Source organism: Falco peregrinus, chromosome 1 (genome assembly GCF_023634155.1).
Source record: "Falco peregrinus isolate bFalPer1 chromosome 1, bFalPer1.pri, whole genome shotgun sequence".
NCBI lineage: Eukaryota > Metazoa > Chordata > Aves > Falconiformes > Falconidae > Falco > Falco peregrinus.
In genome coordinates this window covers 117695063-117766650 of record NC_073721.1, presented here as the reverse complement: position 1 = coordinate 117766650, position 71588 = coordinate 117695063, and the positions used below count along the sequence as shown (strand labels likewise).

Below are 71588 nucleotides of genomic sequence, written 5' to 3'. Positions count from 1 at the left end.
TTGGAGGCAATCTAAGATCATTTTCTGTATTTCATAAAAAGGCTCAGGATGAATGGAAGTAACTTTTAATGTCTTTGTTACATTTTCTTTCATGCAACCTTTCATCTTCTGAATCAGGACAGCTGCATATGCAGGCTGTGTACAACCACAGGGAACAGCAGCTCAGGAATCAAACTCTCCAGGAGTCCGAAAAGTGCATCTCTCTGGAAAGGGTTCACAGGCAGCCACGTGCCTGCCGGAGGCACAGCAAACAGGTACAATGCATATGGAGTCCACAAGCTTATTAGGGAGCCATTTGTCTGCACGGATTTTGCATGACCTGCTTTCTGTGACAAGCTATGCCTAGAAGCTCATTTTCAGAGAAAGGCAACGATGTTTGGGAATCATTTCTTACAATGTTTCCAGTTGGAGAGACAGGTCAAGATTCTAGAAAAATAAAACTGTAACCATTCAGGAGTCTAATGCTTCTCAATTACACTAAGAAATAAAACCTGGAAGATGAAAGATTGTACATAACATCAAGTTTCCAGTGTTTTCCTAGTTGCTCTATTGAAGGGCAACGTAGGATGTCACCAGCTTAGCAAGACCACTGGAAAGCAATGTCAGCCAAAGTTCCTGGAAAGGAGTAAAGCGTATAGTCTCTGATCAGTTTGCATATGCAAGATGGTGAGAGGGGAGAAATATTTTGCCTGGATGTAAGACATATGTGGACAAGCAGCCGCTGATCATCAGGACTGAGCAGAAGAGAGCAGCAACAGGGAAAAATCTTAGCAGGCGGCAGGCTTTTTCAAAAGCAAAGGGAGGGTTGCAGCAGACTTCTCAGTTAGTGAGATGTATAGCACAATGGTGCCATATTGTTCTTTGTAAAATGCTATGTGAGCATGTTCTTTTTTTTTTTTTTTTTTTTTTTTTTTTTAAGGGATGGTTGTCTAAGCCCAAGGGACGAACTGTTAACGCTAAGTGGACAATCACTTAAAAATCTGTCCAGCAAGGAGGCTGAATCTCTCATTCACCCAACAACACGGCTGGTGAACATCATGATGGCTAGCAAAGTAAGCATGAAACTTGTGGTCCCCTCCCACAGCTGTGGGGTGATTTGGCATTTACTTGAGAGAGAAGGGGAATTTGTGCATCAGACATTTAAAGATCATGGTTTTGCTCTTCCTGACAAAACCCCAGACCTCTTGTGGTCAGACTCTGGTGACTTTCAGCATAGCTTTTCCCCAGATAAATAGAGGCTATGGGAAGGCCAAGGCCCTGGGAAATTTTAGCAAGGGCTGTACAACCCTTTCTTTTATACACACATAGCATGCCAATGTTAATACTCCATTTGGAAGCTGAGCAAAGGCAGAGGTGGATTTAAGGGAAGACGCATGAATCCAGAAGCCAGAGAGCAGGCTCTGTACTGAAGTTGTTTCATGGATCTAGGATCTATAGCCAAAAAAGTCCCATGGTGAATGTTACTGGAGTTTGCTACAGAAAGAGAGAAACAGGAGGCAGCATTAACAGGTCAGCAACCCCAGATTATCACCAAATCTTTCAGTGGAAAACCCTTTTGATCTTCCTTTTCACAGAGTCCATTTCATTGGATTAGACACACTTCATTTCAGGCTTCTTGTCCTCTCATCTCCACCAAAACTAGATGACACCAAAGGCTTTTCACTTGCAAATTCTGGAGGAAACTTGAGGATGAGGGCTGGACAGTTAGTCCCCTACCACACATTTACCACTCTGAAGACAATAGAGCTCAGCCAGAGATTTGTTGCAGGCTTCAGACCTTGATATTAATGGAAAAAAGCACTTTCTGCTCATTATCTCCACATGGGTCATACAGAAAGCTCTGCTATAATCCTAGACTGAGAAAACACCCTTGGCCGGAGCGGCTATCAAGTCCGAATGTACCTCTTTCTAGGACAGCAGTGAACTGTCTCACCCAGATGTCTGCTGGATTCTGCCAAAATTTTTGTTTACTTTCTCTCCTTTGAATGCCTAAGTGTCCAGAGATGAACTACATTACATTTTTGCAGCATAGTACCACTCAAGAGGCAGCCAGGTGAACTGTGCATTTAAACATAAGCCGACACCAAATTAATTAAGGGTTAATAGCAAAGGCTTTTCAAGCTAGCTAGCTTTGTAAGAGAAACGCTCCAAAATACTTTTCAAAATGTTTTTTTAAGGATCTTCTCTGCATTTCTTATTCTGAAGTGTTGCCTAGGGCCGTGGGACTGGAAAGCCCTAGTATGATTTTGCTACTTGGCAATGCTTCCACCTGCTGTCGAAGAGGAAAATTATCATTCATTAATTCTTGTATCCCCAAATAGCACTACTAAAGTCAGGCTTCTGGAAAAAAGTGTTTGTCTTGGTTGGCTCCAGACAGATTAGAACATACAGAACCTGCTCTGATGCTGCTCTTGTGGCCTTCCTAGTCCCTGCAGAATATTGCTGAGCATAATTCTTACATACATATATATATATATAAGCCTGTCTGAACCCACTGGGGGTGTGCAATTAATTTCCCATCCATTTTGATTAAAGACCAGAATCTATTTCTATGTTATTACCTTGGCAAGTTATAACCATTTTTATACCAAAGTTTTGAGCTGCATCCTTTATTATCCTATTTACTTTAAATTAATTTTGCTCCATATTTTTTGATTCAGGTTGAAATTTGTGCAAAACAAAACAGGAGAAATTTTGGTTTTAAGCTTAGGTCACTTTTGAAAATTTCTTGCATTGCAATAGTCTTTTTCTTTTTAGGAAAGGCCAATCCAAAACGGTTTTCTGCACAGTAAAGCTGTATGTCAACGGACTCGCAGTAACTCAACCAGTAAGTTGCAAAGAAGTACTTTTTTCTTCTGTAATGCTCAGGGAGTGCACAGCACAGCACATCATCATGCGATGATACTGCACTGTTGAAAGAAACTGCAGCTGTTGTCCCAAGTTAGTCTGGGATCCTGAGCTAAGAATTTCTGATGCATAAAAGCATCAGCTTTTATATTCACAATACCCTACAGTCAGATGTTTTGTGCATAAGCATTCAATTTTACATTTTTTTAAAGTGTATTCTAAGTAGGCCAATGCTCTTTTGGGAAAGAAAGTTTGCTTTTTACTATATTTAACGCTGACGGGTATCCCCAAAGTGAGGACTGAAAAGATCACTCCCTCCACAGAGAGATTTACAGCAGGAAAAAGAAATGTCTAAATAACATTTACCTGATAAAACAAATGTGCAGAAACGTTCAACACTTGAGAAATAACCCAGCCTCCGTCCCCACAACTGACAGGTGTCAACCCGTACTGGATCGGGGAGATGGACTGCGCTGCGCCGGGGAGAGCCGTGCCCTTCAGAGACCGCCAGCCCCACACGCTCCACACCAGCCGCAAATCTCTTTCCCAGCAGCTGGACTGCTCCGGAGGGAAAGCCCCAGTAAGTGCTACAGGAACTCATCTGAAAAACAGACAAAACTGTCCCCAGTAAGAATCTCTCAATGACCTTGGCAGTCACTTTCCCGCCAACAGCTACCTTTCCTTGCAGGCCCTGCCAGGGAAGGCGACATTGCCTCCTCGAGCTGGAGAGCGGGAAAAGCTCTGTGCCAGCAACGCCCCATTTCTTCAGCAGCTTCTCCCTCCCATTGCCCCAGCAGTTTTTATGGTGTGCGGAAATCCTGCTGTGTGCTTTGCACCTCCTCAGAGCTCACCGCTGGGGAGGCTCTTCCTGGGCATCTCTTGCCGCTGGCCCTGGAGACACTCTGTAGACATGGCTGATAAAACCCCGGCCTGAGCTCTGGGCCCCACTGCCGTGAGCCTCCCAAGTCACCTCCGCTGGCTCAGCCATGGCCACAGGCAGGTCTGGACTCACCTCAGGGCTGGTAGTGGCTGCCCCTGGCTGCACAAGGCGTCCCGCTTTCTGCCCCACAGTGAAGCAGACATATTTAAAGAACTCATTAGTGTAGGCTAGAGACTGATGGCCTCTTACTTTCCAGATGGATGCCAGCAATTCACCAGTGGCTGGGGGAGTGAAGGCTGGGCAGGGTGGAGAAGGTGTGGGTGTTTATGGCTGAAAGTCCTGTGGCTGAAGCCTGCAGTGAGGAGATGGAGGTGAAGCTCCTCACACTCAGCTGCCACTCCTTGCCCTGCCTGAGGGACTCACTGCTCCTCCCCTGCCTTTTCCCGGCCAGCCCCTCACGTCAGGGCACCACAGCCCAACCTAGGGCTGTAACAGGGTGTGGAGGTGGCAAACTGCAGTACAAACCCCACCAAACAACACCAGTGCAGACAGATCGACCCTCGGGGATTTGCTGGGCTGCCTCCTGCTTGAAGGTCCTGCATGGCAGATGCTGCCTGTTGGTAGAGGATCTTCAGTGGCATCCTGGGTTTGGGTATAATCACCCGCCACACGTAGAAATACAACATACACCCTCTCACACAGAAGCAAAAGAAACCTGAAAGCTTCCAATTTCAGATTCAGAAGCAACGGAATGAGCAATCACCCTCATCCGGCAGAGGTATACTTTTTGGAGAGGAGGCTTTTGGTATGGCACAGACATTTCCCTCTTAATCACGTTCCCAGTCCCATGTTGAAAAATAATCTTGTTTTCATGTCAAACCTGAGACTTATTTTCTTGCACATACAGAAGCTGAAATTTTGGCTGATGTTTCACATGCTTCAACACCTGTTGGTTTCACTTTGCTGCATTAAAAAAAAATGCGTTGAACTCTCTTGGGCTTGTAATGAGTGCAATTAACTCTGGCCCTGGTGAACCTCATGCATAGTTAGCTTTAGGTAATGACTTTTGCTAGTGCTTAAATTAGTTTGTAATACCCAATTCTGTGTTCAGGTAGGAGGCTTTTATTAAATATTTAATTAAAAGGTTCATTAAAATTAGTCCAATCTCAGGGACTGGAGTTAAGAAATCCACTGTCTGTGGAACGGAGAGAGGAAGAGCACTGAGAAATTGCTTACCTTGGTTATGAAGCAAAAGGGATGTGCTTCATGTCTCTCAGCTGTAGAAAGAAGCCTATGATGTGGCTTAAGAGAGGCAGCGCAGGGTAGTTCACAGTCTGAAGAACATTTTTGAGCACTAATTCATATTTTGGGGGAAATGCTGAAAACAGGTTCTATTTGTCACAAGATTACTTAGTCACAAGGTGAAGGAAGGAGTTAGAATTTCTTGTTCCTTAGTTCAGTTCTTAGAGGCAAATACGATATTTGTTTAGGAACCCTAATGGCCACAAATGGGATTTTGGCATGGAGAATCAAGTGAGAGCAGAAATATATCTACACCATGGCACTACTTCAAGGGCCAACGTTCTAGTTTATTTTTAGTTTAGTCACTGTGGGACAATTTCAGTGAGCAGTGATTGTCTGAATAACAAGTGGCTTCTGAAAATTAGAGAGAATTGATTTTTTCAAAAAAACAACTTTAGTACCATCAGTCATAAGGAAGACAATTTGAAATAAACAAGTTGTCTTAATGTATGTCCAAGAATTTCTGGTCCTGCATTAAAATGTTATATATTTTTTTTATGTTCACAGGCAATTTCAAGGCCATCTAGATCACTAAGTACAGCACAGCTAGTGCACACATCCTGTGGCTCACAGGCTTCAGTCATCTCAAACATTGTATTAATGAAAGGACAAGGGAAGGTAAGATTGCCTCTGTTGATTTACCAGAGAGTTTTACTTCATTTCACAAATGCAATCTGTAAAGTGCAGAGATGTGACTTCAGGTATTAAGGTTGCTACTTCTGGGTTGCCAATTCACATCCAGGCTTTGCCAGAAGTGATTAGTTTTTGTTCACTTGCTTCTTAACCTTCTGAAGTATCTTTGCTAAAGCAGTCTTCAGGTTCTAAAAACACAACCACATCAAGCTAGCAACACCAACACTGACATTCATTGCTACCCTTTTGGGCAGCTGGAGATAGGCTAGAAATCATAGACTGCGTATCATCCGTAAGCTGCACTAGCACAGTGACCTTAGAGCTTCCTTCAAGTCAGTTTTGAACATAAAAACAGTTTTGTTAGGAAGGAAAATGAAAGCTACCAGGAACACACAAGACCTCAATAAAAAACAAACATTTGCAAAATCCACAGCAAAGTCTGGAGAAAGACAGAAGATAGTCGTATCTACAAAAGTAATGTCACTGAAGATGCTTAAAAAGAGAATACAGAAACTATGAATTTAAGCACATAGCTTTTGAACTTGATGAATAAGGTTCTGAATTTGTTTGTTAATAACCTTCTCAGTTAAAATATTTAATATTTCATTTATAACTATTTAACCTGTGAGATGACTCTCAGATATAATTCCATGAAGTATGACCATTGCCATCATTTACAAAATAATGATTTGTTGTCTATATTTTGGGAGCCTACGAGGATGCCATCAGCACTGTAATTTCACTTTTCATTTGAGGGATGTTACATGGCTTGAGAGCTGAAATTCAGTCTTGTAACATCTTTCTAAGTGCAGCAGGTGATGTTTGACTTTACAAAAGGGGAGGATGGGCAAAGAATAAGTAGATGAGAAGTTATCTACCTATGAAGGTCTACTGGTGGTGTTTAAACTTACAACACACATTAACTCTGTTTGGTAGAGGGTGAGAGAAAGCTATCTCCATGAGACCTCTGCCTGTGTGTCTGAAATTAGTAGTACTATCAAGATCTTATATGGTGTTTTTTATCAAACTCATATATGGGAAAAGAAATTAAGGAGAAGAACATCTAAATTTATCTTTCAGGGTTGCTTATTGATTCAAGAACAGACACAAAAAGAATAATTTAGACACCTTCCTATGTGTTTATAATAGTGAATGAATTGATTGCAAAAACCAAAAAGCAAATCATGAGGGTATTCTGCTGAAATTTTCATTTACTTTTGCTACTGGCACATGGCTGACTTTTTTCATGGATTATACTACTCTGTTGACTACACTGTCCAGAAGAAACTGTACATGAACCATTATGAGACCTGAACATGGGCTGTCACACCGTTTTTCTTCCATAAATTAGGGTTTGGGCTTCAGTATTGTTGGAGGGAAAGACAGCATTTATGGACCTATAGGCATCTATGTCAAAACCATCTTTCCTGGTGGAGCTGCTGCTGCTGACGGAAGGCTACAAGAAGGTGGGAAATCCCCCTCTCTCCCTTTTCTCATTTCCAAAGAATGATACCTAAAGGCAGATTAAAATGAAGGTGAAATGAACCATAACTGACTTTTACAACTGCATCCATTACTGCATTTGCAAGAGTCCTTTTGAGTACGTGTATGTATCATATAACTTACTGCATGATATAGTAATAGTAATATAGTACAATTTTTCTCATTGAAAACAGGTGATGAAATCCTGGAACTGAATGGAGAATCCATGCACGGATTAACACATTATGATGCTTTACAAAAATTCAAGGTTACGTACTCTCCTTCCAAATCAGTATCTGTCTTTAGACACAACATGGGTGTGAACTCAGCCCATTCAATCATTCATTCATTCATTCTCTTTTCTTTCTAGCAGGCCAAAAAGGGTCTTCTGACACTTACAGTCAGGACAAGCTTCAGCACGCCTCATTCTGCTTCCAGCTGTCTGTCACCCCACTTGTGTCAGTCACTGAACTCTAGTACATGCATAACTAAAGAAAACAGCTCTTTCAGTTCAGAAAGTGCAACATTCTCATTAAATGCTACAAAGCCCAATGACAGGGTCATAATGGAAGTTACCCTAAACAAAGGTAAATGCTAAAATTAACTGAGCACTGGGAAACAAATCACTGATTGACAAAACACTGTTCATTTGCTCTCTGAATGTCTTTCCTCACTAACCTGATTCTTTTCCTGAACTCCGTTTTTTTAATACACAAAAACAGATCTTGGTGCCTGTCAGTGCTAACAACTATCTATCAACAGCAGGATTTTGAGGGCCATCTGTCCTCAAGAGCCAATCATTCATTTTCACTCAAGCATTACATTCATATCCTCCATGTGAAAAAGTAAACCTCTTGGCAACAACTACCAATTATTAAGCAGATTATGCAACTCTTACCCATAATTATGCAAGCAGTTAATTTAATTCTTGAAAAGCTTAAACCCAAATAAAATACATATTTATACCCTGTGCTTCTTTCACCTCCAAGTGTCATCATCTTCTATTTATAAACAACCACTTGCAGAATGAAATAAACTTTAAAATATGGCAATATCAAAACAACAAACAAAAGCAAAGTCTCGATGAGGTAACAGTATGACTTACCAAACACAGAGTATGGGATCTGACATCAGAGTGATTGTCCAGAGCAAAAAAGGGTAAACTCACAAAGATCTTAAACTGTAATATATAAAACAGAAAGGGGATTAACATGATATAGCAAACAATAGCCACATATCCTTAATTTTCGTTTGGTTCCCCACTCCCCCACTTAATTTTTGTTCTTCTTTTCTTTTTTTTTTTTTTTTAATTCTGTCTCCTTGTAAAGTCATTTGAATTCTTCTGTAATGACAGATAAGTTTGCAAAATAAACCTGCATTGCATTGTGTCTCTGACACACAAGTAGTGAATTGTAAACCAGATGTGGGAACCCCAGAGGCAATATTCATGTGCACTACTTTAATCGTGCGGTGGGGGAGAAATAGAAAGAAAAAAAAGAAAAACCAAACCAGTAGGAACTGCAGCTAATATTGAATACGAAGCGCTTGTGAACACAAGACTGGTTCTGGTTTGTATAGAAAAAAAATAATAACAGTTTTTAAAAAGGTCTCTCCAATGGTTTCTTTTGACAGTTTATGTCTTTTTTTATTACTATTAATTCTTTCAGAGCCAGGTGTTGGCCTTGGAATCGGGTTATGTAGCATCCCTTACTTCCAGTGTATTTCAGGGATATTTATTCACACACTCTCGCCAGGCTCAGTGGCACATATGGATGGGAGACTCAGGTAGGATGAGAAAGTGTCTTATGTCACAAGCTTTTCATTGTTCCATTTTATAGGTTTATTTTTGACCTGTTTGGGTAGGAAATCATAGTGCCTTCTGGGAGTTTTGGATTTAAAGCATATGCACTATTTGAGGGTATGAGCATGTGTATTTAGGGTATGTGGGATTTTCAGATATACAGCAACCTGGTGAAATTATTGTCTCTTGTCCAGGCTGGACTAGTCTTGAAGTTCTTAGACAAGCTTATAGTATTCTTCCTGGAGAAGATTTACAGATGAGAAAGTATCTGGAAAAACCCAAACATATGGCATAATCTGGCTCGTTTGAGCCCTAGCTTTTCCTGATACAATCTCCTCTAATTCTATCCCTTCTTGCCCAATAGAAATACAGATTTACTGAAATAAGCTTTAGTGGGAGTGTAGAAATTCACCTTGTAAGATTTATGACCAATTAGTAGTGTTGAACATATTTAGAATTTAACAGAATACAGGATTTTCAATGAAGTCTTTTTGATTTAACTTTAGGTCCTCTGTAACACTCCTCTCTACATGCCTAAGACTTTAGCTGAAAGAACTGTGGTCTTAAACTATTCGAAAAATTGTATTATACGAATCAGTTCCTTCAGTCAGTCTCTTAAAGTATGTGAATATTTGCAGTAGAACAGAGAAAGACAGTCTGAGTTTCCATGTGGGCCAAATTTGGACTTCAACTAAAAAGATTCAGTCTAGCAGGATTACTATAGTTTGTCATCAGAATTTTTCTATTAACAAGTTAGTCACATGTAGCAGAAACATAATGTCCTTTCTGAACTTAAATAACACTAGCAGACCATAAAGATGTGAAAAGTGAAGGGTTAACTTGAAAGGAAGGAAAGATGTAGGTGGAAGCAGCAGCTGAGCTGCATACAACACAAAGATCAGAGCCACAAAGTGTGCATAGCTGAACATTAAGAAAACTCAAAGGTTGCATGCAACAAGGCAGTTAGATCAAAAAAACCCTTGATGTCCAACTTGTTCCCATTCCATTTTATGTAACAGGAACAGAGACATAGCCACATAATCTGTGATCAAATTAGAGATCGACCACATGAATCTGCTTTTTGTATATTTTCACATGGGTGAGACAAGCTTGGGAGAAAATCTGTTTTGTTTACATCCTCACTTTTTTTTTAATATCTCTGTAGGTGTGGAGATGAAATTATTGAAATTAATGAAGCTTCAGTACAAAATACAACTCTTAATGAAGTTTATGCTGTGCTAAGCCATTGCGATCCTGGTGCAGTGCAGATTATTATTAGCAGGCACCCTGAACCACAGGTAGTACACTTTGTATTCTTTCTGACTTTCAATAAAGCACATATTGAGAACTATGTCTAAGTGAGGAAACAGGTGCTAATTTAAAACAGGTGAGAAAATGTTGATAACAAAGGTGCTGATCTCTTTATAAGCATTGCTGCACACAAATGCGAGACATGCACTATCTTAAATATATTCATGTAAGATTTGCAGATCACAGTCTTGCATGAGTTTCTGTGCTGTGAGCAAGGAAACCACAGAAATAAACCAAAAAATATTTCTAATGCAAGAAAAAAATCCCAATAATAAGAAAATAATTTGAAAGAGGGAACATACCCCTGCAAAAAAGAAAGAAATGTTTATACACCCATCTTTCAGTAATTAAAATGTAGGTCTTGCCCAGCCGCTATTTATAATTAAAGTAAAGCATATTATTCTTGCAAGATTTTTCTACAAAACACTTAACACCAAATACCATATAAATGATTATCAAGTCTAAATTGTTGTATAAATTATAATGAAAGTGTGATATTAAATTATCTCATACTGGTAAATCCAGAACTCCACTTCTAGTGAAATATGCAAAAGAACATTTATCTTTAAAAGATCCCATTTAATCTAAACAACCAATATGAACAGCATATCCATTGATGTACTTCACCTTATACTGGAATATATACAAATATTATGGTGTGCACTTAGCTTTAAAATTAACTGATATGTGATATAACTAGGTATATTCATTTCCATTAGAGGACTGAAATCTTTGTGAAAGGAAAAATTTTTATATGTGACTCATCACTCCACAGCAATCTCATGACAGTATAATGCCATGGTATTTCATAGGTGTCTGAGCAACAACTAAAAGAAGCTGTTGCACAAGCTGTAGAAAACAACAGATTTGGAAAGGAGAGACACCAATGGACTACTGAAGGTAAAGGAATAAGTGCATTCACTGAGACATGGTAATTTTGACTTGAAGATCTATAGAATCAGTACATGCTTTATTAAAATCCTTGGTAACAGTTAAGTAACCCAAGGCAGAAAGGAAGAGGAGAAAGCCTTACAGGACAATGCTCCTAACGTGCCTCCTAAGATACATTATCAGAGGGATGAGAAAAGACAGCATCTGTCTGATCACCAGAAAAAAATTTCTGCAAACTTCCTCTCAGTGTTGCTCACCCTTTCCAATTCATAACCCCTGCTTAAAGCTTTTCACAGCTGTCAGTAGGTGACAGGACTATGACACAATGTACGTGATGTCCTGGGGACCGCTTGTTGATCTCCTCATAAAGATCATATGCAGTCATGCTTAGAGCTATTTGCCCAGTTTAGATATGACACCCTTCCACAGTAACATATTGCAATGATACGCCCTTTAAGTGTCCTCATTTCTTCTAAAGAACCAAAGGTAATGGAATCACCATCAACAAAACTGTACTGCTGAGAGTATATAGATAGATAGATAGATAGGTATAGGGAAAATGTAACATCATTTTGCTGTCCAAGAATGTAACTGTTGACTTTTCGATCAACAAGCCTTTAGTGCATAAATTATATCTTTGCATCAACTGATGATGGTATTTAGCTGCAAATTTAATCACCTGATTCTCAGAAGCCAGCCCTTTGAATATATCTGAACAGACATTTTGAACATGTTCCTGACACAGGTGTTAGAAAACTGGAAACCAGTTGGCATGGAAGACACCCGTGTGAAAAACATATTGAAAGGAATGCTGCTCATTGCAACCGCAGGACACAGAAGCTAATGACCCGCTCCATCAGTGACAGCAGCTACAACCCTAGGTCCTCATGTAGTAACGGTGCTGCATACCAACTGACTGACTTGAAAGCAAGAGTACATAGCATTGATGTACCAATTACCAGACAACCTGGCCTGCTGTACTCATTGTCTGGTAATAATTCAGAGAGAAATTCCCCTCCTACTTGTAGTGAGGGAGGTCGATCCTTGCAAAACACTAAGAAATCATCAGAGATCCTCGTTAGGAAACCTAAATCATCAAAGCCCAAACCTCCACCAAGGAAATATTTTAAACAGGACTGCACATGTAATGACCAGTGTAACACAGACAGAAAAGGAAAGCTTGTATCGGAAGTGGCTGTATCACCTTCTGCAAGTGTTCAGGTAAAGCAAAATTTGCAAAATTTGTCTTGTGTTTGCCTGTTGGTGAGGCAGGGGAAGGAGGAAGGCAAAGTGACTTAGTATGACGTCAGGAAGAAGGGCAGGGATGAAAGAAAAAGTGTGTATAGAAGGACTGGGGGAGAGGGATGAGGCTCTTCTGTTTTGAAAATAGCACAATGTTCAAACTAAGGTCAGAAGGCAGAGAAGCATCTGAAGGAAATTTTCTTCCATACCAGGAATCTGAGTTAAAATCTCAGTGAGAACAGCAGCAAGAATGAATTTGAGTCCCTCACTGTCCTTGCTCGTGAACACGTGCTACTGGTGGTATCGAGCACTTTCTGGTTCCGTAGAGACCAGGACAGCAATGTGCTCTGGGCTGGGACTGGATGGGTTTGTACAGCCTCTGAAGTCAGACTGGTATGGTTCGTCCTAACCTCAACACTCACAGAGTCAAATCATTCATGAAGTAGAGAAGTTGTGAAACAATTTCTTTGTTTCAGTAGTGGATTTTCATGGGAAGAAAGCACTAATGTTATATACAGAAGGTAATCTTAGGCTCATAGACATTTCTTGAGACTAGGAGGTACTAAATAAACTAATTTAAATTGTTTGGCACATATATTTGTTGATGAACCTCAGTATTTGAAAATTGAGTGTATATTTGTACCTTACCAAATTTCATTTCCCTCTTTTATATAAAATAAAACAGAAAGTGTTTCACATTTGCATGTGTGAGGGATTGTGAGATCTGCATGTTGAAATAAAGTTGTGGTTTGTTTAAAAATGAAACCTCTTTCCCCTAGGTTTAGTAATAACGCCAGTAGAAATGAACTGATCTCAATGCAGTGCAAAACCCCCAAACCAGCTCCCAAGCTGCAGAGATAAAATGATACAGCTCAGACTGAAGTCCACATATAATGCTAATACCCAAGAAATTTTCAATTCAGCACCTCATGTAAGGTCATTCTTTTACCATCCCCTCAGAAGACAGCAGTAGAAACATTCATCAACAGCTACTAGAAAATCAACTTTCAGAAGTAAAATTCAGGGCAGTAAGTACTTGTACTTACCACTGCATGCAACTTACTATTCTTCAGTTATTTTAAGTTATAAGGAGAAAAAAACCTAAAATTCAAAACAAATAAAGTCTACAAAAAGTCAAGCTCTGTTAATGAAAACGACTTCCTCCAGTAAAACAGTCTTATATCTTGGGGTGATAGCTCCTTTAAGCCCCCAAGAGAGAGGGTTTCTTGCCAGAATGTATTTCAGATCATTAAGAGAAGGTTTTATTACTGCTTTTTAATTTTTTTTAACCTTTATTCCCCAAACATGTTGCATTAGTCAGTTTGAGGCCTGCATACCACAGTTTTATGTGGGGGTTCTGTGGACTGTAAGGTCGCTTTTTCATAATGAAGAATGCTTAACTGATTATTTTCGACTGTGCTTTAAATCACATCAGTTAGACGGTAAGTATAACTGCCATCAGTAAAGAGTAAAATCAAAATGTATCTTCATAGTGCTACCAAATTGTCTACTCCACTTACTGAATGTCTGATGCCCATATCTAACAGCAATAGAACACCAGGGCAACTTTCTAGAAGGACCCTAGTAAACAGGGGATGGAGAATGGAGGAAGGTTCTCCTAGAATAAGAAAGTTGTATAACAAACATGACCCCATTACAGAAAAGCTAAGAAATTGTTAAATTACTCATTTTTTCAGGACAATCTCATTTTTCCAGACCTTCACTCTCTGTCCTGTTTGGTTTTGGTTCCTATTAGTAATCCTGAAGCTTAACTACATAGCAGAAAGCACTTCCAGCGTCACAGCAGAGCAGATGTAACTTGGTGTCATTGCTTACAAGGGAAGCAAGTAATTCCAGAACATGTGTTAATGATGTTGAAAGTGGCATTTACTGCAACTTCAAACTAATCCTCTCACCCTATGTTTCCAACAACAAAAAAAAAAAAAAAAAAAAAAAAAAAGGGAGAGCTCTGAAACCACAGTAACAATTTACTTTGCCCAGCTTGTGCTTAAGGTCAAAAGGCTTCAGAAGAAAAGTGTTTCATATGAAGCTAGAGGAAAGTTGCTTGACTAGTTTGCAAAAGTCTACTGAATGGCTAATTTTACAAAAATTGAAAATTATAATAAACTCAAAGACTGCCTATTATAAAGTTCATTACTAATTTTTTGAGATGTTAATTGAATTTTTTCATAGTCTGTTTACAAGTGTAACCATAAAATATCATGCCAGCACTCTTGAAATATAGAACAAATTAAATCCAATGAGGATTACATGCCAAGCAGAAGTGAAAGCTTGATTTCTATTCAATATATCTTATCAGATTAAAACTAAATGAAAATAAGGGTGGTTTTTTTCAGATTCATATATAGAGTGGTTTGTGTAATTACATTCTGACATACTTCTATTTCCTGTTTGTTCAGGAGGAAGCTGAAGAACCAATGCTAGAGGGACATCAAACTGATGTAACCCACCGTGTCTTTACCACTTCTCCTACAGCACATGATACTGAACACATAACTGCTGCTCCACTGGACAGAGATCAAGAAAGAAAAGCAAACTTAGGTATGTTTAATTCCATGAACTTTTCTTTGCAGCTAAATGTAGCATTTAGTTTGGATTCCAAAATGGGTATGAGCTGACTTTTTCTTTTTCTTTCAACATAGACTTCAACACATATCCATAAGTTTCGGGGTGAACAGGTGAAATTTCAAATTATTGATTAATCTTTGAAAAAAGGGAAACTATATTAAAAGCAGCATAACAGATGATTTATTGTAAAAAAGTGTTTATGGACAGGTATACTATTGCTGTATTTTTTTCAGATGAAACTGTTTATTTATATTGAAAAACTGATATTAAAGGTTAGTTTTAGCATTTCTAAAGAACATTTTTATAGTTTCAAGGCTGGAGTATTACAATGGTACAAACCACTGATGATAAGTTAATATTTTGTTGTGCTAGTTAGAATTAAGGAAAATTAGTGTTAAGGGAACTAGAAAATCTCAAGAGGTCTCTTACAACCTCTCTGTAATTCTGTAACACCTGGCTCAGATAATTAAAAAAAAAGCCTTAATATTTTTTTTTATTTACACTAAAGCAGATAACAGTAACTGTGCAACTGTGCACAAAGGTCTGCTGCCATTCAGCACTACCATGTCTAATACTAAAATGCTTAATCAATCTGTAATGTAAAAAATATTCCTACATTAGAATTAAGTTTTTACTTACTAGAAAAATACAACTGGAAACGCCTGAAAAATTTAAGGAAGCATAAATATTAATCAAAGATCTTAATGGGAGAGTCTTTTTAGAGCCGGATATACTTATAAAGTTATGAAAGAAAAAATATTTTTTAAAGAATTTACTGTAACACCAGCTTTTTCAATAGGCTACAAACAACATTGTAATTTTAGCCATTTTAACTGTTATAGCCTGTATCATGACATCAGCACCCAAGAAATTCAGGTTACCTTTAAAAGTTGCAGGTCCTTTAGAAAAGGAATCTTGTATATAAGCACAGAAGAGCCTTGGTTTTCAGTTAATTTCAGTGTCAGGATTTGACAGATCAAGAGTCATGAATTTTAAACAAGTTTAAACTTTTTAGAAACTTAAAAAAATACATATTGGAAGGTTGAATGGAATTCAAATTTAATGAGTTAATAACAACGCATGTATAAGGGATGATGGAGAAGTAGGAGACTTGCTTATAATCAATGTTTCTCCAATACAGGGAATCCACTTTCATCGGTACAAAGGCCTATACTTAAAAGACAAGCACGGGTAGATTATAGTCTTGATACAACAACAGAAGACCCTTGGGTTAAAATTTCTGACTGCATAAAAAGCTTATTTAATCCTACCATGAGTGAAGACAACGTCCACTTAGATTTGCAAGCTGGCATCGACACAAAGAAGGAGAATGAAAATCGAAGCAGCTCAGAGACAGTTCTGAAGAGATCAGAATCAGAAACAGTCAGTTCAAAAGCGCTAAAATCAGATGAAAATGACAGTGTGAAAAAGGGTCCTCCTGTTGCACCTAAGCCAGCCTGGTTTCGCCAAAGTCTGAAAGGATTGAGGAAAGCAAGTTCAGATCTAAAACCACAGGCAGATCAAAGTCCTCCTGACCTCAACAGCATTTCCAGCAGAGAACTGCAATCCAGCTTATCCCGTATCTCTCCTAGGGGATCATCAATAAAACAAAGAATAAGCTCATTTGAATCTTTGAGTGCTCCACAGTCACCTGAAAAAATACATCGAAGGTTTAGCCTGAAACCATCAGTCCAGAAAGAACACCCTCCCACTGCAACAGGGTCAGAAGCGGCTCCAGCCCATTTAGACCAAGCCTATCTCCAACATTGTGAAACTAGCCAGCACCGGTCACATGTGGTCACGGGTACAAAGAGCCTAGACAGATCCTCCTCTCCCAGGAAGGTCCTGGAGGCTAGTTCAGAGAAAAGCAAGAATGCCAACACTGAAAATTCCTCGTGTCTCTTAACTACAGAAGACATTGCAACTTCCCATCTTGTATCAGCAGCAAAAGCACACAGCCTAAGATCACGAAGCTTCCCACTTACTGATACCCAGTCTTGTGAGATGATGAAGGCATATAATGAAAAGTGCAGCAAAATCTATTCCATCAGTAGCCACGTGTCATCTGCTTTAATGAAATCTTTGCTTTGCCTTCCTCAGTCTCCAGCTTCTTCTGGAAACAATGCATGGGAAACCCTGGACACGCTGTCTCAGTCCTCTGTGGAGGAGGACGGGACTTCTCTCACACCTGCAATTGAGAGTCACCACCTGGATACTGGGTTTTCGCTAAAGTAAGATACCATATTTAAAAATCAGATTTACAGATCAGCATTGGTGAGCATCTGTGCTGATCTGCTGACAGATTAACATTTAAAAGGTAGTAGTACCCAATAGTATACCACAGACTAAGTTAAGAACTTTTTAGAGCACAAAAGCTAAATGACTCACACAACAGACTTCTTTTTAATTTGTATTATATAAGCACATGCATATTTCAAACTTTCTCCTACTTAAGGAGTAATATTTTTAGCATTTCCATGATAAAGGAAATTTAAATACATTTTTGCCTGCAGCCAAGAGATTATTCTTATTCTTTTATGTGATGGATCCTGTATTTGTAATACTTATTATAGGAGCTCCCACCTCAATTAAATGCTAATAAGATCAAAAGATGACTGCTCCAAAATTGCCTGTGCTATACTTTTGTAGGTATGTTCTTTCATAACTCAATGTTTCTTTTTTATTCTTGTCACAATGGGACAGCCTCTCCGAGTTGAGAGAATATACTGTCAGCCTAGCAGACAACGAGAAAGAGGAACAGGAACACGGCTCACCTCAAACATCCGGTGTGTCAGGGCAGTCCGTCATCTCTCTGCTCTCCCCTGAGGAGTTAGCAAAGCTTATAGAGGAAGTCAAATCACTAGATGAAGAAACTTTAAAGGTAAAAGCTGCGTTTTCTTTTTCTGCATGATTTCAGAAAGCTGTAGAGTGAATGCACCTAGTTAATCTTTGCAACTTGATATCATAATAAAGACATCAGTCGTCTCAATATGTACCAGTAGTAACGTTTAGCTCTTTTGATCAAAATTATTGAAGAAGTCTTCAAAGATAACTAAGCAAGAGTAATATCCATTTAACTAATGGGGTAACAGTTATTCAGCCAATAAGGTCGGCATATGGAAAAGTAGACACTGATATTTTGGAGGCCTTTCTTTTTATTTGGGTTGCCAGTCTGTGACAATGCCTCATTGTTGGGACCTTTAGTTTTACTGGATTCATATAGAATTGCGATAAAGCTCAAAATAAGTCAAAATCAAGGTTTAAATGTGTGTATTCCAGAACTGTAAAGACTTTCAAAGACAGCTCATGCTCAAAGAAGACAGATAGCATCCAGAGCTCTGCACTGAAAATGGTTCAGCTTCTGCTGGCAGCTATGCACTTGCTGTGTTAAGACACTCCAAGCTGTGCAAAAGCAGCATCACCTGCACCAATGAGCCTAAGCTAATGTAGTTTTTTTCTCTTAGCTAACTGCAGTGGCACATCTCCCTGGTTTGGGTCTGTAAAGCACGGAGCGTGGGTAGTGAATTCATGTCTGCCTATCAGAACACCCGGCAGACACGTTCTCATGTCAAAGACAAATTCTTACAGACATCAAACTTTGCTAGTATGTTACAATCAAAAAAGCAGTTTGACAAGCAGAATTTATGAAAGCCAAGTCTGGTATCAATTTGTGTTTGTTGTCAATATCCCATGTCGATATTTTTGGTCTGATTAGCAGTATAAGCTGTGTTGCAACGTTGCCCTCAACAGGACATTAGCCTCTCTCATATCAAGTGGTCTGTTTTCATGGAATTTTCAGGACAATCTCTGAGCAGCACGTACCCTCTGCATGGTTGCAGCCGGCCAGTGGATTCAGTTGTGAAAGGAAACAAGATACAATATCAAAAGATAAAACTACAAATGCTCACATATTGAACATGATCATGAAATTGTGGTCGAGAAGGCACGTTTCCTTAGGAAACTAGGTTAAACAGGAGTTGTTGCCCTATACAAGAACAACTTTTGGATGACCCAGTCAGAGACAGCTTAGAACACTTAAATAAAAATGAGAAGCAATTTTTAAGCTGTGACACTTGTATCCATGTGAGTTGCATGCCACATTCTTTTGCCACTTCTTTTATGAAAAGGTCCTCTAACATGATTAAACAGTATTTTCTGTTTCTACAGTACATATACTCTTTAATATTACTCAATTTATGGTCCAAAACCAACTGATAGACAGTTTACCAATCCAGAACAATTTCAGACACAGAACAGCATTTTACAAAACAGGTAACTGGTAGGTAAATTTAATCAAAACCAAATACTAAATGTGTCTCAGTGTTATGCTTATGCCATGAAGTTTCATTATAAAATGCACAAAGGGCAAAAAACCCCAACATGCTGATTTTCCAGTCATCTTGGCATATATATGGGGAAGTTCTTGACTCCTATTTCTTTCTTTGCCTAGGAATTTGATGATATTCACGTTACAATTTTGCATAAAGAAGAAGATACCGGGCTTGGATTCAGCCTGGCAGGGGGTATTGACCTAGAAAACAAAGTGATAACAGTAAGTAGCGTCTTAAAAAAATACTCCAAAACCAACTACTCTATCTAAAAACATGTAATTTACTGGTTTTCCACTACAACAGTTGGCTTTTGGCATAATCAAAGTAGGCAGCTGTACTGATAGTCAGAAGAATGGTCTTAATGGGTGAAAACAGGATGATTCTGCAGAGAGCTGCCCTCTCCAGGTGACTGGCAGTGGTGTTCTGTCTCCTTGGGTGCTATACTCCCCAACAGCTCGAAAGCCATGGCAGAACAACACACAGCTCTCAGGGGGAAGTAACCAACACCTAACTGACATGCAGGGTGGTCAGGAGGAATGAGGCAAGCACGTAGACACGAGCAGGTAGACACGTAAGGAGTCTCGAAGCTGGAGACTCTCTTTACTCCTTCCTCCCACTAGCAGAGCAGAGAGGGTTGGGAAGTAGCAAACACAAGGTACATACCACAGGCAGTAAGGTTTTGGCCATCTGATTCCAGGGCTAAACGGATTGCCTAGCTGCTTGAGGAGGGCTGTGCACAGGAGAACTTCTCTGTAAAAATCTGTTCAGCCCTCACTCCTGAAAAGTGCTAGAAGCAACTTGTTCCTGGCAAAGAACGGAAAATGCACATGGTGAAGAGTATTAATTGAGTGATTTAATGATTTGTCCTTTTTTTTTTCCTCTTTTTTTTTTTTTTTTGTGTGTGTGTGTGGTGACTGGGCTCTTCAATAGGTTCACAAAGTGTTTCCCAATGGACTAGCATCTCAGGAAGGAACTATTCAGAAAGGAGATGAAGTACTATCCATTAATGGAAAGTCTCTTAAAGGTGCAACTCACAACTATGCCTCAGCAATCATGCGACAGGCTCGACAACCCAGACAAGCTGTTGTTGTCACTAGAAAAGCTACAGATGGGGAAAAAAATCTAAGTGTTTCAATCAGCTCCAGTACATCTTCAGTAACAAGTGATGCCTCCCAAGAGTCTGGTAAGTTCAGTGGCATTACCTTGCAGCCCCCATTTGCTAAGTGTTTACTCATGAAGTGAAGTCCAGGTGTTCATAAAGTAGCTCAGCATTGGCTGTGTAAATCTGTGCGCCATGATTAAAGACAGCATGCTTAAAAGAATATTCCTGAAATAGACATTTGGCATAACTTTGTTGGAAAAGGAAAGAATTAATGCATGACTAAAATAAAACAGGCCTCTGAAAAAACCCGTGTGATCCTCTGTAAGAATTTCTGTAAACATACAAGGGTTATTATTGTAGTAACACAACTAATTGAAGCTGTAATAACAACTCTGTGAACATCAATTCCTTAATAGTATGAGATTCCAGTTTATAAGGCTTTTTCTCTGTGAAAGAGAAATTTGGTTTGAACAAACAATGTGCTATTGTTTGATATAGCAGGTGGCTACATCTGAAACATAGCAAGGTCAAATTTTTGCAGAACCTTTCTTTCTTAAGATATTTTTGTGGCTTTTTTCTAAAGTATGATCTGGACATCTGTAGCTTCATTTACATACTACAATAAACATTAGCAGCTTTGTAGTTGATAACAATTTCTAAACAAACATCAAGTCAAGTATGTTTACCTTAAATTTTGTTCACTGAACAATTTTTGTAATTCTAGTAAATGTCACCAGCTTTCATCTTTATATTTCCATTCTGCTATGAATTCCATTACACTTTCTCTCCCCAGCACCCCAGAGGGCCTTACAATGACAAAAAGAGGAATTAAAGGCTATAGTTTTCTCTTTCGTTTGGCAGTTTATGGTGCCTTTGCAAACAAAACAGAAGTTCATTTTTTGTGGCAGATGTTTTAGCTCTTCAGGCTATGCAGTGCCCATCTGCTAACCTTCCATTTTTTTCCAGCAACTGAAGATACAATCTGCACTGTAAGTCTTGAAAAAACACCTGCCGGTTTAGGATTCAGTCTGGAAGGAGGGAAGGGCTCTATTCATGGAGATAAACCCATCATCATCAATAGGATATTTAGAGGTAAATACACTTAAATATGTACATGGCAGGTTCTTAGCTGACGCAAACTTGAGCAGTTCATAACCAACTGCTGATTTATAGACATGAAAATGGTATTTTTTGTAAATGGAGCATTATTCTGTACAGTGCCAGTAATTTGTTGCCTGCTGAGACCAGGTGGTTTATACCAAACGTGCTGGTGATACTAAGTGAAAGATATATTAAAGCCTCCTCCACCTGCAGAATTAAAGGAAATTCATTTTCTTTCTCCAGGGACTGCGTTAGAACAAAGCGGCCTTGTTCAGCCTGGTGATGAGCTATTACAAGTGCACACAACTGCCATGCAAGGACTCACTCGTTTTGAAGCATGGAATATAATCAAGGCATTACCTGATGGCCCCATCACAGCTATCATCAAGAGGAAGAATCCAAGCTCTGTTACCACCAAGTCATCTGAAACTTTGTAAGAGGAGGAATTACACTACTGCCAACATTACAAACAAAAAAGGATTTCATTACTTGCAGCCATTTGGCTAGCATAGCAAGATACTCAGCGCATATGAAAAGTACATGATTGTACTGCCAGTTAACAGAGCAAGCTATCTGGGATAAACTAAGATGTGCACAAAATATGCATGATTCTTATTTCAACATTCAGAAACAGCTGTTACAAAGTGCAGAATTATAAATAACAACTTTATTAATAATATACTGGTTGTAATAAAACATGTGACAGCTACAATACTATCCTATTCTAAGCTATTAACTTAAATACTAGAAGCACATTCTGTGCTAAGTCTCCAGTCCTATTCTACAAGTCTTGCTCCCTGCCTTCCCTTCCCAGGAGGAAGAAATAAGTCTACCAGCCTACAGCTAAACATTGCCTTAGAGAATGTGTAAAGCTTTAGAGAATGTGTAGAGGGCAGAGAAAGTGGAATGCAATTTTGAGTGTCAAAACAACAACGTGCCCTAGAAAACTCCAGCTTTTCTATTCAAACCACAGAACATCCAGGACAGCCAAAACCTGTCAAGGTTTGTACTACTAGTTGACAGAACCATCTCAACTCCATCAGGCCAACACAGGGTGGCAGTGGGAAAGGAGTATCTCAGGGTATTGCAAGAGTGAGTTAAGAAGCTTAGGGTAATATAATGGTTTTCCTGACCTTCCTCTGGCCAGAAGTCTCAGAGGACTACAGCAGGAGAGTAACAATTTAGAACCAAGTCTTACCTTCTAACCACACAAATTTTTTGAAATGTCTTTGCGTTCATTTTGTAAGGGAAAGTACTAGTGAGAGTATTTGGGAATCAGAAGTTCTGAAGCCAAATATTTATTTTGGAAATACTAAATAACTTGGCAAGAAATCTGTGCTTCGAATGCTGCTGTTGGCATTTTGGTGGTGCTCTCTAAGCACTGTATGGAATTCTACCATGCATGCGCATCTATGGCAAGATGGTCTTTTGCATCCATTTGGTCTTCTCTGACACACTCCACACTAAAGGGAGAGATGAAACGTCAGGATGGAAGTAGAGACTCGCCAGCTGAAAGTCAGATGACTGCATTGGTTATTGTTCTTTGGCTGTTCACCTTCCCACAGTTGGGAATTTGCTGCACCCATCTTCGGTTACTTAATTTCACCAAACCATAAACTGCAGGAGTTCAGAAGCTACCTTCTGTGCACTTAACATGATGTCACAGAAACAGCAATTGAAAGAAAGGAAAAGAGGATGGACAGGAGAAGGTATTAATTGAATCCAGGCATACAACTTGCTTTGGCCTTTCCTCCCAAGACAATTCTATATTAATTCTTGAAAGAATATTCTTGACGAGCCATCTACCCCCACACTTCCAAACCCCTTCTCAACTGAGTTGTCTTTTCTGAAAAACAACCAAACAGTCCTCAAAACATTTCTATGAATTGGGTAGCAACCAAAATGGGAGAAAAAAGTTAGAGAGCATCTTTCTTTTTTAACTGGTACTTACATGAAACTCTGAAATTTTTTTTAATTATTATTATTGTTTAGATTTTTTTTTAATTTAACTTAACCTGTGCTATTGGCTTAGGCTTAACGAAGTCTAAAGGCCTGGTGCATATAAAAGATTCTAAGATTTTTCAGCTACTTGCCCATACTACCAATATAGGAAAAACATGATTTCCATACAGAAAAGCAGGTCTGAACTCTAGCACTGTTAAGCTATTTCCTGTGAAAGACAGATCATGCTTTTTAGTTAGTTGCATAACTGCAACACCACAGATGGGACTAACTACAGCCATAGCACAGAACGCCTTAATTACTTCAATGCCATCCGCCGAAGGTGTCCTTACCTGAAAGAGCTATTAAATTTCATCAATTTAAGAAATGACATTGAACCACCAAGACAGGTTTGATCTTGTTTTTTTTTCCAGAGGTGCTCCTCTCACTTCACTTCCAAAGTTTTTCAGGCTTTTTTGCATGCCTCTGCATTTCCTGGCATCTGCCAAGATCAAAAGAAGTCAAAACATACTGTGTGATAGGCAGCATGTCTCACTGGGGAGTCCTCCAAGATCTTACAAGATGATCTTTGCCAAGACATTTCCATCTCCAATTTGGCAGGTCAGAAGGCTGAATGTTAAGGGCTCTTAATTCCTTCTGGATAGAAAGCGTTGAGCACTCAGAAAAAAGGATCCTTAAGTTATTCCAAGGAAGAGCCTCACCTACCACCTGTATTGCTCAGAGCAATAGAACAGAAAATACTAAATATATAGTAAATAGCTAATAAAAAGCCCCATTGTCTGAAAAAGGTTTACTTGGAGGAATAACGAGTGCTGACCTGAGCTCTGCTCCTTGAACATTTTGCTAAATTAATCATAATCCTGCAAAGACTTGCTGGGATAGTACATTTCATGCCTAACAACTTCAGTGCATTTAGATAAATACGTATGAACCTCTATAATATCAGGGCCCAAATCTCTCCTCAGTAGATTTGTTACTCTTCCTAAGTACAGAAAACAGCAATTGGAAATAAAAGACCAACTAAGGGCAAAGAAGCTAGGACGGTGAGTGTTCTCACTAAAACACTTCTATCCTCAGTTAATGGGGAGTGTAAATGGGAGTGAAAGCTTTTCCCTCTCGTTGACTTGAAATTCAGAGAAATGCTGGAAGTCTAAGTCGCTCTTACATTTCCTTGATGGAAAAGCAGGTGCATGAGGAACCATTTTAAAGGATGATACAGGAAAACCAGCAAGATGTAGCAGAAAAATATTTATTTCATCACACTGATAAAAGCTTTTTGTATCTTTGTACACAAAGGACACTACATTAAAAACCGTTTCCTTGAAAAATCTGTTCCATAGGGTGAGACTGACAGTGGGAATGTATGCAAGTCCATGCCCTATACCAAATATAAAACAAATACAGGGACAGAAAGCAGAGCGTATTAACCTTGTTAACTAATCAAGTTACAGCATTAAAATCACAACCTGCATTTAAATTCCTAATTCACCAATTATTTTACCTTTTGTAATTATATGTAATCTATAGTAATGTCTGACATTCCTGCAGTAACCAGCACTATAAATATTTTCTAAAGCTAGACACATCACTGCACACAAGATCAGGAGCTGATTTCCCAAGATAGTGCTATGAGGCAAATCAAGTCTTAGGAAAAAAAAAAGCAACATCCTCACGGGCTGTTAAGACAAAGCTACAGAAAGTTTATTTACCTGTTAATACCTCGCACCGCAAGAGACCAAAAAACATTAAAGCGCAGTTCAAAATAGTCATTTCAAGCACAGTTTAAGAAATGACAAGTAAAGTGCTTCATTTATTGCCACTACAACAGTGCAGTTTGTTTCATGACTTTGTGGGAATCACTGGTTTTGGTACAAAGGGGAGAAAGGAAGAGTGTCTATTTGCCAGCCCACAGACCTAGGAACGAGTTTGCACTGCTAAACCTCAATTTAGGTAAAAAAGCATTAAGGCGTATTTACCATTAGTACTGCTGGAAAAAGCAAGTGGGATCCTCCACACAACCCAGTTTGTTTTGGCTTTTACATTTGCTGGCTTGGACCCACAGAAGCATCTTAGCAGCTATATGAGTGCTGGCAGCACAAGAGCTACCTCTTTTTCTGGGGAAAGAACATTGTTCCGCAGGAGCCTATGGGGAGCTGCAGAGACAAACCAGGACTGACCTGCACCTGGCTAACGCTGTAGTGCTAAGTGGATTTTACCAATGCCCTTCCTCACAGACCCTGACAAGAATATGGCCAAGAACAGATCCAGTATGTGCATCTTCTCCCTGCAGACAGCCACCAGTGCTGCCTCCAGGATTATTCTGGGCTCTGGAGTGGTATTTTTCCAATAATGAAAATGAACAATACATATTAGAAAAGAATGTGCTGGTTTACATAAAGATAGCTAGAAAATGCTGTTTTAAAAGTTTACTCAAGTCGTTGTTCACCTTTCACCTTTCCTAAATATCTTTGCTGGCAGAACGGTCCTGTAGGCCAACTTCCTATTTCTACCCTCAAGCTGCCAGATTTTTTCCTGGGCTGGTGAGATCAGCAATTGGTCTTTTCATGCTTTTAATGCCTTAACAGCTTTGGTCAGGTTACTGTAAAATCCAGCTATGCTGGCTGGAAAGAAGGAATCCACCACCGTCTGGGGAAGATAGCCACCAAGATCAGTCTGAAAGAAACTGAGGAGTTCAGTCCTGTCTGGCTCCCTGCAAAGACAATGCAAGTGTTTTTATAGTCAGCAGTTTAAAAGCATTAAGAACTTTACAATAACTCTCATATGTATAGTCTGAGGATTGATATTTCTAAGTACTTTTTAGTTTTTAAATCAAACAACAGGCATCAATTCCAAATGTCAATGAATGTGGCTATCCCCGTGCATCAAGTTAAACTAGGTATACGAACTAATTAGGTACGTGACTGTTTATAAATTATGGCAGCGTAATAAACAACCAGATACCAGTTTACCAAAAGTTAAAGGCCATACTTCTATGTCCTGCTGAATTTCTGCTTAAGAGGTCAGCAAGAATCCTACCATCATGATGGTTCTTGTAACATTAAAGACTTCTGTCCAGGAAATGGAGACTAATACATTCCACAAAAGAAACAGAACAAAAAGGGCACTCAGTCATAATGATTATCAGTCAAAGGAAGACAGAAACATGCCAATTCCAAGAGCCTAGAGATCACAGGTGGCTACATACGCATTAACACAGCACACAGCGGACAAGAATGGCTTTAGAATACACAACATTGAAATGGATTGTTTCTTACCCTGGAAGAGGTATACAGAAACAGCCACAGGGATAATTAAAACCTCTCACAAAATCTGGTTGAGGAGGACACAGTGGGTGTTCCACATTGGTGGCTATAAGAAAAAGCGTACAAGAAAAGTGTCATTTTCACAGAAGATGGGAAATAGACCTTGGTACCCAAAGCACCACTTGAGAAGCAAACTCACTGTCTGAGAATATATTTAAGAAGAATGACAGCATAACCTTTTCAATGTGGGGCTGTGCCACACAACTGGTCAGAAAAGATCATTAAAAGGAACCACTCTAGTCACTGAATAGGGAAATCAAAGAAGTGTTTAATTCAGAAGCAGTTGTCACTGAGCTCTGTGCTAAGCATCAAGACACTTGAGGGAGTTTCACTGAACCCATGTTGTGTGACAGCACTACTTTTCTTGAAAGGTCATTCTAGCTACTTCCAACAAATCAATGCCACAGAGGTATATGCCACTTGACTACTCAGAAGCTGCACTCCAGCAATTCTTGGCAAGGCACTCCTGAACAGGATGGGAAAATAGGACAGCTAAACAGTGGGGCAATAAAACCACCGACTTGTAACAAACAGGATGAAAGTGAAAAAACAAAAGAAATGTCCTTCCACACAGTGGCAGCCCCTTATATGGTTTCACAAGAACAATTATATCCACATACAGGAGTGGTACATTTATTCAATAGTTTCACCAAAACCTAGAGGCTGTGCAGAAAATGTTAAACCAGGATCTAGCCTAAATGGGACTCCTTTTATGTAAATTCTTAAAACACCACCACCACACACACAAAAAAAACAAACCCAGAACTTAGTAGTAAATTAAATACTTACTCAATCTCGAAAGCATAGCAAGGAAAGAAACCATAGATCAACAGTATCATTATTATCTGAACATTAAGATGACTTACACACTCTGACAACAACAATGTAAAGAGACCAGTAGTATTTTATCTTCTGATCAAGATCAGATCAACAAGTACTGAACAACATGTTACTTATTATTACTGGTAGCTGCCGGTTACCTCCTAACATAACATGAACACGTTAAGACCACAAGCATCTTACCAGCAGACAGCATCATCCCATCTTCATACTGTTTGATTAGTACCACATCCACAAATTCTCTTGGGGAAATAATCCTCATGAAAGCTGAAGGTGTTGTGGTTCTGCATACAGAGACAGTCTGGAAATCACGAAACAGTTATGCCAGTTGATGCTTTAAAAAGTACAGCAGAAACCCCCCTGTACTTTCTGGTACTCTTTCAGTTACGCTTTCTACACTTATCAAGGAGTTCTGTTACACCCTTTGTTGAACAAAATGCGAATCAGCACAGTCAAAAGGCACCATGGTACGTTGACCAAAGACAGTTTAATGGAGAAAAACAGAGTGCTGTTGCGTTGCTTCCACGTTGATTAAGAACGGATACCACAAAGGATGCTGAAAATCAAATCTGACACATCTATGCTCACAGAACAGTTAACAAAGATAACTTCCTGATATCCTATCACAGGGAATACAGCTTGATACACTGGAGAAACCTTAACACTACCATCCCCTTTTGTGAGGCTCTGCGGCGGCAGGCTCCCCAAAACAGAGGTTTCCACTACACTGGTAAAGTGCTGGCAAGCCTAGTAAAGTCTACAAATTTCAAGTGGCGGGCTGCAACATTCATGAAGTTGAAGTTTGTAATTAATACTAAATGCCTGTAAGACTCCCCCAAGAAAAATAATCTTCCCATAACTTCCACTGAACATTCCTGGGACTGGCTGTGTTTGCACCCTGGCTGCCTCTGAGCACCTACATTCACTTCAGAATTTGGGACCTAAATACAATACCCTATCAAGGTTCTGACACGCTGTAAAGAAAAACAGACTGCATAACTGCAGCAGCAGAAACTACTGCATACATAGCATTTTCATCTATAATACTCTGTGTACAGCATCTCCATTTTAACGATAGAGACACTGAGGCAAAGCACTGGGTCCCAAGGTCAGTTTGCCAGTAAAAGGCAGAGTGCGGCATGCGCGGTGCAGAGCATCACGTGCTGCTGTGGTGAAAGATGGGGCCAGAATTAATGGCTGATGACATGAACGCTTCGCTGCTTATCTAAGTCTACGTATTCAGAAAACCTTCCTTTTCCCTCGCAAACAGCTTGTTAAAAATAATCACGCTTAACTTGATTTGCAGCATCTACAACAACGTAGATTACACATTCACATATTTTGAGTATGCGGTATTCAGCCAAGAAGGTATTAGTAGCTCCTTTCAGAATGATAAACCATTATTTAGAGAACATATGGAATCTGGGGGGACACGCTAATCATTCCTAATCCCAGTACTGTCAGCTTGATCCAGACAGGTTGTACAGTTTCTTGGACCTTTTTAACTCCCTGCACACACGTTGGCTGCCTCACGCAGCGCTACAACGGGAAGGTCTGTGCAGCACCGGTGCTGCTGAACACAACGCTGCATCCATCGCACCAGAACAGCTTTTACAGAACTTACATCGCTGATGGCTTCGACGACCTCAAAGTCCTTCACGTTTTGGTCCCACTTGGTCCTGAGCCCGCCGGCCACCGGCTTTATGCATTCCCAGACATCCCGGGGGCTAGCAGGCAGGATCCCCTCCGCCCTGTACCTACGGCGGCACGGAACGAAACCGAAACGAGCTGTTCTCCCCTGCCCGGCCCCCGCACCCCGCGGCGCAGGCGGCCCCGCACCCGGCCGCGCCGGGCCTACTCACACGTTGCCAGCGAACTCCACCGAGGGCCTCCAGGACACCGAGACCTCGCTCTGCGGGAAGGGGCAGCGTTCAGCCGCCGCGGCGGGCCGGCCCCCGCCCCGCCCCAGCCCCCCCCGCCCCGCCCGCTCACCGTGCGCCGGCAGCCCCGCCAACCGCCGGGGTCCCGCCGGTAGCGCCCCATCTTCTCGGCCGCCGCCTCCGCCAGCCCCGCGTAGTCCATGGCCGCGCAGGGCGCAGCCGCCGCTCGGCCACCGCCTATGAGGGCGCCGCGCGCGCACCGCCCCCGTGGGCCGATGGCGGCGCCGCCCCCTCACCTGAGGGGCCGTGCGGGGCGGCGGGCCCGCCTCGCCTCGCCTCACGGCGGGGTGGGTGGGGAGGGCTCTCGGACAGCCGGTAGCACCGGGCCTCCCATCCGGGCAGCAGCCTGAGCGGGAACGAGCCGCCGGGCGACGGACAGCTGCGAGAACGCGTTGCTCGGGCCGGCCCAGCCCCCAGGAGCGGCGGGAGCCAGGGCGGTTCCCTCACCTCAGCATGGGGCCGCCGCGCTGCCGCCCCCGGGCCCGGGCCTGCGGGGCACTGCTGCCTCTTATACCCGCTCTAATCCAAATTACATGAGGGAAAGAGAAAAAAAAGAACAGCCTTCAGAATTTCAGGGAGGCGTAAAATCGCAACGGTGTGCGAAAAATAGTATAGAATTCCATGAGGAGTAATGAGCCACCTCTTTTAAAGGCCATAGATAGAAAGTTTTCCACAGTGAAGCTCAGGCTGGGCTGAGGAGGCTCACCGGAAAATCCATAGCAGATCCAGGACTTCATCTAGACGTCTGGCATGCTTTATTGTGAACAAATAACACTCTTGCCCAGGCAGCACACTCTAAAGAAACTCACTGTGCTCTGTAATTAACTTATTGCTGATGTGTTTGAGCTGCATCATATTTGAACTAGGCATATCACGATGTCAAAAATTATACTGTAAATAGCAACTCTGTACAAAGCTGACTACCCGCCAAAGAGACAGAGAGCGCCTCATCTGACATTTTTGTACTGGTTTAATTAAAGTGCCCCAAGTACATAGCTTTTGCGTTTCCAGTGGGTGGGGTTTTTCTTTTTCAGTAGCATAACATTAAGTAATAAATTGGAATAATTTTCTCTTCCAAATTTCACGGCATATCAGTTGTGATATTAAAGCAAGGTACAATTAACAGTAAAACACAAAGGCTAACTATGCTCTTCCGACCTCGAGCAGCTGCATACACTGCTGTTGCAAAGACTACTCTGACAGGCCTCAAACAGCCAGTACAACAAATGCACGTAGGCCTGCTCAAAACACAGAAAGAATGGAGCGCTTCCTTAGACATTTGAGCATACCAGTTCATTAGGCTCAGACATATTTAGATCAACACTAGCTTTTGATTTCTTTTTGGTGAGTTTTGTCCCAGGTTTTGGATATTTTTCCTTGCTGTGAATGACCTGGATATACTGGTCGTTGCTGCTGTTCTGCGGATCACTGCTGGATTCAATGGAAATGGAATCAGATTCTGTTAGAGATTGCTCCAGCTTTTGTTTTGATTTTGGTTTCACATGTGGCTCAGGGTAGTTCAGGTGCACTTTCTTGTAAGCGTATGGAGGCCTGTCCAGGTCTAACTCAAAACCATCGCCCCAGGATTTGTAATGCACTCTGGCTAGATCTTTGCTCATAAGAATGTGGCCATCGGCACGTTCCCCAATGTAAAATCGTGGTGCTGGGCGAAGATCAGACAGTGAGCGAGGGCGATGGGATCTGTTCATTAACTGTCTCCCAAGTTCCTCTTCATCCTCCTCATCTTCGCTAGGATGAGGGGAATACATCTGGTGTGGTGTTCGAACCACGTATCTTCTGACATTGTGCGGATACAACTCAATAATGTCTCCTGATTCATCCTTTCTTAAGTGCCTTTGGAGTCGGGAGGTAGAACGGAGCGATTTTTTGCGGGACTCATTTTCATTAACAAGAAAATACCTAGTAGCGTATGGTCTGCGTCCTGCAAAAACAGGAGCCCCTGCCCCAAGGGCATCCAGATTTACCTGCCGAATGCCTTTTCTGAAGAGAGGCTCAGAATGAACATCTTCAGTGCGCTTTTTGAAAGTCACTGGTGTGTAGGGCTTTGTTTTACAGAGCTCACTAGCACTCCTATGTGCAGCACTTGGGTACCTTTAGGAAGGGGGGGTGGGGGTGGGAAGAAGGAAATGTTAAGACACACAATTAAATTGCTCTGTTCATTGCTCTGGAAGTCAAACCCTAGGATTTTAAGGGTAGAGGTTACAGAATCTCCATTGCTCCAGATTTTTAGGACCAGTTTGAGAAACATACCCTAAACATACCCTAGAAATTAGAAGATATATTTGTTCTGCCCTGGGCAGCTGACAATTGACCTCTCAAGTTATGCTCCCGTTCTGTTTTCTCATTATTCTGAGAACTTTTCTCTATCTGATCACTTGGTAAAAACCCAACTGGTAGCTTAAAGCATCAGTCTGCTGATGTCCAAAAGTGCTTGTCCTACAACCAGACCTGCACAAGCATTCTGCACAGAGTTCCCTCACTCTTACTGTGTTTGTCCTGTTCATGGAAACAGTATTCTGCACAAACTATTTTAGTTACATACCTGAAAAGAAGCTTAGTATTTACCTTTGCTTGAGGTTCATGTAAACTTCATCAACTACATAATTTCAAAAGTTTTATAATCCCATCTCAATTAAGGGAGAGTTAGGGAGGTGGTGTCACCTCCACTGAATAGTACCCAGGAATTAATTTGCTTTTAAAAAATTCATGAACTGTTTTACTGCCCCAGACAGTCTGAATACACAACTGTTTTGTAAATAAAGACAGGTGCGTCATGGAGCTGTAAAAATAATGCCATTTCAAAACCAAAGTAGTCTTGCCTGTTTGTGATATGATCATTTCTTGGTTTCTGTACACTTGATGCTGAGGGAGCTGGCGTTAAAGAAGTTGAAGTTGTGGGAGTTGCGTTGACAGGTCTTGCAACATCAGTTGAGGGCACAGTTTGGGGCACAGACTGGGAAATGGTTTGTATTCTGGTGCCTTTGCTCACGGGAGATTCAAAGTTCAAGACACTGCCATTCTTTCGTGGCGTCGAGGACCGAACAGAAGACTCCTGGCTGATAATATCACTTTCTTGCTCTGGTCTCTTGTCATTCCCATCCAGATTTTGGATTCTGGCTAGAAAACAGAAATTATTACAGGAACTGTCCAGGTCTCTAAATTTAGGAGATGCTGTGTAAATGCAGTGGCTAAAATTCACCCTTCAGTTAGGGGATCCGTTGCTAACTGAACCCCACTGTGTTCAGGAAAGAGAAACTGGTGCCACACTGGGAGACATGGTGATAAAGGGGTGGGACTGGCATACTATGGTACATGGTGGATGTAGTATTGGGGAATATAGAAGAAACACTGGACATTGCACAGTAGGATTCCAAAATGGGCAACAAGCCAATGTATTTTTTTCAAGAGACCCATTTTAGTTCAGAGTGTCCAGCACTTGCAATATTAAGGTGGCTGAATTCAGCAAACCAGCTCCAGTGATGGTGCTTGGTCACAGCCAAAAGCTGAACCTGGGTTCTGTAACAAAGGAAATCCAACTAGGACACATACCTTATTGCCCTCAATAGTCACTCCTGATCACTATATGGCTATACAACAGGTATTTCACCATTTATAGGTCCACCAGAGAGCTCTAAGGGGGTCACAGTAGCATTAACATCTAGCCATAAGGCTACTGAATCATGTCTTCTCTTTGGCTTGGTAAATTTTTACTTGTTCCTTTCACTGGGAGGTATTAGAAGGATGGCATCCTTTCTGTAATTTCTCATTGCTAAAATCTGAGAAGCAGAAGGTGCAGGTCTGGATTCCCTCAGGCACTGTAGATCATGAAGTCTGAAATCTTTTCATTGCTGGTGAAATATTCAACCATATCAGTTCAAAGAGTAGGGCCATTCCCGTCCTCCTCTTCTGCCTACTAGTCTCTGAATTTTATGCAAGGTCTGACATCAGAGATGTCAGACGCTCTGTATCATCAGAGGTGCCTCCCAGGTTCTGCCCTGTTGGTGATAAAACGATGCCAGCAGAATGCAGATGTAAACTATGGACCTCATCTTTCAGTGCTGCCAAGATTAAGTCAAGCTGAGCTCAGAAATCATCTAAAAGGAGGACTCTGCAGGAAACAGTTTTTTAAATGTAGCTGAACTTCCCTATGTGTATGAGAAATCAAATTGGGTTTGCATCCAAATGCTTTATCAATAGTGACACCTCTACAGCTCACCAACTTACCTACTGCCATCTGAACCACCTTTTTCTTATCTTCAGTTCTCTCCTAAAATACATTCAGAAGAAGGAGAAGCAGTATGTTATTATGGATTAGAGAGTAAATCCACTGCTGTGTAAGGATGAAAAATACAGGATTGGTTTTACACTGTCAAACACTGACAGTGACTTTAGAGATTTAATTAGGCTTGTACTTTACTAATGATCCACCAAATTGCATGTAGAAGTGCTTTGTGCTGTACTTACTGTTTGGATCTTCATTCTCAGTTGATTGTTGGTGAATTTTAATGATCTTGCAATACTTTGTAGGTAATAGATTAGCATGCTAAAAGTGAAAGAGGCGATTATGAGTCACTTCAAACATTCTTGTTTGTTTTCTCTTTGAGGGTTTATAGGTCATCAAAATGGTGTACACGTTCACCACAAAGTTGCTGCTTTGTAGCATTTCCTTTATACTGTGATAATGGATCCCAGCCTTCTTACAAGCAAACATACATAGAAGAAATAAATAGCACTGAAAACAGATGTAACAGCAGTTCTAATTGTGCTTGTGTTTTTTTGCAGGTCTTTTCATAGTGCACGTAACCCCGAGTGCATTACTAGCTTTTTTTTTTTTGTTTAAACTCTGAACATGCTCAAAATAAAAATTTTGATAAATATTTACTTGTCTTTTATTTCCCAATCCATGGTTACAGAACAGAGACACCAGAACTACAGCCGAGTTTGCACACTCATACCTATGTAATTTTGCTGACTGACTGGAATAACACCTTGTTTACTCTGGCCCAGCTGAGATCAGATCTGGCCTGACATAATGGATTGCACTGGCTTTCAGGTGAACTCAAGCCTTATAGCTAGACTTCATGCCACAAACATTTACCTATGTGCTTAACCATAAGTTTGAAGCAGTCAACAGATCTACTTAAATTTGTAAATATGTTCGTGTTTACATGGCTGGGATTTTAGAGGAAAAAGTTACAAATAAGAATTTTTTATTTGGTCTTTGATTCATCTGAAAAGCCCAATGGTGGCACAAACTCTGCATTCATCTGTAGTTTGTGGGGGGTGGGGGTGTGTGGGGGTGGGGAATGATACAAAGGTACATGCGAGACAAATGATACTTCATAGAAGCAAAGTGAATTTCAATGGCTCAAAGTAAATATTAATTCCCAGCTGTGAACAATTACTTAGAAACTAGAGTAAGAAAGGACTTCCACTGGAAAGTCTGCAGCAAGTTATATTACATTAACACTTAAGAGCAGACCTCCATAATTGATTTATCTTGCCAGAAATCAGGATGACTGAGTAGCTTCTTTGAATGATAGACTGAGCCCTGTTCACAGTCATAAACTGAACTAATGACCATGGGGAAATGGAAAATTAATTTCTGTGGAGCTCAAGAGGGAAGAAGGATCTTAAACTTCCTGGAAGCAGCCACACTGCAAGCCTGGGCACGATATAGCGAATTTGCTCTAACACAGTATCCCAGAACAAGAAATTCCTTTTGAAAACGTGATGACAGTCATTTTAACATACTCTCATTCCTGTCTGATCTGTATACCATATATTCAATAAGGTGATTTCTTTTTCAGATATGCTTAATAAAATTACAATAATGCAAGTGTTTGCTCTTCAGTATCATTACTTGACCCTCCAGAGATAAGGCCAGTATTAATACAATCAGTTTACCCTGCCTGTGAAAGCCAGAGTACTTACAATAAAAGTAGCAGTGCAGGGAGGACAACCACAGGACTGCTGATATAAGTAATCACCGTGTTGAACCATGCAGGAAAATCATTCTGAATTGTTTCAGAAACAATATCGTATATTTTTTCTTGTCCACTACAAGAGGGAGGAAGAAGGCAAAATTATGTTGTACGAAATCCTAAGCACCTCAATTTGTTAAGCAGTGTTGCACTGAGTAAACAAGGAGTTTCAACAAGGAGTTTCATTCAAAACTGCTTTGCAGCAGTATAGCGAAAGGGGGAAAAAATGATAATAGTAATTTGTTCATTATTTGCTTTTTGACAATTTTTCCAAAGCACAAAGGCATTGGCCAGGCTTGGAGGGTGCTTGAACTGAGACACAAGATGGTGACACGTGCTACATTGCTTGGTGGCACATTACATTATGTAAACATAAAGTAAATGAACCATGTATATAAAGCAAAATGTTGAGCCTCACTTAGAATACTGACACGTTCATCTAATTAAATCTTGAACTGGAAAACACTGGCAGCAAAAAAACATTGTCCTGTCTAACAACTTTTCTATTTTAGTTGGTAATTTGTGTGATTAATTTATTGTGAGAGGGTGAGATAAAATCTTTGCAATTTTCATTGGTCTGTTGTAACTTACCTGAAGGGTCCACAGCTTAAAGATGGCTTGTATCGGGCAATAGCAAAAATTGTTGGTAACATGCATAAGAACAACATGAACAGCAACATGGCCAAGTAGAAATTATTGGATCTGCAAGAAGGTGTAACATGTTTCAGATTATACTGAGAGAGAAAAACAGAGGCAACATAAAAGGTGCAAGTCTGTATCTACCTAACAAGTTCAAGATCGACATTTCTAAAGATCAAAATCATTCTGCTATGAATAGAAAGTCTGAACAGAGCCAGTTTAAACAGACTTTTAATGATCAAAATCCTATTTGCACGGCTTTCCAGATACCAGTGTTGCAGCCAGATAACTGTTTACAGCACCCTTCTGTAAAACTGATCTTACTGCCTGGTTGTGTTGGGGGAGAAAAAAGAACAGTGGCAGAAGCTAATTAATCTTCAAAACATGTTAGAAATAACTGATTCTTAAGAATTAAAAACGCCCTAAATTATTTTCGTTTTGAGTAAACAATTGAAATATTCATCATAATAGAAGAAAAATGGGGAAATCTGTTGTGTGATGCAGCAGACAAAACCAGATATGTCCTCGCTTTCAAAGAAAGAAACATCAGGAAACAGGACTTGCAACAGTTAACACACGTAGGTTATTGCGCTCAATCAGATTTCTATGGAAATAAAGCATTTCTGTTAGGCCACATGTATTGGTCTAGGAATATTCCCTAACATATTTTTCAGTTCTTGCATATCTTTAACTACCCCGCCTCACAAACCCTCCAGTTTCTCAGTAACTACATTTTTTTCACAGAAGTTTGATAGCAAATTTGATTGTCAACTTTCAGAAGAAAAATCTGTCATTTTATTCCTACACACAGAATACATTTCCATTGTCTGCATTTGATTTATTCTTTATCTTTTGTTCTCATTTTGACTAACCGAGATGCTCTGAAAACCTGCTGATGTGGTACATTACACGTTAACACAGCCCAGCTCCTCAGGTACATGAGTCCAATCAACTTGAGAACATTGAATGCTGGCAAGCAAGGTGAAAAGAAAGCTCCCATCCTGGAAAAATATCATCTTGTCAGTGCTCAGTGTTGCCAGAAACAATTTGAAAAGCAAAAGAACGTACAAAAAAACCCAGGTAAACAACAGCTCACTATCAATGGAGAATCTCTTATTATAATAAAGTATAAAAATCTGCATTACTAATATTCTACTTGAATAGGTTTCACTGGAAATCATCAGATTGACTTAGATAATCAGCCAGCAAAGAACAAGAAGAATCGCTTATGGACTGCATACCAGATCATTCCTTGGTTGTAGACCAAATGCAATACGTTCTCTGCAATTTTGAATTCTCCATATTCTGGCTACAAGAAACACAGTGTAGGATTAATACTTTGTCTTAATCTTGTCTTCAGACCATTTATTAGAAGCATTTGACTGAATCAGTTTGCAGACAGCACGTAGCCTGAAACATCCAAATCAAGTACCAACTTCTGGCAGGCAGCAGGAACACAGTAAAACCTACCCTGCAGCAGGGGATTAAATAAACTAATTCCTCTCTGGTTTACTGCACTTCTTTAGTTAAGGACAAAGAACAGTCCTCAGCCTTTCATGCCAACAGCTTCTTGCTAACCTAATATTACTCACTGTAATTTTCTTAGAGGGCTATATGCTTTTGGTGATTGTTTCTTGGACCGCTGTCTACGTTATGGATAGACATTACAGCTACAGAGAAGAGGATGTGGGGAGCAACTCCATGCCCTCTGTCTCATCTTTGACTCTGGGACCACTCCATGATCTCGTTTTGGGAAAAGACAAAGATTTCTGCACCACAGCCATGGGAGTAGTCTTGAGAAAAACACCCCATTCTCAGCACTTACCCTGTGTCCTCCGATTTAAACTCTCTATGAGCTGTGCCTTTATAGATGTGTGCTATCAAGAAATTACTTATCTGTTGAAAGGCTTTAAGGACATTCAGTACTAAGGGAAGGAGCCTACCCATCCCCAGCATCTTAGTTTGATAAAATAAAGACTGTACTTACAAACTTGCTTTCTAGATCCCAGCACCAGCAATCGCTTAAGTATCGGACACACAGTCCACGGAAAAAATCAATTAGCAGGATGCTTGCAACTGTGAAAATCATGTCGATAATTGAAAGCTTTAGCATCTCCTGAAATACATATTGTTCACACATACTGAGTCATTCTGGAAGCAAATGAACTGCATATAGATTTTTTGCATTTGCACTTGTATTTTGGCTCAAGCTCAGTATCCTGATAAAACATGATTTCACTACATCAGTTATTCCCTTTTAAGCTTTTCCTGTTTGACTTTTTCCTTACTTGTCTTTATTCTAACAAATAGAACAAATATAATCAAGCTTCCAGTGTGCCTTCTATTGCTTGCAGCAATAAAACTCTGGTCATGATGGCTTCAAGCTTTTTTATAATGACTGTTCTGAACATTTATCTAGATAAACTGAAACAGTTTGGTTTTTCTACTGTACCCAATCCTTTATTATATTGATTGTTGTAATAGATACTTGCTGAGTGCTTCACAATGAGAAATGTTTATTTATTCATACAAAACCAAAACCCAATGGCAGTAGGATCTTCAAGCCATAAAAGAGACCTGTTTAATGTTTACAAATGAATGGCATTATCCTATATTTAATTGAGCTTTAAAAAGCATACAGATATATAGAAAAGATTCAATTCCAAACATCTCCAGCCTATCCTGGGGAAAAAACAAGCAATCAAAAAAGCCCATGAACACTGATTTTAAAATTTTCCTGATTGTGCTACAGGGAGAGGGGCCTACAAGAATAGAAGTCAGGCTAATAAACCTGGGAGGGCCTTTTGCTCCAGATGGTCAAACACCATCTTTAATGTTGCTCATTCTGGAACAAGGAGGTCAGCAAGTCAGAGGCATGGTGGCATCATCCTTAACGCAGTGACCTAGACGTAAGTGCAACATGACAGAGGCCAAAGTACATTGGGATCAAGTGAGGTCTTTTGAATTTCGTGTGGTTACCATTTCACCCTGCATGTGCTAGTGCCACCGCTAGTCACTCAAAATAAAAACCACAAATGGTGTATGCTTCACACGCAGGGAAGCAAAAAGTGTCGTATTAAGTCTGCAGATTTTCTGCAACCTAACTGTGGGAACATGCATACATGGCACTGCCACCCAGCTGGCTCCATTACAAACTGACATCATTTTGAAACCTTTTGCTGTTGACCTCTTTCTTTCTGGAGAAGTGAAGAACACTTGATTCTCCAGTGATTTACCAAGGCAGAATGAATAGAGACTCCAGAGGTATTGTACAAATGACCAAGGGCACACTCTCATGCTTGGCTTGGGTCTGCAACACCATCTATCCAGGCAGCAATCTGACCCTGCGCAGGGTGCATGCTGCTACTAATACATTTTTACAGTCATGTTTCTCTGTATGAGTTTAATAGGATGTATGCTATTAAAATAGGATCTGTATCACACACCTGTAGAGATCTGCCTGTGCAGAGCTGACGACAGAGACCAAAGCCTGGCAAAAGAACATCTGTACAACACTAAACACATTGTAGGTACTGAACAACACCCAAAACTTGTATCTTTGGCCATATCACTTTGCGCAGTCTTTACTCTTTCTGCACAATCCTTAGCTAGATACTGGAATTTATACAAAGAAAAGCTCTAAAATGCAACACAGAACAACATGATTTTAATTTTTTTGTCAAATGTGGGGTAGGAATAACTTGATGATCTAATAAAACAATTACGTACTTGACCAACGTATGTCTCCCAGCACTGATCCTGCGGGTTCTGGGTGTTATGGTTAAAGGAAAATGTCTTGTTAACCAGCGTGTCAGAGACTGTCAAGCCTTGAGCATGACTCCCTTCCGATATGACAATGCTGTTTCTCTTAGTTTGTACATCAGGAACAGTTGTAGATAAATTGTCTTCTTTAGAAAGAGTTTTGGTTGCCAACAAGGTGGTAGAATTACTTGCATTGCTGTTAACATCAGAGTCCTGAAATAATAAATGTCCCAAAAGCTACTTTTTCAACCATACATACATGCAGATGCCTGTACCTTCTACAACATAAACACATAGAGGCATTCATGTATTTTCAAGCCACAGTTAGGTGACTGTTAATTAGCTGTCAATGTATGGAGTCTGATGGACCTTTTTAAGGACAGTATTGAAAGCTGATTTTAGGTAGCTGGAAGTATTTGACCTAAAGTGATGGGTGGGGTTTTTTCTTTGATTAGTTAAGCAATGCACAGAAATCTATTTATGATGTTACATCAGCGATCAAATGAACCCAGTTATCCTAAAAACCTACAAGTAGTTATAAATGAACATTACAAACTTAACTTTACAGTTGTATGAAACTGTAATATTTTTTAATCAATCTCAAATTTTTATTTGACTTCATATATGTTATAATAAATAGAATTGTGTCTATAAAATCTACTAGCTTTATATATCAGAAAACATCAAGTTAAACTTACAGTGACACTCATACTGTCCACTTTATCCAGGAGAGCAATGATTAAACTGTAGAGGTTTCCCAGGTATAGAACAAGAACCCTAAAAACAATAATAAAAATAATAATAATAATTAAAAAAATAAAAAGAATAATAAGATACAGGTTATTTACATTAGTATCCCATTGACTTCTCATACATTCTCTGGTTAGGCTGGACTAAAACATGCGACTAGAACACATCTCTCCTCTTCCTCCCTACATATGGTCTACACTGCATAATGCCCATACCTGGCAAGCTGGAAGCGAAGGGTGGTCCTTGGATGATACATCTCCAGAGCTGCCACAAGTTCAAAAGCAGAGGGGGCAATCATTGTGATCAGTGACACAACTACACTTACCTATAGAACAGAAAGACATGGCATTTTTATAGCTTTTCATGTAGATCTCCTGTGGTACCTTGGGTGCTGACCAAAATACTGGTGACGCACGTGCTTTGGCGATTGTTTTTCTTGGATTGCTTTAAAAAGTTATTATTGATGTTAGTAATTATAGTAGTTCTAATCCAAAATTATAGATCTAGAATACCACTCGGGAATCTTTACTCCAAACGCTGTAGATTTGAAATTACTACTTTATTAGGGGGGGGAGGGGCTGATGTAGGAGACCAACATCTTTCTCTGAAATGAATGAGTAGCTTCTGCATACCTGTTCACTTCCTACTCTCAGTATCCACTCATTCCTGTGAACAGGAACTTTCACAGACCATTCAGCATCCCCCGGCAGAAATCAACAGCTGTTGTCAAAGCTGATCCCTTTCTAGTCCACCGTTTGTTCAGCTCAGTTGCGGGTGCAAAAGTAGATTTGTAAGTGATGGGAGAGTTTGTTGTCCCCACAAAGCAGTGGCCAGCTAGAGCTGCAGTCTCGGCAGAGGGAGGACCTGCAGCGTCCCCCTGGCCATTGCACTCTGCTAACACCTTGCTGCAGAGCAGAGGGAGCAAGCGTGTGAAGACAGATCCAGATAACCGCCACTCTGCCCTCTCGTTCCTCATTTCTCATGGCTAATGTCTCATGATTTACACCTCAGCACTCACTATTGCTACAGACAGCCCCGAGACGATAACCCCCCTTCTAACACAGAGGTAGCATAAAGACAGCATACCTCATTTTTTTCCCAAAGAGTCAATTCCTTTTTAGTGCGCTCTAACCTTTGGGATCGATCCACAACAAAGTATATGATGTAAATACTTCCAGCAAGTGAGAGAAGTACAAGGATGTTTGCAATAATTCTTAAACTTATAGTCACTGCCCTAGAGGGAAAAAAAGACAGAGCCAATACGGTGGGTTGTCTTATGACACCAGGGTCTTTTCTAACGTGGTGTTTAGGAGTATGAGACAAGCAGATTAGCACTGCTATCGGCATTGAAACAGTGCTTTGAAAAGTATCTCTGCTCTTATATACATACAAGTTTTTGCTTTTCTTCTTTTCCTGCTCTTCCAATATAGCTTCCTTGAAAGAAACACAGCATTATCATTATAATAGCGTTCAGCAAAAACAATGCACATCTCTTTCACAGAAGGTATCAAGTATACTAATCAAAAACTTCACATCCTGAGCATGCAAGCAGATAAGTACCTTTCTGCCCTGCATAGCTTTTTATAATACAGAACTGTCAAAAGTTATCCTCAGTCATTAAAATAAATAAATACCATAGATTATTAATTCATCCTTGACACAATTTGAAGTTTTTTTGTTCAATGACTTAATAAGAATACACCACATTTGGGAAATAAATTACTTTTGATGAAAACCACATCTGTTCTTAAATTCTAAATGGAAATCATCTGTATTTAAAGCAATTTTCTAATATTGAGAGCTGTAAGATGTCTCTGGACCATTTGTTATGGAGAGATGAAATAAACTGAGTGTTTTCACATTGTTAACATGAATTTGGTTCTACTACTCAATGAAATTGCATAACAAATTTTTTTTCTAGCTATCGAACTTCTTGTCACACAGACAGTGGCATCAAACAGAACTCTTCTAAAGAAGAGCACCATGGCCTTACTGGGACAGAATGAGTGTCAGCAAGCGTGATGTGACTGCAATACCACACAGAGATGTGACATCAGCCCTCCCCTAGGCAAACAGATCTGTAAACAAGTACCGAACAAACAATAGGAAACGCAAGGGAATGAGAGGAAAGACTTGCATAGCTTACAGCTTAACAAACAAAGCAACTCTAAATAATTTGAAGGTCAGTTGCTCACCCTAATGCTATTAACTATGGCAGCAGCTTTGCTCTCTGCAGCCTCTGGGTTTCCTATTAAATAGTCCCAAGCACAGAACAGTCTCCAACAGAAAGTGTAATTTTCATCAGAGGCACTTGCTAAACTCATTCTTGAGTTCTTTGCCATTCTGTAAAAAAATAAATAAATACATATTCAGCTGTTGTTAATATGTGAAGATAAACATGAAGGAGATCACTGGTTTGGTTCATGGTTTTCAGATGTCTGCACCTTTAGAACTACCAAAAATTTACAGCAATTGGTGTTGGCAGCTTTCTGAAGAAAACAGACCAGGGTGAGGTTCAGAGCGTGAACTTCACTTTTGTTCTAGTAAAGAAGTGATTCACTGTGGAAGGGCATTCTGTTTTGGTATTTACATTCTTTATAGCTGACAAATAAAGCAAATAAATCTCACTAGAGCTGTAGACTTAAACATATTTCAGTTTTACGATCTCCGGGTAGGATCCAGCTGGAAGATACCATCACTAAGACAACTATTATTGTGATTACAAGCTAGTTTGGCAAAACTAGTGATTATGCACAAGATCTGTTTGTTTTCTGTATTGTTTTCACCCTCAAAATAGGTGTTTTTGTCAAAGAGAAACCCAGTGCCATTTTACAGACCTTGGGAGAAAGAAAGAAAACCCTACCCACTCATCTCTGATAGGCAAGATGGCAGAATATTACAAAGTGTAAGAAATTAAATTAAAATTAGTAGCTTAAGAAAGAAAGGGCATCCAAAAGGACAATGTTAAAAGGGGAACTGTAAGCAGCTAAGCAAAGATCAGTGAGCTAAGGCAGAAGAAGAGCTAATCATATCTGGAAACTGCAGATGCGTAGATCAGTGTCAAACATCAGTGACCCCTGGCACAAACCAGCAGATAGAATAAAAATAAATGGAAAGGGAAGGTTTGGCTTCAAAACTGGGAATTATTACAGGCAGTGCTAAAAACATCCCTTGACTTCACTGTGCTGGATAAATAGGTATCCAGAAGGGAAGGGAAAGCAAATCAGGCGAGGATAGAGTGACCTTGCCTCTCTCAAAGCATTGCACATTCCTGGATTTACGGTCAGTGCTAGCAGCCTTGCTCTCTCTGCTAAGTAACTCCTACTCCTGGCCCTTCAACAGCAAAAAAATTAAGCTTAGATTTGAATGGGATGCCACATACCGGCTGAAACACTGCAAATGGTATTACATCTAGGATGGAATTTTTGTATTTGTATTTCAATAGATGGCAATAATAATGCTGAAAGCATTACACTTAAAATACAAATTTCTGTCCTAGCGATATTTATACCAGAAAAAAGGAAAACAGAAAGAACTTCCATGAGTGTCAGACCTTACACTATACAAACACAAAGCACACAGATCATCTTCTGTGCTGCCCTTCTTTTATAGGCTGTGCAATTGAAGAGAGATCAAAGATAAATGATAGCAAGATGAAGAGCAAGCTAGAATGAAACTCAGTCTGCCTCCTTAATATTAGCAGACGAACAGATTAATAGAACTACGCTGAATAAACACAGAGGAACTAGGACAATTAGCGATTGCCTGAACACACAAGCTTATGAACAGCAATAAATGGGAAGTCTCACTTTTTTAAGAGAATGATGAAGCTGTAAGCAAACACTGCCATTCCGACAAGGAAGTAGGCGAGAGGCAGCCGATACCCAGCTTTCCCAATCTTCCTGTCACGACCGTAGTAGCCATAAAACAAAACAGAGTACTGGAGGTAGCCCTGCAAAGACCAGAGCCCATAAGTAAGAGCAGTAACTAATGGTTACAACAGAACAGCCACAGCAAAACAATAAAGAGTGGTTTTAGTCTTGCCCCCAGTGACCAGATGGTGTCCAGGTCTTGAGCAGATGCAATATGCTCCTTGGGAATGGTCTTGCTGACTGTGCTGCCGAACGGTGCTCCGGCCAGTAGCTGGGGGAGAGAGAGAAGGTCTCAGCAGCCGTGCGAGTCCGACTGACCTGGGGCTGCGCAGCAGAGCCCACCGGGAGCTGCCTGCGCAGGTGGTGCTGTCAGGACAGCGGGTATTGGGTCATTCACATCCTGAACTAGATACTCCATGAGAAATCCTGCATTAGTGTTCCACTGAACTCGAGGGGCTGGTGGGTTTTTTTGCTACCTGTGGTCTAGCTACGAGAAAATTTAGTGCTCTGCAGACATCTTCAAAATGTCTGAGAAATGAAAAGAGAGATCAACTGTAAGCATTAACAAAATAGCTTTAAAAGTTATGTGGTTTTTTTTTAATTTAAGCATTTTAAAATTAAGTATGACAGTGTTTGATCTCAAAATGGTATTCCAAGATTAAATCTACTTTTCCTTAAAAAAGTAAAAAATGTGAATACTTTTTTATTTCAGTTTACTTTTTTGTTTGTTTGAGGGCACTGACTTTTTTTCTGTCTAGCCAATGGGAAAAAAGATCAGATATTCCCATGTTTTCTGATAACGTTATTAAGCACAGGCTAGATGAGGCAAAATAATATGAAGAATTTAACAAGGTTAAATAGCCTTACTTGTGTGCAAGAACAAAACAAAGTTGTGGCTGTTCAGAAATTCTGGAAAATGGTTTCTAATGGACAATAATCCAGAGTCTGGAGAGGGATGTTATTTTTTTTTCTGCCTGTAAATGACACTAACAAGACTTGAGCGTACTCAACACCAACTACAGCTTTTAGGATTTGGTTCTCCGTTTTAGTAATCTGATACAAACATACTCTGTAAAAGCATTAATACCACATTGACAAAGTATCGTCTCTAACACTAATAACAAAAATCTCTTATCCTTTGACAGAAAATAACCCCCTCTTAATAGAAGAATTTATTTTAAATAATTTTAAACTGTACATTTCAAATTTACATATACCTTTAAGTGTGGCATTTGTTTAGTTCAGAAAGTGCAACAGCAAGCATTTTTCTGTAAACATAAAGAACATGTTCTTACCTCTGGTAAGACTACAAATGCTCCTGTCATTATGGTAAGTACAATATTGATTCCAAATAGCCATCTCAAGAAGATGAAGTAAGATGCAACTCCAGACCCAAAATGACCTTAAACCACAGAAAATACTTATCTGAGCTACACAGTCTATAAAAGCCCATGTAATTTATTCATGAAGCATTATTTGAACAATAAAACAAAAGAAAACCCTCTCTCATTCACACTGGGCATACAGCAAACTATAGAAAATGTTAACATGTCACTGAGGAAAATACAACTAACGCAAACGCTGTTGGGCAAGTCTCGATTGCCGGCAGCATTTGCACAAGAAGCTCTAAGCCAGGTGATGGTGTGCACCCATCCTTCCTTTACCACTGAACCGGCAGGACGACCTGACTGCTGAAGTAACGTTAAGGGCTGCTTTAATCCAGCTGAAAGACCCAAGGGCTGGTGATGCAGGTTCCGACCACACTGAACTCTGGGCAGCTGTGAGGATGTTGGCCCAAGGATGCTGCCCCACGGATTGTGATAAACTCTATAAGCAAATCCTGCTGAGTTTTCAGAGCCACAATGGGACAAATTTGACTTTTTAAAAGTTATCCCCCACTAAGACCATAAATGAGATGTGTGACGTGCCTAAGGCACCAGAAAAAGAAGAAAATGCAAAGTTTTAAATGAAGATGTCACGGCTGAAAGTTTGCATTTAACTCTTTCCCACATACTATTTAATTAAGTAAATTCAAAAATAAACCCTAAGACTCAGCATTTTAGCAAGTGCCTTACTGTTCAATGTCGTTAAATATTTATACTTACTCTCTATTTTCTTTATTCTCATTTCCCAAGGAATAAAGATTACCACAAAATTATATGCAAGCCGAATAAACTTCCTCCAAAGCTGAGAAAAAAGCAGAGAAATGAGAAATATGACTGTTAGACATGTAAAAAAATTAAAAGGAAAATGCAGAGTATTTTGCTCACGTCTCTTTCATCTTCTATGACAAGAAATATTACAAACATTAATTGCTAAGACTTTAGAGCACGTCTGTGAGTAAGGTGGGTAAAGCCAACCATGGTGGGGTTTAGAACCACACGAAAGGGGGGGGGTGCAGGAATGCTTGGCTCTGCTTACCAGCCCAATGCCACCAAAGGTGAGACTGAGCACCCTTCGTACACCTCTGAGGGTACAGTCAGGAGCCACCCATCTACATCTTTTACACAAAGAGGCCATGAGGAACCAACAGATGCCATTCCCTGTTGCCTTCTCCATGGCTGGGGGCTGCGTGCGGAGGGCAGGAACGGCAGAGCTGGGCCAGGCAGCGCTCCGGCAGCAGGACTCCATGGCATTTGTGAGGGAATCTGGCTGCACTACACGTAACAAATCTGATTTCCAGGACAAACAGATAACTAACTTCAAATTCAAGAGAAATGTAATACCTTAAAGCAAATTTTCTCAGAGGAAGAATAAGCTTTTGTATTCAGCAGCAGCAGATTCAACTACTATATTCTCAGCTCTGTGTATTACAGCTGACACCTACAGAAAACCTGTGTTATTTCCTGGAGTCTTTACTCAGCCTCCATTTTTTGCATGGTCAGAGGTAAGCATCTTCCTGCACAGAGTGGGGTGCACATACACATATGGGAGAAGAAACAAAATCTGTGTTTGCAAAACTGAGTGAATTTTTTTATTTGTTGAATTACAGCTGTAACTTTGTGGTATCAACAGAAGGATAATATTGGTATATCATGCATTATATGGTATTTTTAGTACAGCTAGATAATAAAAATACCCTATATTTTAGGCAGCAGCAGTATCGATGTTATATCTTATAATTTAATCTACTAAACCCAAAGAGGAGTAAATAACACTTTAATTACAGGACATATCATTCATCTCTTTGGCCAAAGTTAATTAATTTTTATGGTGGTATGGGTATTTTATTGCATGAATGGGAAGTATTTTAATTAAACAACAAAACTGTGGATTATCTGAATTGCGTGGGAATTGCCGGGATTTCTACTTTCATTTGAAAACAGGGTTCACAAGACTGAGAAAGGAATCAAGCAGTTTGTGCCAGTTGTATTGCAGATTTATAAAATACACAAAGGTGTTCATTTGGGAACAGTATTTTTTTTAATTGTAATTAGATAGCTATCACCTCTTTTCCTGCCTACTGCATACCTGAAAAGATAATTTGTACTCTTAGAATCCAGAGTATGAGCCTCTGGTATTAATCTCACATGTAAAAAAATGAAATGCAAACGTAAAACAACTGAACCAAAAAGGAAAAACACTTTCAGTGTCCAAACAGTAAAAGGTATTTTAACTTCAATTTTCATAAATAGCAGCATGAATGGATTGTCCAAATATAAACAGTGGGTATCTCGCCAATTTTAAAAACAGACACACTTACAGCTGCATTTTGATCATCACACATACTAAAATCACTCTTAGAACTTTGAGTTCCTAATTTGGATGTTGTAGTGCTTGTTTTGCTGTGCTACAGGTTGTGTCTTCTTGGTCACTGTGTTATTTTCTGAGAAAATACGTGAAAATGAAACCCTTCCAATTCAAACAAAAAAAGTGCAGCTCATTCTGTTGCATTTGCTGATTTTAGCCCTGAGGTAAAGGCTATATTCCCCAATTTGTAATTAGCAGCATTCATTACGTGTAAGGGAACTGTATTCTTTTTTCCTAGAATACAGTTCCCTTACACGTAACGAACGCTGCTAGTTAACTGCTGAGTTATATCTCTGTGCTGAATATCTTCAAGCAAATACACACAACAGAGACAATTAGATTAATTACAAACTTTTACTCACTGTGAACTCTAAGATGAAAGCCTCTGTTCTTTAATAGGAAGAGGAATATGAACAAGTAATGAGCCCAGCCTCTGATCTACTGACATGTACTGCAGACCCTTAGCGCTTCTCTTTTCTGGGTAACGTCTAGTTCCACTTAAGTCAAAGGCAAAACCCAGTATTTAGATTAACAGCATTTCTTACTTCCACTGCATTTGGCACACACACGAAGGCTGAACAAGGAAAAATTACTCTCTCCTACTTTGGGCAGTAGTACTTTTAACCTTTGCTGTGGGAGGGTGTAAGAGAACAACAGATAGACACGCAGCCTTCCACTTGGTCAGGTGAATACAATACATGGTATCTTATTTTGTTACAACCCTGCCTTTTTGAATTAAGATAAGTTGCTCATTAAATGACTACTCATTACCATGCCAAAAATATTCTTGACTGCTTAGATGACTAAAGATATCATCTCTGTTGGTTGCATATTAGGAACAGTTTCCTACATATTATTCATTTCCCGAAATCAGGGCCAGGATCTATTTTCAGTGGTGTAAATCAATTTGCTAAAATTAGATTTAAATTCTTTGGATATTATGCAAGCAAAAACCTTCTTTAACAATGTATTTACCATAAGCTATTATAGGATTGTCTTCTGAACTAAAAGCTAGACGCATTTTTCATACTAAACTATTGAACTATGGCCCCAGTGTCTGTGAAATAGCTCTTCAGGGAATATTGGCATGTGGTTGGTATCCCATTCCCATCACCCCCTCTAGCAGCATCAATATTTGTAGATTATTTGAGAAGGAAGCTTGTACTGCATTAATAGACATTCATGCCTCAACACATCAAATTAAGTCTGCAAAAATGTAATTACTAAGGTCACAATAGGAAAAAAAAGAAAAAAAAATCCACCAGCTTTTAACTGCTTTTTCATCCCTCTAACAGAGTCCCGAGATGGAGATCAGGACTACATAGCAAACACAAGCTTCTGGGGATGGAAACTGTAGATGACTATTGGTATAAAAGTGAGCTGTAACTTAAGAAAAAGCAGCCGTACCTCTGCACCAGCAGCTTGGTAACCTCTCGTTCTAGTGAGCCTCCCTTCGTACTTCAGCACGATCTCCTTCGCCTGTCTGCACAAGAAGGTGGAAGCTCATTCTACATGGATTCCAACACTGGGAGCCCCTTACTCTGCACAAACAGCAACTAGCAAAGTTGTCAAATGCTCTGAAGTACAATCATAGACTGCAAAAACCTTATCCAAGCAAAGCTTTTTTTCTTTTCCTATTGAGGTTTTTACTGACGCTTTAAAACCACTGAGACTTCTATCTGAGAAAACTCCACATTCAAAAGTTTGACTGCAGGGAGTGTTTTCTATTCCTCTGATTCTGTTCTCTGTCCTTTTGATTCACATTCCTCCTTTTCAAATGACACAACCCAAATGAGTAAAATAAAAAGCTCCCCATTACAGTTTGGCTAATCTCATGCGGATGCTAACAACTCTTCGGCAAATTTGGTGCAGCACTGGTGAGGTGCAAAGAGGTGTATGTTCTTCGGGACATACTCAGTCTTTGACCTCAGTGGGTGGTGGGGACCACCAAAATCTCATCAACAGGAGCAGGAGGGCAGCAAGTCACAGGCTCTGCCTAAGATGGAAAAATCTCTCTTTGCTTCCGAGATTACACAAGGGCTCTGTTGCTGGTAGGGACCCTCATGATGAAAATGCCATCCTAGCTTCACGTAGGGTTGGTTTTAAGAGAAAGTTGCTAGACAAAAAGCAAAAATAAAGCAAGCCCCAAACAGATCATGCTGTGAAAGACCTGACAACTTAGACAGGTGGTCCAAAGAGTCAGGCACCCACTCTTTCATTGTAAATTTGGAATTACTAATATAATAATTGCAATCTTAAGACGTAAAACATTGTCACTATGCTGAACATACCTTTTAAACCTACAAGTGTAGAGTATTTACTGCCATTTACAATATATTAGCCGAAGATTATGACCAGCTTCTGTTCTCATACCATGCAATCACCTTGAAAATGGCAGATTGTTTTTCCTTTTGGGAATAGAGTGAAATTTAGCTTAAAAATGTATTACTGAGCATTATCAACTGCCTTTCCTTAGACCACTTAACAGCTGACACACTGTTTTCATAGTTAACAGCCAAAGTGTGATTTCTTGTTCTCTCTTCTGCACTGTGACTGTCTACAGGGAGCCACAGGCGTGCACAGGAGCCAGCTTCACCTGCGTGCTTTCCACCCTGCGGCTGCTGCCTTCAGCCAGCTCTCAGACCTTGTCAGAGCACCCTCATGGCATGCTTTCCTACAGCTCAACCGTTTCAGTGCTTCATCCCTTCCAGTTTACACTGGAATACTTCTGAGGCTGGAAGCACCGCCACAGGCAGTGAGCCCGAAGCTTTCATGCAAACACCTTTACCTCAGCGCCCTCAGCTTCTGCCTCATCGGCCACGGCCGGCAGCGGATATTGGACATGATCTCCTTCTGATACTGGATGTTCTGAAAGATCTGCTCTGGGTCATGGCTCTCAGCCTTTTCTTCACCGATATCGTCGTCCGAGTTGCTGGCAGCCAGGCACACACCCCACAAGAAGAAAAACAATACAAATTACACCTGCTCAGATCCCCAGCAAGCTGTTGACTTGCACAGAATCCAACCTATTAGAGCAGGAGCACAGCAGCGAGCTAGGGAACTTGCATGGCCTTATTGTTTTAAAGTGGATGAATGATTCTGATGATTTCCCCATCTCCAGGATGTGCCTCTTTTCCTCCCCACCGCTTGCTGCTCAGTCATAAATTACCCCAGCTCTCCACCACGAGTCCCAGGCTTTCCTCTCCGAGCATTTCCAGACATACAGCTTGTACATCACGCTAGCAAGACACTGTATATTTTCCTGGAACAAAGTGCTGTCTAAACATTTTCATCGAAAGCATTTAACGTTCATTTACCCACCACGTGGTATCAGCCTTTTGTTTTGATCGCAATAATGATAAAATGTTTTCTTAGAAGGGGGGGAAGAGATGCTTAGATCACAGTCACCCTTTGTTCCTGTTCCCTGCTGAGGAGGACGGGAGCGTCACCACATTTGCTAGCTGACAGCTCTCATAATTCCCTGCTTGAAACAGGATATTGAATATGAAACAGCAGCAACACTCATTCTTGCAGAGGCTTAGGTCTAAAAAGCTGTGGCGACTGTTTCCCCCTGAATAAAACGAAGGGATCTGAAGTACTGCAACAGCCACCAGCTAGGAATTTTTCTAATTGTATTGCTCCGCACTTCTTGGGAAAGTTCCTTGCAATTTTGCTGAAAAAGCAGCACTTTTTAATCACTTAGAAAGAAATCATAACCTAAGCCATGCCTTGTAAGAACAGTTCAAAAGACATACTTCATCAGACCACGGATTCATCGGTCCCGTCCCCTCGGTCAGGGGGACCTTCAAGGGAAATGTATAATTACACTGGAGAAATGTCGAGATCTGTGACCCCGCTGCACCCTGAACTCACCGGAGTTACCCTGTTTTACGCACAGTGTTCGCGGCTTTTGTGAAAACAAGAAACAAAGAGGTTTGAAATACATCTAAACACAGAGAGGAGTGATTTTTTTTTTTTTTTTTCCTTTTCCTCACGCTCCTTTCCCCGCTACCACGCTCTTGTCTAAACCGCAAGCGAAGAGGCACGACCCCCCCTCGGGGCTGGATCCGGCGGCTCCGCACCCCGGGCAGGGGGTGGGGGTCCCTCACCTGTGGGGTGGCTCCTGGTAGGTGAAGGTGCCGACGTGCCGCTTCACCGTCCGCGACTTTTTGCAGGACTTGGCGGGTTTCGGCGCGGCAGCGCCCGTCGCCGCGGCCATGGTGGCTGGCAGGGACCCTTCGGGCGGGCGGGCGGGCGGGCGGCTCCGCAGCAGCCAGATGTCACCGGGAGCAGGGAACGCCGGCGGGGTTGCAGCCCGCCCGATGCTGCAGCCCGGCAGAGGACCGGCCGCCGCGCCGTGCCTGCGCGCCTTAAAGCGGCAGCGCACCGCACCGCAGGCAGCGCACCGCGCGGGAGCGGGGGGGCAGAGCCCGGGGGGGGTGGGCAGCTGCAGGCCTGAATCCAGAGCCAAGTTTCCCTCGTCATGGGTGAAGTATTCCCTCAAAGCACCATCCCACCGCACCACGGTGGCCCGCTCTGGGTGATGTTTCCAGTGGGTGCACTGTGCGTGCTGCTGGTAGCTCCGCTTCATGCGCTTAAGAGAACGTTGTTGCTCAGGTAAAGTAAATTAAAAGAATGCAACTTGCATTTTGGCCCTTACTAACAGAGAAAGGTGCAATGTCGTTCTCCTGGGAGACTTCCAGATCCCCTCCTGGAGGACGGCCCTGACAGAACATGATGCTGCGGCTTCCCTGACCCCGACCTCTCAGCATGACCTCCGTGCCGCCTGCCTCTTTATGGCTTTTCTCTTGGAATGCCATAAAGAGGTAGGTGGAATGAATGAATGAAAACCCAAAATGCTGCCTATTCAGACAAGTACACGTTATCAAGCACTTGGCTTTTTCTTGACAGTTGGAATATTTAGATTATGCTCAATTCCACTAATTACTGTATCACCTTTAACATTCCCAATAAGCACTGACTAGATAATTGATAATAATGGTTACTCCTAGAGCTAAAACGCTGGAGAACATCATCATCTGATGCTCATTTCCCAGTTCTTCAGTTCTACTACTTAACTAAATTTATTACAAAATTGATTTAACAGATACTAAAATTATTTTTAACACAGAGAATAACTTTAAAAGACAACAAATCAACTGGTGCTGTGGGCTTGAGGACCTTGTATTAAATAACTATTCTCTTTCTCACTTTCTGTATGCCCTATGTATCTCACTCTTGCACTTTTATGCCTCGTTTTCCATCCTTAAATAAGGACAGCATTTCTGCATTTCACAGGAATGATGCAGTTAGCACCTATTGTATAATGCTTATGTATTATTACATCATTAACTGGCATCATATGGGCATCAGCTTCCTAATTCACTCAAAGTATTCATGTATATGATAAAACTGACAGAAAATACCAGTTTTCAGTTTTGAATGTCTCAGTCAAAATACAGTAGCAGTACCTTTGACTCAGTTTACATCTACTCAAAAAGTAATCCATCCATTTAATCCAAGATTAACTGCGGGGCAGCTAACATACTGTACTTGCCAGCAGTCACATTTTCATGGTGGAGAGTCCCCTGACGCCATTCCTATAGTCAGCACCAGCACCACCTCTCTGACAGCATCTCTGCAATACTAGGTTGGGTTGTCAGGACAAAACAGGCTGCCCCAGGCTTTGCTGGAACCAGGGCAGCTGAAGAACTTGACACATGGTCAAGTGAATTTCCAGTGCCTTTCTCCATCATCAAAGTTGAAGGTATTCTGGGTCGCATTATTAAAACAGAGCAAAACAGATCAGGAAAACTTGATATGAATAGTTTCTATGGCCGTAATTTGATGCTCAGAATGTAGGAGACAAAGGAAAAGTTTACAGATAGTTTTCACTTGTTCCCAACTTGGTATTTTCTCTCCTTAATAGCAATGCAGCAAAGATTTTAGTTACATAAATCAATAGTCTGTTGTAGTTAACCTTTATTTACAGCGTCTGAGAAGAAAGAACATTAAGTTCTCTCTGCTAGATTTCCTGTAAAGAATAGCACAGGCTGCTTTTTCCCCTCTGTCCTGAGTTAATCTAAAATACTGCCACTTGTTGAGAAATTTTACTTTTCCATCATCATGGTTCTGTCCATTGTACGATACTTATTTGGTTAAATAACTAAAGGGCTACGTACTCACAGGCTTTATTATTTGTAGTCTGAGTTACATGCATTGTTTTACAGTCCATTTGGTGTAATTCACTCCACACTTTCTAGATGACAAGGAAGGACTAGATAAAGATGACGCTGCATTTCCAAAACATAGCCAACAGTAAAGCCCAGAGCCCATTTGGTCAATCTTGTTTGAAGCTTCCCCAGAAATCTGGGAATTCCATTAGCACAAAGCAGAACAACCCCAGAATTGTAAAGAAATACCCTTATTTAGAGTTCACTAAAGTCAGGCAGCTGTATTCTGCACCACCCTTTTCACTCCCCCTTTTGTCACACATGCATGACTTTAAAACCTAGTAAAAAACATCCGTGGAAACATCACTTGGCCATGTTCTAGTTAAGACATGTTTTTTTCCGTGAACCAAACTCTCTAGTTCCAAATCCATTCGGAGTATCTCGTGTACACCTTCCTTTAGCCACAATAGAGACTAAAAGCTGTGGACTCCAGTTTCTGCTTTCCCAAGGACGGACCACAACAATTTACCTTTTTGTGTGCTGCATTTTATTATGTTTCATAGTGAAGTCTGTAAAATAAACACTGTTAGAGCTTTGACATATCACACTATCTGTACTATACTTAAATCTGCCAGCCTTTTGAATGGCTTTCCTATTTGGCTGCTAGTGCATGGGACAGAAGAAACATTCTACTGTCTTCTGTACGTGTCAGACCGTTCATCAAGTGAAAGCAAACAGCCAAAAGGAACGAGTATCAGCCCAGAAAAACGTCTGCATTAAAAGGCTTATCGCCTCTTTCCAGCTGGAAAAACAGAGGAACTATTCTAAATGCCAGGAACGCCCTTTCAAGCTTTGATGCTCAGAGTACTGCAAACACACCCACTTCACCACTTTTTTTTTTTTGACCTGCTACAAGATATGTTTTCAATTTTATAATTTAAAAGCAATAATATGTCAGTTCAAATGTATTTCCTTGGTAGTAGTCAGTTATTTTCCTTTGCATCTTAGCCAGTGGCACAGCACTGGGGGACAGATTCTGCTGCCTTACGAGAATAAGCACCTCTGTAGTCACGCCGATCTACTGAAGTCCATTAGCTGCCTGCTCATTCCAGTTATGTACAGAAACGTTAGACTCAGAAACTAAACATAAACTAAGGAAAATTCCCCTGCACCAGAAAGTAGGTTTTGAAACAGTAACATCCTGAATCCCCAAAAGAACATAAACTAGATATCCAAAAACTACAGGTGAGAAATATAGCAATGTCTCCCTCTGTATTACCGTTCCTGCTTCATACTTTCCCCTGAACTTTCAGATGCCCTAGTTTTTATTTGAAGGAACCCCAGCAGAGAATTTAAAACTTTACATCATGGGTAGTTCCCACGGATTACTAAATTTCACAGATAAATAAAGCAGTATTCTTTAATATGATAGCAGTACAGCACTACCAAAAACATTAAAACACTAACATTAATGATATACATAATTAGCTAATATATCGTTAAGATATATTAAAGCAAAAAGGAAGATAAATTTTGTTTCCCTTTGTTAGAAGAAAGCCTAAAGTCTAAAAAGCAAAGGGACAATTTAAGCCTGACATTTATATAGCTGTAATACTGCCAGTGCTGGAGTCACATATTTAATACGAAGTTACTACCAAACACTGAAAGCACAACGAGCAGCAAGAGAGTAATGAATTCAGAGTCCATCTGACAGAAGGATGCAGTGTGCTTTGTGAGAGGTAATAGAAAGCAGCCTTCAGGAGTTTATCCCTGAAGTTGCTGGCATCCCCCATCACTTACGATCCCTGCAATAGCCTCTTTAAAGAACTCAAGCATTTACTCAGATTGCAAAGAGGGTTTTGGTTTTGCTTCTCAACTCAGCAAGCAGTTCAGCAACCAGAACACCCAGCTGCCCATTTCAATATGCTCTATTGAATCCAGAAACCTACTGGGGTTTGTTTTATTCTGAATGAATACTACAGGGGTTATAGATTTGATTTCAATTGCCATTAACTGGATGTAAAACAGGACATCAACCTTTTACTGCAAATCCTATAGCGGCAGCTCTCCGTGCGTAATAGGAAGCCTCACATTTGATCCTTAGGATCATTTTGCATTTTCAAACACTTATCCAGGAAAAAGCTGGGTTGGTGAATTCTACTTACTGAAAATTCAGACAAAAAGTAGGCTATATTCTCCATGCTTGTCCATTCCCATTGAATTTCAGTGTAAATTTTACCCATCTTCCCAGTTCTGCAGTTAAACTCTGGGACCTTTTCAAAATCTCCCTCCTTGGGAGGTTCGCAGCGCTGCTAGTCCCAACTCCAAGGTAAAAATTCAGAAAGTAGTGAGGTTTTCAGTCCTTTCTGTAAACAGAGAACATTATGCCTCCAGATCCTTAAGTACGTAAAGCAGATGGGGAAAAAATTATTTGGAAACACTGAAAAAAGACTTGTGCATCTTTAAGTGAATTAATTACATGAAGTGCTAAAAACATTCAACCTTATAGAAACCACTGATAGGTAACGATGCTGTACAGCATCCAAGTTTGTGTGAAATCACCGAAACTCAGCTTGAGGACCTTTAGAGCAGAAAGAACTAAGATCAACAGCCATCCCAGCTGGACTTCACAGACAGACATTCCATTCTCAAATTACAATCTCGGTTCACCTGTTCAGCCCCCAGAGATGGTGCAGATGGGCAGCTGGAGAGAAGGGCAGTTACGGGATTTCCAGGGTGACAATGCCAAAGCCATCATCTTCACTTACTGAGACTAAAATTGATCTACTGAACTCTGTTAAATTATTGCCTACCCGTGAGATTGTTTGGGCAGTTTTTTCATACAGTAGGTTTTGCTCTTGAATTTCAGCATGTTCATAACTCTTGCTCACATTTATTAGACTTGGATCAAGGGGAATACTCCCATTCCAGTTCAATTTTCTTTGTGAATTCACATCCCACATAAAAAAAATACTCTATTTCAAAAACTCCTCCTGCAGTTAACTGATTTTACATCATCATAAGATGACTATTAAAATATACATCTCTGTGATAGTACAATCCACAACAGAATATACTGAATTCAGAAAATTGTTAAAACCATTTTAGAGCTTAATGCTAAGATAGCGGCTAAGGACAAACAGAAGGGAGCAGAGAAGAGCTAACTACAAACAAAGGCAGCCACAGGCTGAGCCCAGCACCCATGGTGGGGCAGAGCGGGCCCCAACAGCTTTTGCAGCCAGTTCAACTGATGCACATGGCTTGCAGCACTGCCCTGGTCCGCATAACACGCTGCCCCTGTGACTTGCCGCCCTCTCTACTTTCAGGTGCCAAGAAAGCACTTAGGCACCATAAGCAAACTTGTTTTCAAAGTATCATAGGCTGTATCTGCTTCTGCTACGAGGGAATCTGTATTTTGAGCAGCTTTGTCTGTCTAGCAGTATGATGTGCATCCTACAGACGTGCACATTTCACCAGAGACCTTTTTGAAAGCACTGTAACCAAATTATTTTCCAGACTTACGTGAGTCATTACAAGCCAGACCTAGGAATCAGTAAAAATGAAGAAGACAATTTTAGAACATTTAATAAATAAATAAAAAGAAACATCACGTTTTAGAAGAAAAGAGGAAGAGTTCAAGGAATTGACAATAGCACGAAGTAACTGAATACATCAGGGTTTGGGGCTGGTTTTGCATTTTTGACTGAGATGAAAACCTTGAATTTGCACAACTGCTTTTAAGGGTCCTTTGAGAACACATTCTTTCATAAAGCTGTCTCATTTTTCCCAGGGTGAAGAAGAAAAGAGCTGTCATCATCTGAAATGCTTAAAGTTTGGATCTGGTTCAATTCAAGTTGGTTTTCATTGTCCTTCAAACATTAGGATGCTGTTTTGCACCATTTCTGATATTCACCAAAAACATACCTTCAGTAAGAGCTTAGCGTCACTTTGAAATGCATGTGATGAAGTTCTTCAGCCAAGGAGAAATGAAACGGAGCAGTCAGGAGTTTATTCAGCCCAGGCAAGGGCTCCTGATCACCAAGAGCCAAGCCTCTTAACTTCCTCCCGATGTCAGAGAGCTTGACTTTGCATTGTCCCAGTCCTTCAGGCAGTCCTTGTTCTTCCCCAGATCTTCTACCATCTATGAGAGTTGAGGTGCTACATGTTTATGTTGTGTCTAAGTCCACGCAGAGTTTTACCCCATATGCCTACCATGGATCAACATGATTGAGCTTCATACAGAGTTACCACAAACACCCTCATTTAAAGGAATATGAAGAAGATTATGATTATTTTGTTCAGCATCCTAAAGTTGAAAGTATGCACTGAGGAAGTACAAGACATGAATTCTGTCTCTGTCTCAAACTAAAAGGATTCAGAAAAATCACACTTTCCTCCTTCTCTAAGAATGCTTAGGCTATATCAACTAGTTAGAGAGTGAGAAGAAACAAGCGACCCTATCACTTAGTATAAAAGTGCGTTAAAAATACAAGAAACAGTTTTGATTGACCAAGGACTTCTAGAGCAATGATACTTGGGAAAGTCTTAAAAGTCAAAAGCCTGGGAGAGTTGGAGTGTGGCTGGAGCCGACATCCGCAAAAGTCTGTGTTTAAGTATCCTTGCTTTTCATAACATCCACTCAATTTTACAGCCTCAGATTGCACTCCAATTTTAGAGGGCCTTTGGCATTGAAACTGTAAGATTAGTCCACCTGTGCTTTTTTTTTTGTCTAACCTCTTCACAAACCAGATGTTCACAAAAAATGGGAGAGGAAATCCAGATCAGCTTAATTCATTGCATAAGGAATATTATTAATTCTATTACTGCATCACCTAGGAGGTTGTTTAGATACACAACATTTAACTCTTTAGCAAACAACAGTCATCATTTGTCCAAGGAAAAACCCCAAACACAGCTATTCAGATTATTGTCCGTAAAGAGACAGGCTTGTTCCACTTGCTGTCCAGGATATTGCATCAACACAGTACTTGGAAAAGCCAGCTGCGGCGGGCTGAGCTTACATGCTCACCTAATTCAACACCTCTGCGTATTACTTCTGACGATCCCCTGCCTTCCCCCACTTCTGAGGTTGGCTTTCAGCACATCCGTTCTTTGATTCAGCTACTATTCAGCGGCACAATCCTTCCTGTGTGCAGGAGAGGTGGTGGGAATGAACCAGGAGGATGCAGTGAGCCGGATGGGCTCATGCCTTTTGACAGCCACAGGGATTGATGTCAGAGGTGCCCGAGGCTGCTCGAGAGTCTAAGGGCCACGGGACCCCTGGCAGCAGGTCATTCACAGCCTGTAGCTCTTACAGGCTGTTTCCTTCAAACTCCGACCTTCTCCCTTCCTCAGACATATACCTGCTCTCTCTGCTAAACTTCTCATTTCCTTATTCAGTCCCCAAACGCCTTTAGTCTTCCCAATATCAGACTTTAAAGGCTTCACTGAAATCCCTCTCTCTGTTCTCTGGGGAAAGCTGTTCCCTGTAGTTTTCCCAGAGGGATTTTGGAGCGAAATTTCTCTCTCTTTAGACCAAGGAGGTGAACCAAACATCAAAATGCTCATTAGCATGGTCTTGCAGCCCACTTCTGTTTCTTAGCCCATGAAATATTTTGTAAGAACACAATGAAAGGCACCCAAGCATATACAGAGTTTGCAGTATTAAAAGAGGATTCAGAAATTATAGCGAGACAAAGTCCACAAACACCCAGCATTAACAGTGTATAAAGAAGATACACAATATCCTTAGCCTGGAAAACTAATCCAGCTGGTTATCTCTAGATGAAATGTAGACCAGGCTGGTGATGGGAGGAACTGGCAGTATAACTATTTAGTCACAAGAGTTTTCTAAAGGGGTGGGGACTGGCCTTAGAAGCCACATTATAGTCAAAAAATACATTTAGTACCATCAAGAAACTGCCAAGGGGGAAACTTTGAAAGTGTAACAAAACAAAATACCAAAGCTTTGGAGACTGCAAAATGTTATGCCCTGGCACAAAACTATTCTGAATATTCCTCACAGAAAGACAGCATGCTAGTAACTAAATACCCCAGTAACTCAACACAATAAGATTTGGCATTTCTTCTTACTCTACCCTTAAGACACATATTCCTTTTTCTATATATTTCTACACATGAGACGGAATAATGATGTTAAGATTGATGTTCATTAAAAGTAGCAAAATGCTTTTATTTTATGCAGCCTCAAAAGCACTGTGCTCCTGAGCTCACTACATATTGGATGACCTTGAAAGCGCCCATGTCATGGGCAGTTCGAGCTGCAATCTAAACAACCATCTTAAATCTCATATGTTGTCATGTTCTCATTATCTGGACTTTGTACTTTCCTACCATGAAAGGATTTTCACATAAATTATACAGGAAATGAAGCAAAATGTAATTACAGTGTCCAACAGCTCCAAGGCAGATAGATAGCGCAAGCCATGGAACACAGTTCAAGAGTCAGCTTTCAATAAATGTCACCTATTAGGCAGAATCTAAATGAAACATATATCAACAAGCCACCCGCTTCTAAATTATATCATTATCTCATTGCTGGAATAAGCAGTTATAAGGTTACAGCAATTTCAAATAATCAGTTTTCAAGCAGATTTCTCAAAGGGACTTTCATCTTTCCTTTTACACATCACCATTTGGACTTTAACATATACTAGAAAATTTTGTTATACTGTATTAAATTGAGTTATCCCAATGAAAACATCTCTAGTAAGGTTAACCCAGACATTTAATAATCCGTTAACACCCTCACTTTTTCAGCATAACTTTTCCCATAATAGTTTTTTAGTCTCAAAAGGAAGACACAGAGCTACAGAGCTTTGGAGTATTTGAAACTGATGTGATTCAGCTGAACAGAAGGAAAATACAATGATGAATAAGATGACATTTTTGCCTCAGATTTCAGTAGGTGGTAAGTCAGACCCATAGCCTTTGCGTTAACCTGTCACAGCCTAGTGTTTAGAAGAGCGTGCATAACATACACCTTCAAGGCAAGATCCTTTCTTAACCCATTTTTGCAGAGTGAGGATCTTGGATTTTTTTGCTTGTTTGGATTTGAGGAGCTTTTGTGTGTGCTGTCCCCAGTGCAAGAAATACAAAATATAGTTACTATTTTAACATTAAGTAAATGTTAACAAGATCTTAATAGTCCTTTCCTCCAAGGACCTCACGACGTAAATACGTAAGCCTTATCCTGCTGCTGGATTAAATGTTATCATCGAGGTTATGGAGGTTGACTGTTTGAGCCTGAAAGTTAGAAGGAAAACTTTGAGTCATGTAAGCAGTGTAGAGACTCTCTCAGACACTGTGGTAATGAACCTCCTTCAGGCAGCACACGTTAAACACAGGCTGGTTCTTGTGGGTTTGCCTATGGTGTTCATAGGTTGTTTTGGTGTTGTGTTTTGTTTTGTTTTTCCCATATGCTTCATAGGTGGCATGTTTTGAGAAAGCCCTATAATAGACAGCACGGGCTTAGCTAAATGAACTCATCTAAGATTTGGGATGTGCTATAAAGATGCACAGGGACAGCCTCTAAGGCTCAGCTCATGCAAAGCCATTTAAGTCTTGGTAATAGGATTGTGGCTCACAACCTATCCTCAATACCTAGTTTTTCTTTGACGTTGCACAACAAAATTAGTCCCATCAGCTTCATTTTGCTCCCCTTTCTTGTCTTTTCCTGCTAATGGCATAATTATGAAGTTTTCTCCTAATCACAAAATTTAATTTTCACGCTTCTTTTAAAAAACAGATTCTTCTCAAGTTTTTAAGATAAGTGGTTCTCTTCACAATTTAAAAATGTTTCCAAGGTGAAACCTCAACGCAGAAATTATATCGATAGAATTAAATACATTTTTTGGAGGTTTAATTAAATGAGTACAATCTCTTTGTATACTAGTAAATCATCTTAGCTGTAACCAATACTGATTTGTTTAATTGCGTAACTGGTTTAAATGCCTAAAGAATTAAACTGAACCAGGTCTGAATTAGGAAGTTATTTAATTCAGCCTGTGCAAGTTGTACATATAGTCAGACCTTTACATTTGTCTTCAAATTCAAAGCACACAAGTGATTGAAAGAAGAGAACCACTGTAAGTATTGGAGTACAATCTAATTAGTTCTTTCAAGATCAGAGCTCATTTCTAGAGAGATAGTATGTCTACCAATAGCTAAAGAAAGATGATGAGAATAAAGAAATCTGGGGGAGGAAAAAAAAAAAGAACAGAAAACCAGTACAAAAATAAAACCAGACACCCCCCCTACACCAAACTTCAGTGAAAATTAGTTCATAAAAAAGTCTTACTTTTATCAGCAAAAGGATTTTCCTTTGAGGCTTCATTCCTATTATCACACAATGAATCTTCTGCCATCACAAACACAGCTGTTTCCTTAAGTTTGCACAAATGCCAAAAGCTCTTTGGCTTAATATCCACTCTGGAAGGACTTTTTTGTTGATGGGGATAGATTAGCAATTTATTAAGTAACGTTCCTGCATCTGCTTGCTCGTCCTTAGCCTTTCCTTTCAATATGATCCAAATCAAGTATTATACAAGATGAACCTGGAGGAAGGCAAGGCATATAAGGAGTTCCTTGTAGGCAGAAGTCCAGTGACAAAACAGTGTGAAAATAGTATACCGCTTTTATTTGTGAAATAAGTGTGTATCGATGATGAATTTGATGCATCTAGGTACGATGAATATGCTGAGGATCCCTTCATATGCATGTGACAGTATAATGCTGAAAGTAAACTGGAATTTGCTGGCCTGAATTCACTGTATTAACAATTAATTTCACCATTAGACGCAGTTTCCAGACTTGGGGGAAAAAGCGCAAAGCTACCCACACCTCTCATTACACATATCAGCATACATGAACATAAAGAACGGTATTTCTAGGAGAACTTACAGGACTTAATATCTCCCTCTTTGCTGTAGGATTCTGGCAGTCAGGCAGCTCTTTTGACCGTTTTTTTCCTGCAGAGCGAGCAGAAAGCTCCACCATGTGGGCAAGTTGCTTCCTTGTGTATTGCTTGTGATCAGAGTTGAGGGTTCATCTGGTAAATGTGTTTTCTCTTTAATAAAATTCAGATTAGCTCTTGGGAAAGCAAAAAAATAAAAAAATAAAATTGAAAAGAAGATATTTTCAGCTAAACAAGAAAAAAGGTGGATGGTTTATTAGGACATATTCTGACCTGAAAAATTCTTTTCAATTATAACAATTTTGTTTGGAAGGCTTGACGTGTTTTCCTTGGCCATTTGACTAGCAGCTCTGCCACAATTACAGTTCTTGAACTAGTAATTGGCACAATTTGGGACTTCAGCTATATCGTCCATTCAAATAGTAATAATCTTAACTCACACCATTATTCAGTGTTTTGGGTTTTTTATTATTCCCCCTTCTTTTTCTTTCAGCTAACTCACTTGCAGTACACTTGTGACAGGACACTTCTAGCTGAAAAACAACTCCAGACACAGTTGTGTGTATCTGGTGAAATTGCACAGTGTTAAGATGGCACTGGGAAGCTGAGATAAGCCCAAGAATACTGAGGTCACAGGAAATGGATGTGGAAGTCCAGAAACAGTTAAATCCCCATTTAAAATCCAGATCAACCTTTAAAACTCAAAGACCATTCTTTGAATTCATTAATAATAGTGAGCAATTAACTAGGAACAAAAAAAAGAGAACCTATGTAACATGCAAGATATTTTTATTATTCTTTCTTGCTCTCCGAGATATATGGACTGCATCACTTTTTCTCTAGGGCTGCTTTTTTTAATTTTAATACCAGAAACATTAAGAATAGAATGTTTTTTACTTTATCCTTTTTGCTGAAGTCTTCAGTGAACTTTTTAGGCACTACTTCTGTATGGCATAAACATTCAATGCCACATTAAATGCTTAATATCTGCAGATGACTAGAGAAATGAGTATTACTGTTACTAACACTTCTTGACAGCAAACCTAAATGAAGGGATATTCAGAATCTGATTCAAAGCCTGCTGAAGGTTCTTGGCAGTTTTTCCAGTGCTTTCTAAGGGCTTTGAAAATGCTCTGGTGGGACCAAAGATTCCAGCCATAAAGACCTTGAAAACACTGTTTGTATACGATGAAGACATCATCTTAGTTAATTGTCCATCATGGAGCAGCTGGAGATGTGGGAATGCGATACAGCCTTCTTCAAAGTCTGGTCCCATACTATCTGACCTAGAATAAACTCATACATTTACAGAAACAACACCTGCTGAAAGGTGAAGCTCTCATAAGTAATTAGATATTTTTGATACAAAAGAGAACATCCGATTCACGTGAGTAATGTGTTTCCTAGAAGTGTGACTCCCTTGTCTGTCATAGAAAAAATCTATTTCTTCTTGTAATGATGAATAATAAAATCAATATTTTGTAAATGCCAGATCATAAAACAACATTGGAGTGCAGACTCCGTGATATGTCACGTTCACATGAGTTTCTGAAGAAGGTAAATGCAACTTGCTGGGAACAGCAGTGACATTTCAACTGCCAGAGCATTCTTCTGAAAACCACTTTCTCAAGCTATTAGTATAATCCACTGCTTGCTTACTACATAAACTCTCCTTGAAATACAATTAAGGGAGTGATGCATCCAATACTGAATGCTCTGCTCCCCCTGCACACCCAAAGTAGACAAATTCTGTAAAATATGAATTTTTAAGTACCAGGCCCAGACATTTAAGCTGTTCTGTTTAAGAACAAGGAACTAATCTGATTTTGTTGTAACCTGATTTGGAATTTGCAACATGACCTAATATGAAGAAACCAGATCAATGAGATTAGGAACCTGCACTTCTCTGAGGAAAAAAAAGCCAACAATAAATCCACAGACATATGCAGAGACAAAACAAATGGAATCTGAGACAAATGTAGCTAAACAAGATTCTATCGTTTGAGATGACATGCACTAATTTCCTGCAACATTTAACATTAATGTGATTTGCTATAGATCAATTCGGAACCAAGAATACCTGAAAAGGAAAGCTTCAAGGCAGTGGATCACCGATCTCCATTTCAGAAGGTGAAAATTCTCCTGTATTCATCCTTGATGGTAATATTCTCACTCTGGCCAGCACAGCACCTAGCAGGAAATTCCATAATGGAAAGAAAATGCATCAAAACAATGCTTAAAGCCATTGTCTCCTGATTAGGGGTAGTGTCCGCAGATGCAGTTTTACAGAAGTGGGAAACAGCAGTGCATCAGCTACCAGACGGTAACAGGAAGAATCGGAGGGGAACAGGTTGCACCAGACCTGATGCTGGAGCTCAGTTATCCAGGATGCTATGACTCATACCGTATCCAAACCGATCTGAAAGGAATTCCTCTGTGAGACTGGTATGATAAACAGCACATTGTCATCTCTAATTGTGCCACAAAGTCTAGATCTCAGAATATCTAAAAGACCAAATAGCAATGAGTTTCACTGATGGTTCGTGAACCGCCCATGTTTCAGCAAATAACACAAGTGACATATGAAGATGAATTACCAGGTTAGGACAGACTCTTGAGAGATTACAGGGGAAATGTTGAGATGTCTGAAAATTTCCTTTTAGTAACAAACGTCTTTCAAAACCCAAATAGCCACGTCTATAATTATTACACTCTTGGTAATTACACTTTGATTTAGCTCTCATCTGATCCCACATCTCAGATCCGGTTGACAACTGCTTAATCAATTTATGTTGCTTTTTTACCCAAACGTAGGTGGTTCAGCTGTTTAATCCTTTTCATCGCAAGATCAGCTGTTGGGGATAATAGTTTCTGAGCATTCATACGAGTGCTACAGTAAACTGCAATTCCCTCCGACAGCAAGAAAATGTCTGTCTTAAAAAAAAATCTTTTTTTCTGTGTACATATCTCTGAAGCGCAGTTGACAGCTACCTTCAGTGATGGACCAAAGCCAGAGGAACCTTAGGAGCAAGTAGAGGCCACAGCCTCTCCAACTACTTGGCTCTTCACAAAGCTTTGGATGTGAGCTTCTTGTGGCAGTCTTTTGCCATGGCCTCCCAAAAGGGTGCACAGATAATCTTGGTTTCCAGTTCCAAAATTTACCCGTAATAAACCAGGTATACATTTAGAACAAAAATCATGAGCCATCGCCAGGGAACCATAGTCACACTGCCCACCATATCAAGGAAACAAGGTCATTAGGAGACAAACCTGAGGACTGGAATCCTGCTATTGGGAAGCGGATGGTTAAACACAGCCAGCTCATATGGGGTTGGTAGTGGTGTTGGTAGTTGATGGTAGGTCAACTTGCTAGAGATCTTCAGGAAGTTCCCTTAAGGAATTCAAAGAAAAATTCAGTGTTACAAACATATTTCTGCCTGGTTGGGTTAACAGCCTCCAGCTACCTTTCCGACCCAAAGTGCCAACGAAGCACTACAAGCAGAAAGGGAAGCTTGGACTGGAGCACATGACGGCACATGCTGTGGCAAAAGGCTGACTGCTGGCAGCAGGACAGACAGACGCGGGACACAGGGATAAGCATCATCAAAAAGCATTTAAGGGTCCTTAGAGAAGTATTTGAATGGCCTGCACTTCCATCACTTGATCCTGCCAGGACAAATTTGTTTCTGAAGGAAGGAGCTTCCTTGGGCTCTGCCTTCCTATAAGCTGAATCCACAAGATCCTCAGGAGAACGACTGCTATTTGTGGTGAAGTGAGCATCCTTTGTTTCACCGATTCTCAGCGTGAGGAACTGCCAAGATGACCGGGGGGGAGGCAGTACAGTGGTTATGAAGGGAAAGGAAACGCCGTCCCCAAGTGGGATTGGGCTGGTTCCGTTGGCAGGGTGGGAACAGTAAGGGTACGGTCAGAGAGCTCAAGAAAACAGAAGGCATCGAAGTGGATGGAAGAAGAAAACAGTAATGCACCGTTCTGCCTTTCGGCACTGCTGTCACACAGCTAACCCTGCCAGGGCTCCTCCGGGGAGCCGACAGCAGCTGGGGATTGCAGAGGCTAAAGAGACAGATGTAGCTTCAGCGTGAAAGGGACCTCCAGCTGCTCTGCAGCCAGTGCCCCAAACTCCACGTACTTTTGTAGTAAGTCTGTGCTGACTGGGGACACACAGAGAGGATTTAAACGTAAAGGAGAAATTATCTACCACCGTCTACAGCCTCTACTCACTGACATGTGCCGTAGGACACTGGCTCACTCTGACCCAGTAAAAATTAATTGTCAAGGAAGTAAAGCTGAGGAGTTTAGACTTCATGAGCAAGGCTACGTGCCGTTCACCCCGTGAGTGTCCCTCTCCGGCTGCGCCTCAGCGAACATGCACGGGCTCCCCGCGAGGTGGCTGCAGAGACTGTGGCATCGCCGCCGGAGGCGGGACCTCAGCCAAAGGGCTCCAAGTATTTCAGTTGCACATCGACACTCCAAGAAGTTGCTTCTTCCCAAAACGCAAATCCCAGTGAGATTTGTCAAGACCTCATTAAAAAAGGATAAAAAGAAAAAAAAGAATTAAACAATTTTCCCTTTTTCTGAGGTCTTTTTTTTTTTCTTCCTTTTAAAAAGTTTATTCTCATTTACCTTTTTGTTATATGCTGCACATGATTCAAATCATCAGCATCAGATTTTTTTTTTCCTGCTTTTTTTGGAGATAAATGTTTTTTGGAAGGCCTTTTGAAGCCACTATGTTGCCGTCTTCTGCAATTAGGCTTTTTGTGTTGATCACACTGACTGTCAAACCTTTCGTCTTTCCTGTGTTTGGGTGTCATTTGTCTGTTTTTATTACTGTTCACAGTGCCTGGTTGCTGTACCACCTACCCCTTTTCATTTTGTTGGGGTTTTTTTTGATAATTGGCCATTCCATGCCCTAGCTTGACACTGGCTGTGAGTCTGAAGCTCTAAGCCAGCCAAGGAACATATGCATAAATCCCCATGTAAGGCTGAGAATGAAAAGCTTGGCAAGTCACCTAGCCCTGAAAACCTTGCCCTGACGAGGAAGATCAACACCACCTAAAGAGAAATGTAAGCCAAGGGCTCCTACTCAGTCTGTCTTAATGTGAACAGCTGCAATCCAAATTCTGCCTTATCCTACCTGAGTTTTAGCATGAATATCACAAAAACTTTAGTTTAGGAATTGCCCTTACCCTAACTATAATTTTCTGATGTCTGAAGGACATAACATCGATTTTAGCCTGGGAACCTCTTCTGTAACAGATATTCAATGTCAACACAGCCCAAGGTCCCCTTTTTTAGCCTGTACCTAATTACAGCCTTAGTTTGGAAAATCCCACAGAGAAAAGCTCCAGACTTCTACAAAATGCATCCTTTATACCTCTCTTGGTTGAAATGTAGCTGTTACCAGGTTTCTCTGCCATTCAGAGTTCTCACGCTTATTCAAATCCGTTTGATATGCCTATACTGGAGCAAACTTTTGGCTAAACAGTAAGCCAAAGCCTACCTATTTCTACCCAGTCAGGCTTTAGGCACGATTACTTACAGATTGACATCCCCTTCTTACCATGCACCCATTTTTCAGACTGATTCTTCTAAATTTTAGCCAAAGTACTGATGCCAACCTCAGCCACAACCTTAGCATGGAAGCCAGCTACTGTTGCCGACTTTGATTTTCATCTCGGTCTGACGAGAAACCCCATTGTTATCCTTTCAATGTGCCCAACCATCAGCCCCCCCAAAATCTACCCTTACACACATATTTAGTGCCTTTGGGGCTTTATATCCCTCTTCCTGTCCTAGCAGTGAACAAAATGATTCAGTGTCAGACTTCCACAGACCTCGTTCATCAGAAAAAAACCCAACTGATCCAACTTTCCAACATGAATCAAACTTCATGGCCTCATCTAAACCCAGCCCCCTAATTTTCATGATTACAGTGTATGCAGAGTAATGTGAGTCACACAGATATCCTTTTGGATAAGGCCATACAGACTTTGTTCTCTAAGCCCTGAATGTGCACATTTAACCTTCTGAAATCAATTCATATAGCCATTACAAGCTGTTGTTTCATGCTTGTGGATTTGAGGCTTGGCTCTTATTGAAGAGTTGATTGATTAATTTCAGCATTGCAGAAACCTCATTTAGCTAGGGGGACATTTCTAAATAAAAAACAACCATAAGAGTACATTAAAATTATCTAATTTTGAAACTTTGAACCTTTGCATGAGAATTTGCTTTTGGACATATTTCTCATTTGTGTTTCAAAAATGCTTTCAGTCATTGCATCATTGAAATTAGATGTTTTTATCTTTTTCCCTATTTCTTATTATAGAATCTGAAGGAGATTCTCTTGTAGCCTGCTTGAAATTGAGAACCTCTAAAAAGTGTGAGAATTAAGAGAGATAAGACATGCCAAAACAAGGTCCAGAACATACCATGTATAGGTTGAGGTCCTAGACCTGTGCATAACTACATAAGAGAAATGCTAAAGCAGGCAAAACTATAGTTTAGACTTATCTCATTACTAATGCAAAAAAGACAGTTAATTATTTTGTTTCTGTTTCCATGGGAAACTGTTCCATTAATGGAATTTCCCACCAAGAAAAATTAATACTTTGTTAATGTTTTATTTGAAATGAAATCAGATTGTGATCGTTTGAAGAAAGTCATATAATTGCAATTTAATTTCTTTTCCATTTCCCTTTGAATTTAACTCAATGTGATAAAGAATGTGAAAATGAGAGGGAGCATCTTTTTTATATCTACACTTCATAGCTGCGAGAAAAGAGCTGGTACTAGGAAATATTTGGGAAAACTTTAAATCTTCAAAAAACAACGTGAAAACATTGAACACTTTCTTGTACATTTCACAAACAAGCCTTTGAGGTGAAAGAACACACACTGCAATATTATGAGATTTTTAAAAATAGTGATAAATTTTATCTAGGCTTGGGAAGAAAAGAAGTTGCAAAAGAAAGATTCCTCAGTGAACGCACAAAGATGAAGAAACCATACCATCAGATGAAGAAGAAAGTTACTTTGGACAACAAATTACTGTTGCCCCCCTTTCACAGAAGTCCTACAAGGGCTCACTGGAGACGCTAAAAAAATGCTGGTAAGAGACACTTTTATAATATTTATCAATTAATAAATAGCAAGCATTGCTATCAGCGATGAACTCTGATTTCTGGAATTTTTTATGTTCTGAACTAGGATTTTTTCAAATGATGATGCATGAATTCCAAATGTTGGTATTAAATTATTATTAAACTATATTCTGAATATAAACACTACCTTTATATCCATTTGTTTTAAATTACAACCTATCCTGCATGTGTTTCATTTTTCTGAAAGTGATACATACGGATGAATACGTATATATAACTTACAAAATTACGAAAACAAATGGAATGCTAAAATTACTATGAAATTATATGTCTTCAGACAACTTACATCTGCTGTCTGAAAAGGCCATATCAGATATATCTGGTAAAGTACTAAAGTTCTGTAGGCTTTGTTTTTATGCAGCAAAACAAATGACACAAAGAACAAGTATACTTTAAATGTTATTATGATATCTAATATTAATGGATTTGTGGATGCCACCTACTCCACTCCAGAACTCATTTGCTTTTTTCACTCTGCTGATCCTACAGTTGATCAATACCACACAGTTTTTCTCTGTTGAGAGACTCACCTTTTCTTTATGTCAAATGCCCTTCTCTGTGGTCTTATGATTCTACATGTTTAAGCAACCTCAGTGCGTGTTTAACTTACTCTCACCTTTCAGGAGGCACAAAACCACTGAAGAATTCTTACAGGTGCCAGTGAAAAAACATCCTTTACAGAAAGGTCACTTCATGTCCCAGAGAGACTTATTTGTCCATCCATACCCCTGAGGTTATAGACAAAATGCTGAGATCTCTTGGTAAAAGCCTAGCTACTTGAGAGAACACTAAGCAGTGAACAAAAGACACAGTGCTTCGACTGGAAATAAATCATGTCTAGCTGGGAAAATGTACCCATTGAGAGTAATTTCTTCCCAGGATGGAAAGGTAAACTAACTTCCAGACAACAAGCTGCCTCAGGAACCCCAATCTTGGGGCGATTC

At 40.2% G+C, this 71588-nt stretch overlaps 3 protein-coding genes across 3 annotated transcripts in view; 1 reads left to right on the top strand and 2 right to left on the bottom strand.

Moving 5' to 3' along the window:
• Positions 1-22229, top strand: part of IL16 (interleukin 16) — a 32079-nt gene extending 9850 nt beyond the window's left edge. Inside the window, exons 2-20 of the mRNA XM_027792578.2 lie at positions 118-254; positions 920-1052; positions 2758-2827; positions 3285-3427; positions 5537-5647; positions 7014-7128; positions 7339-7412; positions 7518-7731; positions 8812-8929; positions 10111-10243; positions 11069-11156; positions 11893-12368; positions 14810-14951; positions 16120-17209; positions 17682-17859; positions 19429-19530; positions 20240-20492; positions 21378-21503; positions 21756-22229. Coding sequence (XP_027648379.2) covers positions 118-254; positions 920-1052; positions 2758-2827; positions 3285-3427; positions 5537-5647; positions 7014-7128; positions 7339-7412; positions 7518-7731; positions 8812-8929; positions 10111-10243; positions 11069-11156; positions 11893-12368; positions 14810-14951; positions 16120-17209; positions 17682-17859; positions 19429-19530; positions 20240-20492; positions 21378-21503; positions 21756-21949 — 3897 coding nt within the window. The 3' untranslated portion in view covers positions 21950-22229. The remainder of the gene's footprint in view (positions 1-117; positions 255-919; positions 1053-2757; positions 2828-3284; positions 3428-5536; positions 5648-7013; positions 7129-7338; positions 7413-7517; positions 7732-8811; positions 8930-10110; positions 10244-11068; positions 11157-11892; positions 12369-14809; positions 14952-16119; positions 17210-17681; positions 17860-19428; positions 19531-20239; positions 20493-21377; positions 21504-21755) is intronic.
• Positions 22230-24707: 2478 nt separating this feature from the next.
• STARD5 (StAR related lipid transfer domain containing 5) lies at positions 24708-29855 on the bottom strand. Its single transcript, XM_055811244.1, has 6 exons — positions 29630-29855; positions 29500-29549; positions 29262-29394; positions 27821-27938; positions 26750-26843; positions 24708-26184 (listed from the first exon to the last, which is right to left on the bottom strand). The coding sequence occupies exons 1-6, from the start codon at positions 29717-29719 to the stop codon at positions 26037-26039; spliced, it is 633 nt and encodes a 210-aa protein (XP_055667219.1). The 5' UTR covers positions 29720-29855; the 3' UTR covers positions 24708-26036.
• A 164-nt stretch (positions 29856-30019) lies between these two features.
• Positions 30020-52711, bottom strand: TMC3 (transmembrane channel like 3). The gene is made up of 22 exons (XM_005241515.3): positions 52465-52711; positions 51144-51287; positions 49763-49838; positions 46711-46792; positions 45901-46007; positions 44778-44876; positions 44543-44685; positions 42929-43076; positions 42124-42167; positions 41820-41967; positions 40949-41058; positions 40682-40760; positions 39951-40196; positions 38209-38337; positions 37463-37530; positions 37094-37222; positions 36174-36284; positions 35533-35658; positions 34063-34141; positions 33823-33865; positions 32418-32715; positions 30020-31689 (listed from the first exon to the last, which is right to left on the bottom strand). The coding sequence occupies exons 1-22, from the start codon at positions 52572-52574 to the stop codon at positions 30849-30851; spliced, it is 3360 nt and encodes a 1119-aa protein (XP_005241572.2). The 5' UTR covers positions 52575-52711; the 3' UTR covers positions 30020-30848.
• Positions 52712-71588: the final 18877 nt, after the last annotated feature.

What these genes read in the sequence shown, in the direction of transcription:
- STARD5 (XM_055811244.1), bottom strand. Translation starts at nt 29,719, where the DNA reads ATGGACTACGCGGGGCTGGCGGAGGCGGCGGCCGAGAAGATGGGGCGC. An exon ending in GGCGGGGCTGCCGGCGCACG is followed by an intron (nt 29,550 to 29,629) that starts GTGAGCGGGCGG and finishes CCCTTCCCGCAG; the next exon opens with AGCGAGGTCTCGGTGTCCTG. An exon ending in TTCTGTATACCTCTTCCAGG is followed by an intron (nt 26,185 to 26,749) that starts GTAAGAAACAAT and finishes TTGTCTTTGCAG; the next exon opens with GGAGCCAGACAGGACTGAAC.
- TMC3 (XM_005241515.3), bottom strand. Translation starts at nt 52,574, where the DNA reads ATGGCCGCGGCGACGGGCGCTGCCGCGCCGAAACCCGCCAAGTCCTGC. An exon ending in TTCATCATTCTCTTAAAAAA is followed by an intron (nt 43,077 to 44,542) that starts GTGAGACTTCCC and finishes ATTTTTTTACAG; the next exon opens with AATGGCAAAGAACTCAAGAA. An exon ending in TTAAGCTGTGGACCCTTCAG is followed by an intron (nt 35,659 to 36,173) that starts GTAAGTTACAAC and finishes TCCCTCTTGTAG; the next exon opens with TGGACAAGAAAAAATATACG.